Source organism: Seriola dumerili, unplaced genomic scaffold (genome assembly GCF_002260705.1).
Source record: "Seriola dumerili isolate Sdu_G_001 unplaced genomic scaffold, Sdu_1.0 BDQW01000449.1, whole genome shotgun sequence".
NCBI classification, from domain to species: Eukaryota; Metazoa; Chordata; class Actinopteri; order Carangiformes; family Carangidae; genus Seriola; species Seriola dumerili.
Window position 1 is genome coordinate 7,474,818 of NW_019174704.1, and position 71,565 is coordinate 7,546,382.

Sequence of the window (71,565 nt, forward strand, 5' to 3'; positions counted from 1 at the left end):
GTCTATAATCTGCACCCACGCCCCTGGAGTTTCTCATTTGGTGAAATAAATTTGCGCATATTAATATGATTCCGCAGAAGCCAGAGAGGCTCAGAAATCACATTTTGAATTATTGCTATAAATCAACAGCAGCAGAAAACATTGGATACAGTGAATTTAAGAGAGTTGACTAAAACACAACATGGACAACAAACAGGGGCAGCACACATGTAGCTGTTTGCTAGTTGATGTTTAAAAAAAAAAAAATGCTAATCTAATGTTGGAAAATGCCTTAACTTAAAATGGCAAATGGACCGAGGTTAATGGCCTATTTTACTTCGTTTGCATTGGGAACAGCCACATTCCTCCTTCAAACCAATTCACCACATCCCAGACTTTTTGAGAGCCTAAATAAATTTACACCTTCTCAGGGCCCGTGCTAATAAGGACAAAAACAATATGTAAACATGGCTTCAAAGAGAAAGGCTACACAAAGGCCTGGAAAATGCTCTTATGTGGAGATGGTGTTGACTTTCTGTTATTTTCCGACGCAGATTTGTTCAGGATTATTATAATGCACTGTAATAGCAGAAGATCAACTTTGCAATAGGGTCAGGGATTTACTGCATATACTGAACAAGAGGGAAAGAATGAATCCATTTAACCGCCTTTTTACATTTATAGCCTAAACAAAATTGACTAAATGAATTAAATAAGGAGGAGAAATCTGAATTCATTAATTATGGCCTTTATATGGGTGTAGACCTATTAAACTAATAAGGCCGTTGTGGGGAAAAAGTGCCTTTTATTTTTCATCTAATTTAAAATGGCAATAATTAGTCATTACGCAGAAGAAGAATTTAAAGCCCTTAAAATCTCATCCTAAAAAATAAGAGTAGGCTATCTTTGTGGAATGGAGCGCTTGTTCTAAATACAGTCCACGAAAACAGCTGCAATTAGCAAAGGCTACACAATGAGAGCATCAAGATATCAAAAATCACAGGCATCCTCCTCAAAACTTTGGCGTGCAACATTTTTGAGCGAATTTGTTCTCAAATTGGTAATCAATTGATATAATTGAAGGCCGATACATGTTTTCATTTGTCTCACCCTCCCTCTGTATTTGCACCTCATTCTCCCTATTCAGCCATTTTACATATTCATAACTGGAGTTGGTAATGCGAAAACAATCCGTGCTATCAGCACCATCTGAGGCATCAAGGGCCGCTGCATAAAATCACAAAAAACTGAGTTACAAAAAAAGCACTTTACATTTTTTACTTTCACAATATCCCTGTTCATGTACCTGTTCAGCCGCAGCAGGTTTATACATTTTTATTTAAAGATTAAATTTCAGCCAATTCCTCATCACAAGGCAGCCAATGATACATCAAAGCACAAGCCACATATATCATTCAAGGCTATAAATGAATAATAATTTCGATTATCACTTTTCATTCAACTTAAAAGCACTCAGTGTACAGGGTGTGCATATATTGCCAGCATTTCCTTTTCTCTTACCTTCTTGGAGAGAGTACAGCAGGAGTAAAGTTACAAGCCACATGCCATAAATAGCAGGTATATTTTTCAGGAATATTTGGCAATCCTGGCAAGTGTGAGGCGCGGTTTTTTGGCCAGGCGGGTCTCCGTGCTGGACTGGCGACTGTGCTCCCCGGAGGTCTCTCCAGCCCTGCTGCCCCGCTACGCATGGAGGGGAAATGAGAGGCGCCTCAGCCCCGCCCATGTCCCCTCCTCTCTTCTCAAGACTACCGTGCATACAAATCCATCCTCCCATACATTAATCAAAAACACCGCGGAACGATGGGTCACAGCAAAGTCGAGGGTTGCTTTGAGTTGAACTGTGGATTTTTGGTCCAGTTGTATCCAAAACTGGCGGGTTGTGTGAGCACTAGAGCTGCGCAGCGGATCTCTTGGCACCTTGGAGAGCGCACCCACCTGTGCGCCCCTGATGACCGCGTTTCTTTGCGCAATATGGATCTACAAAAACCGCTCAGATTGTAAAGATTTGTTAATATCTTTCCTTCTGAGTTTGGGCTTTAATCACAGGGACGTGGAGCTAAACACCAGACTAGTAACTGCTTTTCTTTGTCTTTCCGAGCCATGAAACGTGCGTAGACATTTGCGCACAGATATGCACTGCAGAGAGAGAGAGGAGGAGGAGGAAAAGGAGGAGAGAGACAGAGAGAGAGAGAGAGAGAGAGAGAGAGAGAGAGAGAGAGAGAGTAGTGGGGTGTGGGGGCATGACACTTCCACACAGCAGGTAAAACACACGTCAGCTCAATCAAACCAATTATAAAAGATATTAGTGAATTCTTGAAGGACTGAACAACTTTCCACGCGGCTAGTTTCCCCCATTGAGTGGCGCTCTCTGTTGCGCCTGATGTGAAAAGCTCCTCTGGATAAGCATAAATTAGGGGAGGACGGGAAGTTGCAGGGCACTCCCAGTTCATGGAATATTTAAAGTCACTGTGGATGCCAGTGGTGGACCTGAAAAGTGATCCTCTTCTGCAACAGCCGCTTCACATTCAACTGCCCTGAACAAACCCAAGACCAGTAAAACAAAACCACTAATTGTGGTGGCACTATTTGTGATAAAATGATTTAATTGTGAAAAGGTATTTAAGTTCATTTAGTGACATTTAAGTTGACTTATTGAGAAATTCACTTTACAGAGAAGTTAGAGAATGCTTTGGAATGTCTCTGCCACTGCTGTCTTGTCATCATTGTCAAACATTATTATTATTATTATTATTATTATTATTAATAACATTTTATAACACAGTTATTATTATGTATTTCATTCATATTCATAGTCAGATTTTCCTTTTAGACCACTAACAGAAATGATAAAATTAACACCTGAGTGTTATGTGTTTTGTTGGTATATATATAATTCAATCATTAACTAAACATGAAACTGTGAAGCTTTTATATTTATATATAACAGTATGGGAATAAAAGTTTCTCACCCTGCCCACATTTAACAACATTAGTCTATAGTCTCCGCATTAATCATAAGGGGAAAGAGGTCAAATGTAAATATGTGTGCGTTATGCTCAGAGGTCAGAGGTCACTCACTGAAACTTCGTCTGTCTTTCAATTTTACCGACTTGAAGGAGAGCTCAGCAGCACCTCACCCCCTCCTCTCACTGAGCTGTCTGCTGCCATCTGATCTGCTGTTCAGCCCGACTGCATGTGCAGGTCACTGCTGACCTCTGCTGGTTGAACTTGCAACATGAAGTGGACCGAATTTTGCACATTACTGCATAATGATTCATTGTTATATCACCTTGTAGATCTGGGTATGATTATGTTTGTCATGTTGCACTTTGTAGTTGGGATGTTGTGATGATATAAGAAGACTTCCCTGAGGATAGTTTTTCCTTAGAACAATGTCTTATGTGAAGTACCTGCATTAATATTAAAAAGAATGAAATAATGCTCAAAATCAAATCTGAAAATTTCCTCATTACGCAATTTAAAAAGTTGTACATAGTTAATTGATGCAACATCTATAATTAAACAATCTAAGCCCCTTCAGATATTAGAGAGGTGAAGAGTGATGCTGGTCATGAGGAGAAAATGAAACTAAGTTAACTTATAATAGTTTGGATTGTTTAAAGGCAGAGCATGAATGAATGTTATGACTGTTCATTTACTAATAAGCCGATGATGGGATAATCTCCCTTTATAAATGCTGTTATTGGGATAAAAATTGTAGGGTGGTAGATTTGGCGACACCTGTGGTTAATGTAGTGACAGGAAGCGAGACTTCATACTTCAGCCAAGGAATGGCAGACAAACAACTGAAACTACAATATAGAAAAATAATTATAGAATGCCAATACATTGAATGGCTATTGGACAAAAAATGTCAACCACAAAAAAGGATATAACTTTAAGTGGACACAGTAGACTTTAGTTTTATATTTCCACAAAGCTGGGGACCTGCTAGAGACAGGCTTATAAAAGAATGGCGAGGGTTGACAAATCAGTGGCTTACATATCCCCACTTATAGTCCCTGGCATTGGCCAGGCTCTAGAAAATACCATAGTTCCCATTATGCAACTTGCCATCTTATTTCATTAGACCGTCCCTGCCTGCAAATACCTACATCTTTCAAACTCCATGTGGTTTAGTGGAGGCCTTTTCCAGTCAGGCCATGACTATAAAACAAAACTGATCTTTTTGTGTAAAATTTAAAGTGGACATTTTTCATCTCCATTTTTAACTGCACAAGTTGGTAATGATCTGCCCAGCAGGGGGCAGTGCTGTCACAGATACAGTGTTGTGCAGATACAAACAGCAAGACAGGACAGATTTTATTCAAAACTTTATTAGATTTAATGTTTCTATAATAAAGAGATCAAGAGCTGATATGAGCGGATGAGAGGCTGAAAATGGGGACATCATTTGAGGGCGAGCCAGAGCGTTATAACTGTATATTTGTGTGCAGAGAGCAGCAGTGGAGTATGACTTTGTGAGTCTATGTGCTCTGCAGGGTCTGACTGAGTACAGGGGCTCCAGTCCACCCAATGCTTCCCTCTGGATGATCCCCATTCACCCTGCGTCTCATCACCACACCCCCCTGATCCAGGGCTTCCCCTACAGTTGTATTGCTTACAGAACTGTCACAGTAACTCAAAGGTGCAGTGTGACAAACTGTCACTTCTGTTGTGGTTTGCATAGAGTTGCTTGTCATCATGAGGCCCTCGCTGACACAATCTCAACATTAACCTAAAGTAAACCTGAAGAGATTAGTCAGAGAAAACCCACTCAGTTAAATTAAATTATTTGATTTTATGATCCTGTGAAAATTTGTCCTTGTGGTTCCAAAGTCACAACAACAGCTTGAAAATTTAGATCCAGTCCTGCTCGAGGGTGGATTTTCTCTTAAAAGCCAGACAACACACATGTGATGTATATTATGTAAATACTGTTTACTATGTATCTGCAACATCTTTCTAAAAGATCCCATGAAATGGGATGATGAAGTCATTAAAAAAAACTATCAAATCAGGCCTTCTTTCTATAACTGACAGCCCACTGGTTTTATACGCAAGGGATTCATTTTGGGAAATAAATTTTTTCACTGTGTTGCCAAGAGTTAGATGAGAGGATTGATACCACTCTCGAGTCTGGAAACCTTTAGCTTAGTTTAGCATAAAGACTGGAAATTGACTGTTCCTTCGCTATCTAATGCTGAAGCAACAAGAACTACATCACACTGAGTAACTGATGCCAATTCATGGGACCCTCAAGAATCTAAGCTCCTGACTGTTTCCTCATGTGTGCTGTTTGGTTTCTTCTCGTCTCATTTGGATGAACAATGAGACGAGAACCAGCTCTGATTTGGATTACACACACTCACACACACATACACGCACACACACACACACACACAAATAAAGTGCCCTTTTTAAAGTGCCCAACACACCCCCTTTATAATATATTGCTTCACACCACCAATTAAAGACTGGAGGCACATTATTATCATGTTAATACATGACACACCACACTGTACAGTACACTCATGTAACACCTGTCGTCACTGGGGAGGTACATTTATATTCGTCCTGACCCAGTGTTTACCTACAAATTGCCCCACTCTCCGGAGGTATTTCTTTTTAAAGCCAGACATTCAGTGTCTTGAATGTACAATAGATGTATATTTTAAATGCAGCTTAAAAGTATACTTCACCGTTTGAGTTTGATGCAGATACATTCATCTCCTGATGAAGGACTCATCCCTGTTTGGTACAGTCAGTGGCTACACGAGCATTTACACTTGAACTACAGCCCCCCTACTCATCCTGCTTTCTGAGACCTGAGCCCATGATCATTTAAACATTGATGAGAAAATTTATCAGTTACTGTATGCATGGGCAGGACAACCAGGTATATTGTTTTCACTGCAGTGCAGCAGGTGAAAATAATTTATTGCAAAGTGTAAAACACTGACCAAATGAGTGTTTGTCAATGTTTAGGAGAAACAAGCCATTTCCATGAAGAGGCACATACTAAGCAAAGGGAATATGTAGAGCCTGATCCAGGCATACAGAATCCAGGTCCACATCACTAAATAGTGCTTAGCCTCAGCCAGGGTAAGCACAATGGAAGTAGCATGGCATAAAATGGGATTTACAGTTAACCTCAGCGCTGACGCTACGAGTGTTAGTATATTAGAACATTTTTTATTCCAAAATGTATGCACGTCTGTTTTCAAGCACTGTGTCTAAAATCTGCCCCGTGTTGCACATGCTTAAAATGCATTGGTTAATTGTCTTCAAAGCAGCATCACCAGAGGGTCATTCACTTTTCTAGAGGTTGGGGTGGGTGGGGGAGAGATTGTTTCAAGGGATTGTCTATCATTTCAGTTGAGAAGCTAGTTGTATTATTACTGTCTTCTGAGTTTTATAAACTGTGTTGCAATATGTCGTTGTCCTCGCTGACAGAGGAGCAGAGAAGCACTAACAGGCACCTGTGTTTAGATCAAGCAAAGAGAAGGTAAAGGATGAAGAACTGGGCTGAATCCTACAATATTCAGTGAAGAGAAGTGAAGCCTTTGGGCTACTACTTCTTTCTAAATTGCCCTTTGTTTTACCACAGTTGTTTGAATAAGTCAGAATATACTGGGTAGAAAGTAGCTACAAATGGATCAGTAGATCTGTCCGATAGAACCGCTTAAAGTTATAGGACATCACTGTAATTTCAAAATCAAATGTTGATCTTGACTAAGCACACCATGTTATTGAAGGGCTACTGTGAATTTGTTGTTAGTTAAGAAGGATTCAGCCCACTGCATTATTCCCTATTTCAAGCAGTTAAACAAAGAAGTGTCATTGTGTTTTGATTTCAGATGAAAAACAGTCAGAGATTATTTATTCAGTCTACTCTGGCTGTGGCAATAGACATTTGATATATCATGGCAACAATGTACTATAAACAGTACACAACTGTGCAGTGACATACAACTGTGTTATCCACACAATATTGTGCACATAACATTCATGTCAAGGTGCACAAAACATCCCCATAATTTAATAAAATGTGCACATGATTTGCTTTTAATCTAATGAGTTCAAAAGGAACACATCTACTACAGACATATAGCTCACTGATTATAAACAAGCATGCCTTCACTCAGATAAAACTCACTGCATAACCACTGTAAACGCATAAAACCATTGTCAGTATTAAGGGCCTCCATGTGTCTACACTGTATTTTAAATCAGATATCCATGATGTGCTTGAAGTGATATCTAATGGTCAAAGTACAAACACAAAACCAAAGACAATGATGTTGGAGGACAAGTTAACAATCATGTTTCACTCCTTGGAAAGGATGTATCGGATGATGGATGATTAGAACGGCCAAATATTCATTAGTAAATTCACAAATCTGCTTGTGTATATAAGAGCCTGCAGAAACAGTGGGAATAAAAGTTCAATTAAACCTGATGGGTTCTAATGATAAGTGGACTGTTGCTAGCTGTACATAGTTAAATAGCTGTTATCTTCCAGAGCAGTGAGTTTTCCCACAGTCCCTCAGTCGAGACAGAGATAACTTGGGAACATAGGTTTCCATTGAGACCAATGTATAGATTTATACTTATATTCCTGCTCTTTGTGCCAGCAGGACATGTTTGATTAAAGAAAAATAGTAAAAGTGCATGCTATCTTTACTTGTCTAAAAACTGTCATCAGGCCTTCCTCTTTAAAAACACGCACAAGTTTTTCTGGTAATGTGTTGACCAACACATAAAAAAGAGGTAGATATATGGGAGGTGATGTGGGTTGTAAATAATATATAAGATTGGACATTAATCCTTACCAAGTCAAGCTGCAGTGTCTCTGGTAGGTGCAATTATCCTCCAATGTAAATGATTAAATGATGTGCACATTTCAAATAATTATGTGCGCCCTCATAATTTGCACATTCTTTAGTTGTATATCATCTGCACCTGTACTGTTACGTGCACATGGATGTATTCCCACAGCCAGGCAGAGTTTTTTAACATTCCAACTTCAACAAAAATGAACTGGCATGTGTCCAAACACATGTGCACATACAAATATATGCAAAGAAGGTATATAAATATGAGCACTCCTGTGGTTTTATATACAGTACATGCACCTTCTCATTTCTTTTTTGGTGTTGGTTTGGAGTCAGCTTTGGATCCTGAGAGGCCATTTTCTGTGTTGTCGATCCCTGATGAAGTAACAAGGCACTCCTTACTGCAGAGGGGTTGGAGGAGAAGAGAGGAAGACAAAGTTCACAGCAGCTCAAAGACATATTTCAAGCTTGCATTATTAAGAAAACGCCCCCCCAAAAAAAACAAACTACTTGATGTACAGTATGTGAGCTATCCAAACATGCAGTTGAGCACCGACAATGTGATCTGATGAAACAGTGTGAAATGGTTGCATTGCTGATAAACACCCAAGTGGATGTGACAACTCACTTTTTCTCCTCAAGCTTGGAAATAACAAAGAGAGTGAAGTTCTTGAGCAACATGAAGCCCATCAGCAACGCAATGGCTCCACCTACAGCCGAAGCTATCATGATGGTCAGTGTGTTGTCCACCACCCTCACTGCAGACATTAGCAAAAAGGAAAAAAAAACAAAAAAAATCTACATAAATCTACATTATTTCAAAATGAACATCACAATGCCATGCAGTGAGGAAGCCCCGGCTGTCTGCTGTGCTGTTACAAAACCTTCTAACTCCAGACAAACTGGTGCCTCCACATGAGATTAGAGCTGCAGCTTTCTCCTGATGCTTCACACACACAAAATACACACGGAAATATTAGGAACTCATCTCCCATGACCTTTGGTTCTCTCAGACTTTTATAGCTACTGTCGGCACTTTCCCAGAAGCATTTTAATGATATTTGGAGAATTTGTTTTAAATCCTGTCAGCTGTCAGTAAATCAAATGAATGGGTGGTGGATTATTATTGCTCATTTTTCAGAGGTTTCCACCAGTAGATTTAAAAAAAAAAAAAAAGTGATGCTGTGCCAATTTTGAGGGGAGACTAATTTAGGATCAGTCAGTCAGTTTAAAGTGATGAGCATTGCAAAATTGCATGATTAGAACTACCTTTTGCTTAAAAGCTACAAAATGCTTGGTTTAATAGGAAAGAAGGATTAGCAACTGTCCTGGACTGATCCTCCAGCAGAATTTGTGTGTGTGTGTGTGTGTGTGTGTGTGTGTGTGTGTGTGTGTGTGTGTGTGTGTGTGTGTGAGACTAATTAGAACATAACAAACTGAATCAAGGAATAAAATGCACAAAGAAATTTAACACGAAAACTGTCCCAGATTAATTGCACATGATTTATTTCATCTTTTCAGGATTTATGTTTTTGGGTCTATCTATCTATCTATCTATCTATCTATCTATCTATCTATCTATCTATCTATCTATCTATCTATCATAGATAGATAACTGTGGCTTGATTTATTTTATCCTCATCAAATACATTTTTGCATTCCAGTTTATTTTGAATTCAGTTTGCACTTTATGGCGATATTAAGCAAACACCAAAGAGTTGTGTTAAATTTGTGGTTTAACAATATACGGTATATCAGGGCATATAGTTTAAATATCATCAGGGATGTGTTGTCAGATTGGGCAGATTTCAATATAATTGGTCTCATTGTAGTTGCTGAAAAGGGTGGAAGGTGGAGAGGTGGGTAAATAATCCCAATTATCCCAATTAGTATGCATAATGAGAGGAAAATAAACTACTGTGCACCCTCACATATATCAGCACACATTATCAGAATAGACTATGACTCACACTCGTCCACCACAATGAGGGTGAAGATGGCACTGTGGTTCTTGTCCTTCTCTTTTGGGTTGCGTCCAAAACAAGTGTATTGGCCTCCGTCCTCGAAGGTGATGTTCCACAGCAAGATGGAGATGTTGTTGTGATGGTTCTTCCCCACAAACTCCACCCGCTCTCGTAATACATTCACATTTGGCTCCACCTCCTCTGATGCTATCGTTGACTCGCACACCTGATAGGACCAGCAAGCTGTCAATCATCCACCACTTAGAAGTTACCAAAACCTGAACATAAACTTTTCTCTCAGACAAAAGGGTCTTACCTTCTGCATGGTGCCGTTGTCATTGAACTGCCAGTTGAAGTAGAGGTTCTTGATGCCGATGCAGCTCGAGTATGTGCAAGGCAGCATGACTGTGCTGCCGTTCACTGCCTCGAGGAAGGGAATCTTCCCCACAGACATCTCAAGGGCTTGAGCAGACCACACACCTGAGGATGAGGGGGAGTAGAAAACACAGCAAGATAAGACTCCACAGGGGAGGAATCATCTTACAGCTACGTCAACCAGCTGCCGGCTGAGGCCGTATTTTTTCAAGTCTGTATCAGTCTTCTATAATTTTCTGCAAGAAAGCACTCATTCTCAAATGAACAATGAGAATGAGTGAAGTGACAGTAAATCTACCTCATACAGACCAAAATACTGGAATACAAGATTTATCATTTCTCTGCAATGTAGCACACAACCAAATGCTGTTCGGCTCTGTATACTGTATGTGACAAGAAGATTTGTGTGTGTGTTTATCACATTGACTATTTAAGTTTCATTTATTAACACATTATAACATATGTCTATTATTGGCATTTGATGAGTCAAACCCTGAGTAACATGACACCACAAAGTCCTTGTCGTGACATTAGTATTAAGAGAAGACGAAATCTGCTGCTCCTGGTGAAAACTATAACTGTACACCAGGGAGCACAGCGTCAGGAAGTCACAGTGATCGAATCTTAATTCCACCAATCAAGATGGATCAGGGAAACAATCATGCCTTTGTTTATTATTTGTCTTTTTCTTTTTTGCTCAATAACTCTAGACTTTGTGCCTGTGATCAGACACGTGCCAAGGTCGCAGGTAAGAAATAGCTGCAGTAAATAATTTCAGCAGGTCAAGGACACACTGTGCTACAGCACTTTTTTTACGCCATTAAAACACCTTGTGCTTAATGGCTCCATCTAGTGTGCAAGGTGTAAACTACATGCTCACAAGGTGCTGTGCAGGACTACAATGCTAAACATGCAGACGTTTATACCCGGACAATGTAACACTTTTAACACATGATTCATGGTTGCAGGGGCAGCTGTAACATTTTCTGCCTACTCTTTCTAACATTCCCACGATCCTGCCCTCTGTTTTCTGCACGCTGTGTTACACTTTCTTCTTAACATGCTCAAGGTCAGCATCTGACAAGACAAGCACCATTGCAGCAAATAGCAAAAAGCAAATAGCAAATAGCAAATAGCAAATAGCATTGCTCAGAATAACAGACATGACCAAACACAGTGAAGAAGGACACACTGTATGTGGGAATGTTATTGACTCATTCTCGTCTCACTCTTGCTTTCTGGCAAACTCACTGGCTCCAATCTTTTCCTCAGCTGGTCCAATGCAGCACAGTGAGCTTGCAAAAAAACAGTAACAGAAACAGTGAGGAGAGAGCAACAGCATCACCCCTCCTCTCTCTTTCCTCATGCACATTTCCCAGTGTCACTCACTTTTTTTTTTGGCAATATTCCATTTTCATTGTTTATCACATTTGCTCCATGTCCCTCTGTGTCCTTAAAATATTTCTTTTCTATGAGAGTTCCCTGTTTCTGTCACTGTCATTACTGAAGCTGCTGACAAGAATCCAAGAACAAAACAAGTAGACGTGCAATAACACAGTATCAATTCTTCCCTCAGGAACCTTGATCTTCTTTGTGTTTTGTCTCCAACAACTTTTAGTCTCCCTTAAATCACTAACCTCGCTGTACATTGAGTCTTTTTTACAATTTCTTATCTAGGTTTTCAATAAAAGTTTGTTTTGTGAGTTTTGGTGCTTCAGATAAAAGTGGAACAGTGGTGCTCCAGTTTCTAGCCCATATATGTCAACTTTAGAACCACATTTCCTTATGAATACACAAAGATATCTCAAAGTTAAAGAAAAAACCCAGGTGATATGAAATGCAGAGGTCGACCCCACACTGATACTGAAGTATAGGATTTCTTTGTGATTGTAAGATTGGGATTTGAGGTTAACAGGGGCCAAGAATGGATCTAATTCAGTAGAGATCAAAGGTGTGAGAGAAGTTACTGAACTTTGCTTTTCCACGACTGTCCAGTCATGAAAAACTTATGTTGGAAACCAAACTACAGAGACATTTGGTCACAACAGCATTGTCTCTTCTGAGTCAGAATGCCTTGTTCACAGATAAAAACCTCCTAGTGTTCCCATAGTCACTATCTCACACTATTCCATGTCTAGCTTTTATTTATATCTGATTTAACAAGTATAACATTCAATGAGGTGCCTTTCTAACCACCTCATAGTGCACTACACAAAATCAAATATGATGATTTCTCCAGAATCTAATGTGTTTAGGTATCTGATTAACTTTATAATGTAAGATACTGTATCTTTCTCTCTGATACTTGGGCGCCTGCATCTGCTGTTTAAGTCTAGCATGCAGTTTTTGTTAGGTGGCCAAAATGCCTTATCGTTCATTCTAAATAAACAACTTTGGGCAGCTTGTGATAAAACATCTGTGAACAAAAAAAAGCTTCTGAAAAATACGATAGAAACTTTACCTGGCAACACAATAACACTGGTAAGTCAGCAAGTGTTTTGATGCATTACAGTTTTATTGTATCAGGAAGGGCTGAGAAATATTTTTGATTAAGAATAATACATTTTATTGACTTAACTAAACCAGGAATGTTTGAATGGAGCTTTCAGTTCCTGCACATGATGTCACAGATCAGGTTTAACTTTCTAATCTGTGTTTGCTGCACTATTGCTGCACTGATGCTCCACACCCATAAGCAGGTTTAGAAAATTCCAGTAAGTATAAAATTGATTAATGAAGGAACAATGTGGGAAAAATCTATTAGACACATTTATACTGACAGTATGGGAAGCTTTTCTTTTGCTAATGTAATCTGTACTCACCCCTTTTAATGTGTATCCACCACACCTTTACCCATATGGTAACATGCATGTGAATTTACCTGCAACAACAACATCACCTCCAGATTCCTGCTGTGCTGTTGTGCTATTGTACAGGCTCTGCCAAAATACTCTTTAACCTCTCTCTCTCTCTGTACACGAAGTTTATGACTCCAATAAAAACAAAAAAAAAGATGGTTTACTGGACACTGCTCCAAGTGGCCCTGCTGCTCTGTTACTGCAGATACACATGCAGTCCAGCACAATTTGTTTTGAATGGCAGGGCCTGGAGTGCCTGACACAGCTATTCCATCACAGGGTCACTTTATTCTGCTGACATTTTCTCTTGTGGGCTCACAATCCCAGTTCAAACCAATATGGATCACAGATAACAACAAACTGTTTGATTCCTAACTTTATTGACCACAGACTTGATTCCAAACTGCCTAATCTTTAATGAAACCTTCTTAGTCTTGTCCTCTCTGGGTTTCCAAGCAGAACCACAAGCACACTTTGCTTGTGAGATGAAACGCAACATCATGGAAGAAAAGTGCTAATCATAGTATTCTCTCCCAGCCAGCAAACCAGTCCTGCCACCAACCAAAAACCTACTGTTGCCGCACACACACAATGAACACTTGCATCTCAAAATCTACTCTGCGTAGGTCAGAAGCAGATGAAGGTCAACACCAGAAAAGCTACAGAATCATTGCTGTGCCAAACAAAAACAAATGCACACTGATATCGGGCACAAGCTTAAGGGACAACAACAAATATGAAGTTTTCGAAAAAGAGAGATGAAGCACTGTTGTGTCAGCTGTGGCATAATGAGCACAGAGCAAACAAAAGGAGGTGCTGTACAGTATAGAGATAGACCTTACCAAGCAGCATGGAGAAGATCAGGCCGACGGCTCTGTGTGGAGGGCCCAGCCCTGGGGGTTCAACCCCAAAACACAGGACCTCCATGGCAGCCAGATCTGCTCCAAAACAAACAGTGCTGCAGGATCCAGCCCCGGCTCTGGGTGGCTAGTAGAATATCCCTTAGCACAATGTGGCCTCTCTGGTACACTGGATTAAATCTGGATGCTGCTGTCTAGGTGTCTGGACCCCAAGTGAGGCACGTCCCAATGTGTTGCACCAACAGTGGTCCTAGTGAGACTAGTTGCCAGCCCCAGCAGCACTCCAGTGGAAGAGACTGTAGGTTAGACAGAGGGCAAAGGGGGAGGAGGGGGAGAAAGAGAAACAGAGAGAGAAGGGAAGAAGGAAAAAGTGAAATCTTAAAACAGTACATTGAGTCACTATAAAATCACAGGCAGTACAGTAAAAAGTGTGTGTTTACATGTTTCCTGCAAGCATGCACATCTGCACATGTAATTTTGCCGGAATGTAAACAGGGTAAGACTGACAGAAGGAACACGATTTGATGGTAAGTACAGTTCAAGTTTGTCATGCCTACCTGCTCGTGCAGCCGGTGCTCACTCAGAGGCTGGCAGGCTGCTTGCACAGCTGAGTCAGTGTGGACAGGACAACGGCGGAGCTCACTGCGCACAGTCAGGGTTCACTCAAGGAGAATCTGCCAGCCAGCACTTTCACTGCAGAGACAGCCACATTGCAGCGCCAGCCGGGATGAGAGACAATTAGAGAAGAGAGGTGGTGGTGGTGTTGGGGGAGGAGAGACATACAGAAAGACAGACAGTTATGTGGAGACAGATGGACAGGAGGAAAAGCTGCTGCTCTCGTTCCTCCTCAACTGAGCCCCAGTGAAGCTGACTCCTCTCCCTGCCCGTCCCTCTGGCTATTTCACAACTTTTTCCTGTCCTCTCCATTGGCTGCATGCCCCCTCTCTCTTTCTCTTTCTCTCTCTCCCTCATCCCTCTATCCCCCCCCCCTCCCCTGCCTCCATATACCTCTTACCCCCCCCATCCCCATTACTCTGCTACTCCCACCTCTCCTCTCCCTCACCCTCCCCCTCATCTCCTGACTCGGGGCGTGTATGCAGACTCAGGCACTTTTGTCAGAGTGTTTGTAAAGATCAGAGAAAAGTTCTGCAGTGCAGGTTGAGGAGGAGGTTGTGTAATGCAGCCTCAGGGCTGGGCCAGACGCTCAGTCCGATATCAATATGCTCCATTCATAAATGGACAGGCTCTCTGATAACGTCACCTTTAAGGTACCAAAACTCAGCCTCACAGGATTACAGTGGGAGGGGAAAACAGTTTATATTCCCTTCCCCTTCCTTAGATTGAAAGAGTTAAGTTTTTCTATGACTCTCCTCTCCTCTCCTCTCCTCTCCTCTCCTCTCATATTCCCCTGGCTCAGGATAATCACCATACATAGCCACCGGTGATATGTGTATGTGTGTGTGTGTGTGTGTGTGTGTGTGACATGGGTCCCATTCGAAGCCTGGAAGGTCAAACTATCATGTATATCATGAGACATTCATTACTCCGTAGTGATCAGGGCGATGCAGCTGCAAGTGCATTATGGTATGAGATGCAGTCATTTTTCACAACAGGACAGCTCCTTTCTCATAAACACACTAACACATCAGTCAACAACAGCTCACCAATGCCTTGTGTCTACACTATTTACTGCAGGACATGACGGAGAAAGTGCTTAGCTCAGAGTTTCCAGATTTGATTAGTCTGTTTTAGACCTGACTAACGTTAAGACCATATGCCTTTCAAACTCCATCCATTACTGTGAATAGAAAGCGACTGTATGGTAACAATGGCTTTTTGGTATCAGCTTATTAGAAAAAAAAGTGGTTGGTAAGAGGTTAAATAGCCTGGAGTTTCATACTGGAGCAAAGGAGAATAGTGAGAGCTAACAGGGATGCAACTGAGACCATGTGACAGAGCGTGCCATCTGAGCCAGGGAACGGTTACACGGGCAGAGGACACAGGGACAGCTGCACATCCATTTTGGACCTCCTGGCTCTTTTTTTCGCTGCTTACGAACTGGCATTTCTTTTACAGGAAAATAAAAGGTAAAGTTTGCAACCCTGAAGGGCTGATGACTCAAATTTACATCAGCAGATTAAATGTGTGTGTATTTTACTTTACTACTTTACTTCTACTTTGCAAGTGCTGTACTTAACACAGTTATCTATTATTCATCGAGCAGGTTATTACAGAGAGTATATGGGGCTTTTTTTTCTTTACAAGCTCATGCATAGTTTGCAGTACATGTGTGTGTCTTGTGTTATTCACATGAAATCTGTGTTGCTAGGGTTTAATTAAATTTAGTTTTTGCTAATTTTTTGTTGTATAGCTTATTATATAGTAGATTCAGTAGAACTTGCATCCAATTCTGCATCAATACCTAAGTGTTAAGTGAACAAAGTTACTGTGTTTGATTAAACACTATCTAGAGACTGATTTCATTTATCACCTGCAGGATGTGAGAAAAAGAAGCCAGAGGATTACAAACATTCGCCTACAATGACCACTGATACGGACAACTAATCTGGTTCAGGGCTCCACAATGAGCATACATAGGTAGGTGAAGTGTGGTGTTAGGTGACAGCAGGGAGAGTGAAGGGTTGTTTCATGGGTGTGGAGCTCTAAATGAGAGATACTATGGACAGGCTGCGGGCTCACTGCTCTCCTCTCTAGGCCCCTCCACTGGAGTATCAATGCAGCAGCTGTGGGAACTCTTCCAGAACTGCAATAAGAAAAAAAAAAAAAAAAAATTGCTGCAGAAAGACAGGGTGTTGCTGCAGACCTGTGCAGGACGTCTGTAACTACACAGACAGCAGCATGTTCGCAGACAATCATACTCACACAATCATAATCCCACCACACATGTACTGTGCAGATATTCATTAGTATGTGTCTTGTATTTGTGTTCATAGTTGCCATGTAGGTGCACACGTAACTTAAAGCACATAGGTGTCCTCTGCTCACACTGCAGCAAAATGACTGCTGCTCCAGAGAGACAAGGACACACATCTCAGCTCTTAAACTGTGCATTAGTGAGTTAGAGCGATATGAGTGTGTTCATTAGCAAAATGTTAAGTATAAAAAGCACGAGTACTGTTCCACAGAAAAAATGCTCTGTGACTTACCTTTACATACTGATGCATTAATTCACATGAGGCATTTTAAAGTAACTACTGTACTTTACATACAGTTTAGTCTTAGTTCAGTGGTTTGCACTGTTTCCTCTCATGGGAGCGTGTCTATGTTCCCACAGCCCTATATTCCCCTTTTATACCCTTTCAGAACGCTTTGCATCCACGTTCCACGGCGTCTTCACATTTATCCACCTCAGCATCGTTTTCAGTTACGGAATTCACCATTCTAATGTGGACAGAAGGGCTAACCGGATAAATATTACCCGGGTTAGTGTGGACATGGGCTTATGGGAATATATAAGACTGTGGAAAAATGGGGCCTAATTTTCAAAACATTCTTAGAAATGTGGGAACATAGGGCTGTGGGAACATAGGGCTGACCCCCCTCTCATAACCTTGTTTTCGGCCACAGCAGGCAGCTATTTCCAGTGAAATAGCTGCCCAGCAGGGTTTGAATTATGGTATTGGGGGAGTCTGACCCCCTGATTAAGACTTGGACTCCCCTCAAAAGAGGTAAAAACAACAGTTCAGCAGTGTTGAAACATTTATATGTCCTTCTTACCTGTAATTGTAAATATTACAACGTATTTCCCATACTCATGCCTGGAGGAAACATGTACTATGATTTCAGACAGTGGACCATACTATTTCTTTACCTTTATGTTAGCTGAAGGTCTGCCAGTCACACTCCCATCAGTGGCTAGCGCCTCTGCTCCCCTGCGTTACACAAGCAATTGGAGACACTGTAGGTAGGCAGTGAGATAATGGAGGATACATTGTTGTAGAAATATATTTTGACAAAAATTTTGAGTTTATTATTTCATTTTAATAGTCTTTTACATTGCAGTAGTGGTTTAGTTAGTCTTTTACCTTTTAAGAGGCACCCCCTTTGTTTTCCCTCAAGAATTCAGGAGTTTTACCTTGTTGGGTAATTGAACAATATTAAAATACATGTGCACTGAAGACTAAGTAATTGTATTAGCAGTGGTGGAAAATAATTATTAATAATAATAATAATAATAATAATAATAATAATAATAATAATAATAATAATAATAATAACAAATTTATTTATAGAGCACCTTTCAAGCAAAAGCACAAAGTGCTTTCCAAAGGTGAAGAAAATTCAAAAAACATAATCAACATAAAAAACTATTTCACAATGAATTTCATAATGAAAAACAAGTGCATATAAACATACATGTACACGTACACGTAAACATTTCCTGTCACACTCACACTCAATGAAAGAAATTAAAAGATAAAAACTCTCAAAGAAAGAAAATGGTAAGTGTATCAGTTGTTTTTAAAAGCCATTCTATAAAAATAAGTTTTAAGACAGGATTTAAAGGCAGCAACAGAGTCCGCTGACTTGATGCTCAGTGGAAGGCTGTTCCACAACTGAGAAGCCAAGACTTCAAAGGCTCCATCACCCTTTGTTTTTAATCAAGCACATTCACTCAAAGTGCTGTAAGTACAATTTTGAGGTTCTTTTATTTTACTTGAGTATTTCCCTTTTATGCTAATTTAGACTCCTACTCAACTACATTTCAGAGGGAAATATTGTACTTTCTACTCTGCTACATTTATTTGCTTTAGTTAAACAAGCAAGATACTGTAATTCCCGTAACACTTCAGTTCACTGAAGCGTGCCCCTACACTGTACTGGGCTCCCTTTTGCCCTGGAGAAAAAGTTGACCTCCTGATTGCCATTTTATAATTTGCTCTCTGCGACCCAGCACACAATAGCAGTCAGCTACAGACTTGTGGAGCATTTAGCGGCTAAAGAGCCAGATGTTTCCCTCAGAAGGTTGTAGAGACCAAAAAGAGAGTGAACATTGGACTTGCGTTCATCAGGTGGACACAAACATATAATGTTGCTTCATAACTGCATGTAAAAAGGTAACTGTTGTGTGCAGTGCAAATAAAATCTTCCAAGTTTTTCAAAGGAAACAACTCACTGACATCTGAAACATTTCAAGTGGCTGAGCAAGAAAATGGTAATAACTGCTGCGAGATAAATGTAGAGCAGCAGTATAAAATGGCATAAAACGCTCAAGTAAACTGCAAGTAGCTTTTGACCAATGTAGAAATGCAGAAATTACAAAATAAGAGACTGACAGGTCAATAATAGTGTAGGTTCACACTATTGCCTTTCACAGGGTGCACACACACATATGGGTAAACCCAGGCCCATGTTTGTGGTTCAGTAGTTGTTACATACAGTATGCTAACGAATGAAGTGGGGATCATCTCTGGACAAGTTTTTTGACTGTGACCCATAAAGTTCTTTGCTGGCCCTTTCTTTAATAACCATAAGAGGTCATAAAATGATCTCGTCATGTTCCTTTAAAATGTACAGTATCTGTTAATGGCACTTAACTCTTTCATACAAAGAAAGAACCTGTTCAGTAGTTCAAAGAAAGAGTAATGCACAATGTAGACTGGGAGAGACAGTCAGTGTGGTTTATGTGTTGTTTCAGACAGGTTCCCACATGTTGCAGGTTACAGTCCCTCTCCACCCTGACTCATTCACCATCAACGTCACACTTGAGTATTGTTTTTCTTATCTTAAGAGGATGGATATGAAAGTAAACAATGTGTTTAAAGTCAACAGAAAAAAATGTTTTCACTTAAGGATCATGAAAAAGGAAGTTTGTGATACCACGGGGCAATGTGTCTTTTGTGCCTTTTTTGTAGTTTTTATGGGTTTATGCTCTACTCACAGCACTGGAAAGACACTTAGCAGTTATTGAGTGATTTAACAGCAATACTTTTGGTATTCTCAGGATCCTTCAGTGGGTGTTAACTGACCCTTAAAGATTTCAAAAAATGCCCCAGTGAGAGTATTTGAACCTGTTTTTAATACAAATCAACTCATTTCAAGACACAAACAACCATAAGAGAAGTTTGGAAACAAGCTGATTGGACAAACTGACAGTTAGTGCAGTTAGATTTAAACACTGAATAAAGTGTGTGAGCTTTACTGTTTTTAGGGCCAGGAAGTGTGACTGTACAATAACTCATTGTCACGTGTGTGAGTGGTGATGGTTTCACACACAATGTGTTCTCCTTAAGGGCTGATCTGTTCCCACACACTGAACATTTTTTATCAAAAATACACTTCATGCTACTTAATAATTTCATAAACAGTCCTTTTATTTTAAACCAAGATACATGTGACAACATTTCAGGACTTGATTAAAGTGTAAATCTCTGCTTATTTTACACTATGTACATTATCAAAATAAAAAAATCACTTGTAAACACCTTACTTTGTTTATCGCTCATATATCTCAACAACCAGTCTCTCATTTTTTCCTCGACAACATTCAAAACCCTCTGTAAAGACACATTATAATACAGTTAAAGAGAAACAGCTGAGTAGACAAAAGTTTGGTTTTGTTTACTCAGCTGGTGCTTTTAGGAAGTGGGTGTTGATGTGGCAGTGGAGCAGACATGAAACACTATCTATATGTTAGCAAAGATAAATTAAAAATCTATAGTCCATTTAGACATGAAAATTCCTGAATTTTCACACTGATCTGAGGCAATACATTTCCTGCACTGATTTTGCATATTAAAGTCTGTTTACAGGGCTTCAGGAATACTGCTACAGCTACAGAAAAATGTCCACATGTGATATCACATGAGTCAGCACTGGTTGGGTGGAGTTAGAAAGAAGTGAGCCTACCAGACTGCTGTAGCCTGCTCCTCATCTCTGCCTGAGGTTAGTGGCTCGAAGCTTCGTTAGCGCTGCTACTAGCATTACACAACTGCATCTCCAACTGAACTGTGAGTGTTTGAATTGTATGTGGGAAATGTGGGCTGCGGGTTATTACAAGGAAGAAGAAAGAAAGAAAAAAAAAAAGATGATGATAGTTCTGCTGCATTGAATTTGGTCCTTTTAAAAAAAAACAAAACAAACAAAAAAAACTGTCTGTAAACTGGTGGGGTAGTTCTTTAACATTAAATGTTAGTGACGCCCTGAACTCTGAAAAAATATAATAAATTACATCTGAACATTTAAACCATGTTAATACCAAAAAGGCTGGTGTTTTAACAGCAAAGATGATTCTAATCAATAGAGTGCCAATTTAATCGTCATCACCACCATCATCTTCATCATCGCCGTCATCATCATCATCATCATCATCATCATCATCAAGGCCATCTTCCTCCTCTTCATCATCTCCACTGCTGGGCTCGGACTCTTCATCATCTGAACTCTCAGCTTCTTTCTTCTTCTCCACAACTTTCAGATGAACTGCCTCTTCATGTGTACTGACCCAACCCCAATGAAACAAATTCAATCGCACACACACAGACAAGCACACACACACACACACATATTAACAGTGAGATTGGCCATTGGTGGATAACTGGGTGTATGGAAAGTGCAGCAAATAAACAAATGGCCCACACTGGTTTACATCAGCAAACATCCATTGCCAAATAGAACAGAGGAAGAGACTTTAAAGATACAATACCCCGAATCCTCAGCTTGAAACACACCCAGCCAGAGTACCACAGAGAATTGATATATTGCTTCTTTCAGTGGACAAAGACATCAGTTCATGAACATTTCTCCACCAAAACCACTGTAGTTCTCTGGATTAGTAAAATTCTTCACCTGTACTCACAAATCAAAGTGACAAAACAGCAGTGAAGCAGCAGTTCTCATAGAGTAAAGGGAAGATTTTGCCCATAAAAAGTTTATCTGCTCATACCAGCCATATCTTGAAAACTTAACCCAACAGTAACAGGCAATAGAGAGGATATATGACTCAATTCACCATAGCAGTGTCATGTCTGAAGCACTATTGTGCTCTTTAGGGGTAAAATGAATTATATACAAGACTCACTTTCAATTGATGATTCAGTTAAAGCATAGTTCTATAAAGCACACACACGCATTTAACTGGAGATTCCATTGCTATATGATAAAAGAGCAAAACAATTTTTAAAAAAAGCCTAATTGGTGCAGCCAACACTGCTGCTGTGAATTGAAGTTAATGAACAAGTTTAAAGAACTGCACTTGGAAAAATCCATCCATATTTACATCCCCTAGTCTACAGTTTAAAAACTGATGAAATTAAGTTAGTAGTTACAATCACTGGCAACATTTGATAAAAACGTGTATGTGTACATAAAGATTTGGCTTTACAACAAATTGCATGGGTGGTACATTATATCGCTAATACTGAAGTAAATAAACTGTAATAATATATGAGAGGTTCACATTGGAGCAGCAAACATGGAAGACAAAGACGCCTCCCCACCCTCAGCTTTCATTTTCTCTTCCAGAAGAGTGGAACCAAACAGCCAATCAGACTCAACATCAGTCCAAAAAGAAGAGAAGCAGAGGCTCCGGCTCTCTGGCCCTCACCACACAGTCGGGTCCTTCCACTCACGCTCCTGTGGGTGCAGCTCAATGTCGTTTTCTATGTGCCTTCTCCTGTAGTACCTCACTGCCACAAAGATACCAAGGAGGATCAGGATTACACCGCAGGCCCCTCCAACTGCGAGCGCCAGGACCCCGATCTCAGAGAGGGAAACTAGAAGCAAACATCAGTGATAAAAGTGGGTGAAAGCAGCAGCAGAGAAAACAATAGCGACAAAACAGACATAGCCATACATAGACGGAGCATCCTAGTGGTTAAACATATCGTCCTTCTTCTTCATACCTCAAACACTCCACTTGCTTAAGTGCTGCTGAGCAAGACACTGAACTCCATCCTGCTCCAGGGATGACCTCTGACCTACCTGTAGAGAAGCCTGAGTAATACTACTACCAGAATTCTTCTACCAGAACCAGTACTACCTCATAAATACATACCTAACATACTGAGGTCATGACTGAAAAGCAAAAATAAAAGCTTCTTTGACAATTTTAAATTTCCTTTTGCTATAGTACATGTGATGCAGATGAAAACTTTTCATCTTCCCAGAAAATACTGAGTCTTACAGATATACAGTGCTGCCAGTCTTACCTTTGTTGACGACTTTGAGGACAATCTCTCCATTACTGCCGTGCACATCTGGGCGGTTACGCACCTGGCAGATGAAGGTACCATTAAAGGTCGGAGGCACCTCATGCAGGGTGATGGAGGCGTCCCGTCTCATAATATCTCCCGACCACACTGCATGGTCTTTAAAACGCCCGTCCACGGGAGGATATGCTACCTCATGGTAGTAAAATACCTGACACACACACACAAAAAAAAAAAAACACACACATCCATAAACACTGCAAACACTGTAAGAATCCAAATAAATTAGCAAGCATCAAAGAGATCTCCTTATCTACCACAGCTCAGCTTGACGAGGACTTCTGGATTTCATTAATGATGACATTATAACACAATAAAAACACATACAAAGTATTCTTATAGAAAACCACAGTTACTACATACCGACTCATCTGATGCTGAATTAATGGGGCGGAAGTTCCAGGACACTGTGACTGACTGGGGCGTCACTGGGTGGTTGGAGGTGAAGGTACACTTCAGTTTCACATTTGTCCCGTTGACCACTTTCACCTCTCCTGGAGTGTAAATATCTATTCCACTGACATGTCGCATTCCTGTGATAAAGAAAACCAAGTGAGAAAGAATACTCATTTATATATGCATTTCTGTTTCTTATTTCAATCCTCAGATTCAGAGGAATTCATTAAAAAAAATCCAAACAATAGAGTTTTTCACATCAAATGTAGCCTAGTTATCACCACTTAACTAAACAGAAACATCCTTGACAGTTGAGAGCAAAGTGACACGGAGATATCTGGTGTTTATTGTTTGTAGCTATAAACATTTTTTTGTGCTGACTTACTGCCCACAATGTCCTCTACAGCCACTGCCCCGAGGTTGTACGACCTGATTCTCCACTTATCTAAATGAATTCACTTGAGTGCTTCAGTAGAGCAAACAAGAGAGTAAATAATCGCTGCTACACCTACCACAGGTTAAATAATTAAAACAGTTTGACAGACACCAGCTTTACAGATGCCTTAAACACATGGCATATTAAATAAATCACCTGACAAAAAGCATGTTTGGATATTTGTGATTACACGTCTTAGCATTGGCCCAAATTTTGTTTTGTTTTTTTTTGTTTTTTTAAGTTGAAACCATGTTTAAGTATCCTATTACAGTAAGTGCAATTTGGCAACTGTTCATCTCCATCAAAGCGGTTTGGTGTAAATTTTAGCTAAATCTGTATCACACTGTCAGCCGCAGTGATGAGCACACTTGCAGACTGCAGATTAAAACATTCCTTCTAATAAACCACAGAGAAGAGGAAGCCAAGAATGTTCTGTAATCCTGCACCGAGAGGCATGACATGAAATGTATGCCTCTAGATGAAAATTAAACTGAAGAGGATAACAGAATTGAAGAGGATGTGGTTAGTGTCTCTCTGTGAAGAACCTCAAGGGATTTGCACATTACCATATAGCAGCTCTGTAAATGATATCCAGTTGAATTATAAAAAGAGGGATACATAAAACTTGAATCTAAAAACTGGAGATCTAGTAGAGACTAGTAGGCCACTAAGATCTACTACTTACTTTTGACAGTAAACAGAGGATAGAAAACATCTTATAAATAAAAGAAATTTCAATATTTCACACGAGAGGTATGAAAAGTCCACACATGGATTGGCTTTTTCTCTTTTCTTTGTCACTATCTATTTATTAAATTATTGATTTATTCATATGTACATTTGTTTAGTGGTCTGGAAATCTGTTTCTATTTAGGATAGGTTTCTTTGTCTTATTCCTGAAACCTTGTTTAACTCCGACATTATCACTTCCTCTTATAATTGTGTGGGTGTTTTTTTTTTTCTTTCAACAAACTGGGCAACAAAGAAAAATTTCTACATGTGCATGGCACTCACCTAAACTAAGACTGGCAGAACCAGAAACGTGACAAATTTGAACCACACAGTTACATTACAGTGCTATTTTAGGGGAGAGTGTTTGTTTCCCCCCACCTTTAGCAAGTAGCTACACCCAATGCTTCTGGTAAAATCAATAAAGGAGCCAAGCAGGAAGTCTTGGCACATGATATTTTATCTTGAATACAACAACCTAAATGATAAATAGAGGTTCTTAAAACAGCATTTAGATATTCTCCTATGTCATCTATTTGAGATGATATTTAGAAGATTTAAGCAGAATTAGAAGAGAACATTTTTCTTACATTGTCACATTAACATGTTCAATAGACACTTATGAGTGTTTCTCTCAGTAAGACAAATTCAGTATTTGTCTACCACACGTATAGTCATAAAAGTGCATTAACCACATTGAAACTTGCATGTACCTGTTTAACAGCAGATGATGAGAATTAAAAGTGGAATTTATAAAATTCATTGCCCACTGTCCATTTTTGCGATGACTCCCCTCTCCAACCTTTCACTCTCTTATTAAAACTTCATTAATGAAAAGCTTTCCAACCCTGCAGGTGAATACTGTTGATACACTGCAAATTAAACAGGTCTGTTCTACCTGCAAGACAAGTAACAGTTTGGTTTCAGTGCTTCCATAATACATCACTCACTGGAAAAAGCCTGGGAAACTTAGGAATGATTATTTTTGGTACAAAGCCTGCTCCATGTTCTCTCTCTATTGTGACATCATACATTCAGACATCTCCTCTACAACTCACTGGCTTCAACTTGAAGTTTTAAAGTCTCTAATATCTCTTATGGATTCACCTGTAGCCTACTAGTTGTTTTCCACGATTCAACAATAAAATCAGGCCTCTCCCCAGGCCAGGTGTTTCAAAGCTTGCCTGTCCGAACAGCTCCTGCATCCTCAACATTTGCAGAATATTTGAGCAAAACAAAATCTGGTGTCAGCATAACAGAGATGGTATCATGTGTCCTTCAAAGCCAATATGTTGCATGTTATTGCGTTATTGAGTTTCAACCCTTGTTACAGCATCTCCAGCAATGGAATCAATGGAAACTGCAGGAGCATCTTGATTGCAGGAACTGTGAGGAATGTGTTGTGATGAATTTTTCCTTCAGAGTAGTAATTCATGCCCTCAAGTTACAAAACATTTCCTGAACCTACCAATAAGTTTGCTCTGTATACAGTACAAACTTAATGTCCTACATTTAGTAATTTAATTTGAATTTTTACTTCAGTAACCCCATCACGTCAATCAGTGTAGATTTACCAAAGTTAGACAAATGGCGTCTGAAACAGCAGCCTACATTGCTGTGCACTGCTGTTTGTTTCTACCACTTGTCGCCATAGTCAGGAATTACACATAGGACCATTGTGCTAACATGTTTTTTGACTTGTTGAAACCCAAGAAATTGACACATTTAGTTTCTAGTGTTGAGTCAACTCCATGGCACTGTGTGTAGAACATAGCACTGAAGTGTTTTAAGCAAGTGTCTATTTAAGCCAGTGCTACAGGATTTTGCCAAAAATGTATGCCCTCAGGATTTTGAGATTCTTGACTTGTAGTCAAGCTGATGCATGTTGCTAATTAACATTCAATCTGCAGGTCCTTGCCAAAATGCATCCCTGATCCAGACATTTCATTAAACTGAGACAATACATTTAAGTACAGTAAATAGCCTATTAAGTTATGAATCAAATAAAGTAGCTGCAATTAACAGCCCCCTTTCAAAAATGTATAACACTTCTAATGTTCTTACAGAGAAATAGTAACAATGATAATAAAAAAAAAAACTTTAATAATCACATTGTGGTTCACAAAATTACCTTTTCAGAAACATACTGAAAATGTGATTAGTGGCAGTGACCAGTTGTGACCTCGGTTATTGGGCGGGGGGGAGGGGTAGTAATTCCCATGTCTTCTTTGCTTAATGAAAAAGTGTTAATCGTGCATATTTTTGTGTTCCTCTACCTTAACTGTCACAGTCAAATTTTGGACAATATATTCCAAGTTGTATAGATGTGTATAACAATCCAGTGACTGTCGTTTCATTATATATAAGCAATAATCCATGGCCTCAGAAGCTACCGTGTATGTTTAAATTCTGTAGTCTATGTGTACAAGTGACTGACTGTAGAATACATTATATGTCAGCATAATACTCTTTCACCCGTAGGTTAGGTTATACTATTCACCAGCAAGAGCAGCCTTCATATGAAGGTCGATCTCGCCCATTGCAAGTAAACAAACTCCAGACATTCAGATTCTTGCTGTTCTGCAAGTGAATGTGACTCATAATCCACCTGTCATTATTTAACAGTATTAAACGTACTGTTTCATTGTTTTAGGTTAGAGATTACATACATAATTACGTTACATACTAATGAATCATTCTAACTCCAGGAAGTTGGTCGAACTCACCTGGCAGCACGAATCCTCCCAGGAGAAGTAGAGGCCCTATCCGACACATTAGATCAAACATTTGTACTGCCTCAACTCCGGTGGTTTAGTTCCTCTGTAAAAGTCCCCTCATCCAAGTTTAAAGATGGGAATCATGAACTTGAACGTCCCGCAGACAATCAGAGAAAAACGTCTTTTTGTTCAATCCACACTTCAATCGGGGAAGTGTGAGTCACTGCCCCTACACACTTGATGGGCGGTGTTTAGTCTATTCAACTACCTTCTTGCATAACCTGAATGCCGACCTACCCAACCCCACACAGCCTGCCACCCAACACCTGACCTGTGTTGGTGTGATTGTCATCCCAGGAACCCAAAATGTTTGGATCTACAGTCACAGTCAGACTGGTTGTAGTTGATAACTCAGAGTAATGACTGAGAGTCAAATTAAGTTTTGAATTACAAAGCCAATTCTCTACTGACTGGTACCACCTTGTGGCCATGGTGAAAAACCAGTCACTCTTCACTCAGAAGTCAACAGACATTCATGTGCTGTATTCTGATGCTATGGGCACTTTTGTAATGAGGTTTTGTGTGATGGCAAGAGTGGAGGTAGCTTACAGCAATTAAGATCACTATGTAAAAGAGGCGTATATGCTTGTTTATTTCTGAAATAAAAAAAAAATACACTTTTGTCATAATATTATGACATAAAAGTACCATCACTGTTATTTTAATAATAATGTTCAGACTGGTTTTTTGAGGTCATAGTTATAGATTCTGAGTTATTGCTAAAACCCTCTTCTCTAAACCACCCCCAATGTTTATGATTTTCCACTTCATGCCCGTGAAGAAACATTATACTCTGAATTACTTAAATCTTATATTCATCATCTGCTTCTGCAGGAAACAAATATCATTACGGCAAGATTTTAAAAGAAACATTGTGAGTCACTGACATCTGTTTGACCAGTACAGTTATGCTTGAACAAGGCATTGCTCACAAAACGGCGCAAAACTGCAGGATAAAACTCTGCCAAAGAACATCAAAAGAAGATGATGAATGTTGGCAGCACATTCGTTAGTCAGATGAAACCATTCATCATCAGCAGACCCTTCCCACTCACCGACACACCTGGTCTCATTTATTATGCCCCGTCAGCCTTAGTTCCAGTCTGTTCACATGCCTGTTTCTTGGACTTTGACTTTTGCCCACTGCTTTTTCTTTGAGCTGCCTGCCTGCTTGTAGGCCTCTGATGTCATCACTATTTCATGATTAAAGCTCCTTTACTGCACCTGCCTGTCTGCTTATATCTGCTTTCTGCTCACCTATCCTACATCATTTGTGACACAATCATTTGTGACGAATGGAAAAAACATCTGTCCACAGATTCATGCAGCAGAATTGAGTTTGTCATCAAAAATAAAGTTGGACATATGAAATAATTTAAAAATAAAAGAATTCAACCACGCTAATGAGGGGTGTTCTGATTCTTGTCGCACTTGGTCTTTTAATATGAAGCTTTCATTATAGTTTAATTCATCACACATTTAGGATTTTTCATTTTTTCAAACCAAATGGCAAATAAAATTGTATTAAATGGGCAGAATTTGTAAGTACAGTTCAGTAATATACTGTTTTGTTGTGTACTATATGGGTGGTAGAGATTGCATGTTTCCATATCACATTTGTTTCCACAAGTTGCATATTGCATAGTTGCATCCAGTCTAGTTGTTATCATGCATAATTATCTTGTATGAACACATCCTAAACTCAAATTTAAGGTGAGCACAGAGAGGCTTTCCCCTAGACTAGACCCCCTACAGTTCCCCGACAAGGAACATATTGGAGTGGATGATGCCGTCCTTTACATGCTCCACTGGGCCCATTCTTACTTGGATGAGCCAGGTAGTTACATGAGGATTATGTTCTTTCATTTCTCAAGTGCATTTAACACCATCCAACCCCCCATTCTTAAAGACAAGCTGGAGGGGATGGGGGTGGATCCCTGCTTCACGTCCTGGATTGTGGCTTACCTGACAAGACGACTACAGTACGTCAGGCTGGGTAACTGTGTCTCAGGTACAGTGATGAGCAGCTCTGTGGCTCCACAAGGTACTGTTCTGGCTCCGTTTTTCACCCCGTATACGATGGACTTTAAATACAACTCTGAGTCCTGCCACATCCAGAAATACTCAGATGACACAGCTATTGTGGCGTGTATCAGGAACAGGCAGGAAAAAGAGTACACGGATCTGATGATGGTCTTCAGTGAATGGAGCAACAAGAACTGCCTCCTTCTGAGCACCTCCAAGATGGTCATGGACTTTCAGAGGTCTAGGCCCACCCTTCAGCCAGTCAACATTCGAGGGAAGGACATTGAGGTGGTCAGTAAACTGGATTGGTCCCTGAATTAGGATGTCATCTACCAGAAGGGGCAGAGCCAGCTCTTTTTCCTCAGGAGGCTCAGGTCCTTTGATGTCTGCAGTGAAATGTTGCACATGTTTTATCAGTCATTGGTGGCCAGTGTACTTTTTTATGTTGCAGTCTGCTGGGGCAGCAGCATGTCCGACATGAACACAAGGAGACTGGAAAAGCTGGTAAAAAAAGGCTGGGTCTGTGCTTGGCAGGAGTCTGGACTCACGCAGGACTGTTGTGGAGAGACGCATGCAATGTAAGATGGAGGCCATTTTGGACAATACCAACCATCCTCTCCACAAAATTCTGGCAGGACAGAGAAGCAACTACAGCTGCAGCAAACGTCTCATCTCACTGCGCTGCAGAACAGAGAGGTTCAGGAGATCCTTTGTTCCCACTGCCATCAGGCTGTATAACACCTCAGCCAATATTTATTATCAACTGTTATCAGTTATTATTATTATTATTATTATTATTATCAACAATTAGCTAATGGACACATGAATTTCTCCAAGGGGATAAATAAAGGATCTATCTATCTATCATTTTTCATAACATCCCCTTACCACACCACTCAGTGTCTAAAACGCCCATCAGGGGGAGGATATGGCCTCTTAGAGGAAAAGAGCATCTGAAACACACACACAAGACATGCACTCTAGTTTGCAGACAAGAAGCCTTATAAAATAAGAGCTGGATAAAAAACTGAAACACAATGAAAACCTCTTTACAACACCATCCTTAAACATCCTGTGCCACACACCATCTCCTCGGGTTCTGGATGCGGGGGATGAAAGTACCAGGTCACTGTTACAGACTCAAGTGACACAGGGTGACATGATAGGAAGATTCACTTAAGTTTCACATCTGTCCCGTTGATTTAGGAAAGATTCAGGTAATTCAAACTCACCAGGCACCAAGAATAGTTCCAGAGGAACAAAAAGCAGATTCAACTGATACATGGTACTGAAAATGCTGAGTAAAAGTCAATTAATTGGAAATAAATGAATTGGAAGATTCATAAAAGTGTTTCAGCACGGACTGGGACCACTAAATGCTAAATGTTGGTGGTGAGAACATGTTTTGCAGTTCCTGATGGGCGGAGCAGCAATAAGCCTATGAGAGTATTTCTTCATAACCTCTTAATGTACAATACTTTCTGTACCTGTCTGCACATGTAAAATATAGGAAAACAACTGAGACTGTTTTGGCAGATTAACAAATATGCACTTGCACAAGTCTCACTGATATAATAAGCAAAATGCAATATTGCTGAATTAAAAATTATAAAACAGCTTATTCCACCTTATCTGTATAATTTAAAAAGGGCTACTTTACCAGCCACAAAAATGATCATACCATAATATCATTAAGAAAGAATATATTTATCTTTACAAAGAAAACAAATACATTGAGTGGTTATAGTAGTTAAATGTAGTGTGCCAGATTGGCTGATCCACTCTAGAAGTCAGTATAGGTGTAGTAACATGCTGATGTGGTTGATCCTGCTCAGACTTTAATTCAGATCTTAACGCATATGAAAGAAATTTACATTGTTTAGCATTGCGATAATGTTGCAGCTTCAACCATAAAAATATGTTAATGTGACTTGTAATTTAGGGTGCTGACATTGAAAATCTGTGACTTCCACTGGTGATATGTTCAAGCATACATTACTGTATTTACTCTAACAGCCAAAATAGGAAGCTGATATTTCCTGTAATTCCTGAAGTGCTGGAAGGCAGCAATTGGGCTAACGTGACCATGATGCATTGCGATCAGCTGACACAGAGAGCTGAGATCAAGATTGGCCACGAGTGGAGGTGACAGATCATTTTACAGTATGTCACAGCAAAGATGTCAGCAATGCTTCACGTTGTCTCAACTAAAGTGTATCTTCCCACTTTAAGGTATTTTGCGCCACAGCTGCTGTCTGACATCCACCAAATTGTCTCACACAACGGAGAAGAATTTCGTTGTTTGGGAATCCGATGGGAAACGTGTTAGGCTGTATTCAATAGCATATTCAAACCAACAAACCACCCATGATTCATTGCGGGACCAGTTTAGTTGGAGTGTTTTTGCCCTGCGTTTGACCTTTCAGGAAAGCACACCTAGATGCTATGCAACCTCCATAAATTACACAAGGTATCCGTGTTTAGGTTTATGTCACAGGCGGTTAGCTAAGGCTAGTTATGGCCATGATAAGAGCTTGAGTCTGATCCTGTAAGGAATAGCTGCCTGAGAGTCACTCCTCAGGGTAAATGATACCAGAGGTGCTGTACTTCGCCGCAGTGCCCTCCATTGGTGTTACAACTAGTAGTGGCAGGTCGATGCTCTCCTCGTTAGAGAGTCTCGGTAGTTCCCCTTCTTGACACACCTTTTGTTGTCTCGTCGAGCTGGAGTCAGCTAACGGTTGCTACCGAGCATCACCCGCGTCGACTACCCGACACCGGTAAAGTGAAGCCGGGGTTAAAGAGTTACTCTGAAGCCAGGAGCTGAGAAGTGACAACCAACACCCTGCAAGGTAGCTCGTCTTGTGCGTAAAGAACAAAGTAATTTCTAGAAATTTCCGCATTAACGACAGGCGTGTCAAACGTTAAGTATCAGGGATGCAGCTATAACTGTCTCCAGTCATTAGCTGGCTAGCTAGGTGGCTAACAAGCTAACGGCAGATAAACAGTATCCTAGCGGAGTTAATGCGATCTGCTTTGTGATCTGTAAGCACCCGCCTTGAAAGCGAAAGTAGCCTACATCCGTATTAGGACAGTCTGTCTGCTCCCGTAACGTTAAGCTGCTGCATAACAGCAGTGGTTTCTGCTAGCTGCTGCTGCTGCTGGTGCTGGTGCTGGTGCTGGTGGTGGTTGCTGCTGCTGCTGCTGCTTTCCTCCTCATTCTGTAGCACCAAACCTAAAACAACATGAACCCCAACTCCTCTGATAACTGTAATGTGTGCATATAGTTATGTAATGTTTGTTGTATCCCTGAGTGAGTAATAAACGGTGGTGTGTCCTTTAGGATGAGTGGTGATGAACTGAACCCAGCTGCAGTGGCTCAGCCAGTAGAGGATGTACAAGGAGATGGACGGTGGATGTCACAGGTTGGTTGTATTTATTATTGCTGGAGAAAACATCCACTCTTTGCCCCCATATATCATAAAATAAATACTAGATTTGTTCCATGTATGCAGACAAATGCTGCATTATTTCTTAGAGGACTGTCTTATTCCAGGGCTTATCCGTGCTTCTCTATGCCATCAATACATAGTTAAAAGTAAATGTAAACAGACACTTGTTTGGAGTTTTATCCAGGTCGGTTTTGGTTGCAATGTTGTTTATTGTGAATTTTGCATGTTCTAAAATCACAAAATGAACAGAGGATAACATCCCACTGTGATGTCTGGCTCTGTTTCCATGTGTGACATAAATCACCCCACTCTTCAATTTATGACTTTTCTTATCACCTTATTTGCTAATTTGCCCCTATTTACTACACATTTTATTAGGTAGTAATTTAATCTTACCACTGATGTTCATGATTGTGCTGTGATCCCGTGGAAGTGATTGTTTTCAAATAAAGAGATGCAAGCTAGATCTGCACCAATGATGAGACGATGTTTGGGTGATATTCTCAATAATATTAGTGACGAATGTGAGAGGTGAGGTTGATATGGGTGGTCATCATTATATTAGTCGATTCCCAAGACTTGTATTTCTTTCAGACCCTCACTTTTTCTAGCTTGTTTAGTCGCTCCTCCTAGCAGGTCTATGCAAGGTTAATCCTCCAAAACTAATAGGACTGAGGCAGTCTGCTTGCTCCAAGCTGTAATGAACTTGCAGGATTTTTTTCTGACTTGGAAGCCTAATGAGTATTATCCTCCTGCTAAGAAAACTTGTAACACAAAGGTTTTAATTCAGACTGAAAGGCCTAATGTGGGACTGATTAGATCGTACTGTTTTCTGTAAATCTCTCACAATTGTGGACTACATCATGAGCTCTGTTGTGATGAGTCTGTTTTTTTACAGCACACAAGATTTGTGCAGGAGTGTAAGGATGGTGAACCAGATGTGCTTTTTGTGGGGGATTCTATGGTACAACTAATGCAGCAGTATGAGGTGAGATAAGACATCAACTCTACTCCCATGGCAGTAGCATCTTCATTTTTTTTTTTAAGTCTCAATATTTTCACACACTACTCTAGATACTCAACTTAATGTACTGTGCTGTACATATGCTTATGTTGCCTCACTACTAGTCTTATATTGATACATATGTATATTGTTGTAATGCATTTTGTTCCTGATTGGCATGCTCTGCTGTCAGAATCTGAGTAATTGATATTAGTCACCAAAATATGAGATTCTTGTATGAAATGCAGATTTCTGGTGTCCTGTCCACAGGTCTGGAGGGAGTTGTTCTCTCCTCTTCACGCACTCAACTTTGGCATTGGAGGGGACACCACCTGTAATGTGCTGTGGAGGCTGGAGAATGGAGAGCTGGAGAACATCCGTCCCAAGGTAAGACAAGCCTGCTAAGATCTTCAGAGGAAAACAGTTTTGCGTAAAATAATTTTATTTACCTTTCATATATACACTGTAACATCTCAGGTGCAAAACAAACTCTTGCACAATATGCACTGTATTTTTGTAATCAACAAAAATGTGCATACACTGCTTATAGCTCTCTGACACACACATTCAGAAATGTGCATGTAGCTGTCCCAGACCTCCTCATCTTGTTAAATGTAGCTGGAGCAGGTGGCCTGATTGTCCGTGGTTGTGAGAGGAGAGTTTATCCAGAACAGTGTTTGTGGCCACAGCAGCCATGTCATTTAGCTGCAGTGTGCATTTGTAAAAACACTGTAGCAGCAACAGTCTGCTTTATCACCCTAGCTGTGGTTACTGGCTGATGATGTAGACATTCAAGCCATGAGAACTAATTCTCTCAAAACAACTTAAAGGAGGTTACTTAGATTTTTACACTACATCAGGCTTTGATAACAGTTCCTGAGATTTGTTTGTTCACTGAAAGTGAACAACACATCTGTCTGTGGTCTTGTCCAGGTGGTGGTGTTGTGGGTAGGAACCAACAATTACGAACACACAGCCGAGCAAGTTGCAGGAGGAATTCTTGCTATTGCACAGCTACTCACGTCCCGCCTCCCAAAGGCAAAGATAGTTGTACTGGTAAGTTCAGTTGTATGTCTTGTCTTTTGTTCCACTTAGTTTGATTTAAACAGGTATGTCTTCATTTTCTCTCTGCAGTTGTTACATTGAGACAAAGTAACTTTACTATTGTTTAATTAAGTCCCCTTTAATGTGATGAACATTGCATGATATAAAGTATCCATACTTGATGTGCAACACAGTTACTGTTGAAAAGTCACCAGATGTCAAATGTGGGCATGCTGTTTATTGACAATATGTGGTAAAAGATGGGGTCAGAAAAAATCACTGAAATGAAAACAGGTCTATTAAAATGTTTAATTTTTGTTTTTCAAAGACATGGCAGAACAAAATGCTGTGAAGTTCTATTATTTCTTCTTTCCAATTAAGGCAAATGCAGGTACAGTCCAAAGAACAAGCAGCTAGATTGTGTTCCATAAATAAGAAATTTAGAATATGAAGTGAAACAAATTGTCTCTCTATCCATATGGATACTTTAAGATTCAAAGCTGTTACAGTATATTTTTGATTCTAGGTGGCATACTGTTGAGGCTCTGCCAAAAGGCTAGTGTACTATAAAAAATGATAACTAGAATAAGAGTACAAATAAAAATTAGTCAATGAAACATACAATAAGGGGTAAAATTTTAAAGAAAAAAAAATGCTTTGTAATTATTGAAATACTAAAATGTATGTTGATCATCAAGAATTAAGAGTCCGTTTACCTATAGATGATCCATGCCCCTGAGTTTCAGTGGGAAATGCTAGTAATAAGCCTGTAAAAGGTGATAGGCCAGTTTTAGAGTTAATTTTAGGCTCTTTTACCCTTAAGGATGTTTTTAAAAAAAAACAACCAACAAAAATATATTTTTGTTGTCCTCAGGGTCTGTTGCCTCGAGGGGAGCGGCCCAACCCGCTAAGGGAGAAGAACGCTGCCATTAACGCGTTCCTGCGCTCCTGGCTGCCGCGTCTGGGCCAGGCTCAGTTACTGGATGTGAGCGGGGAGTTTGTCCACTCTGACGGAACCATCATCCCACAGGACATGTTTGACTTCCTTCACCTGACGTCAACAGGCTACCGCGCCGTGGCCAAGCCCCTCTGTGACCTGCTGCTTCAGATACTGGAGGAGACGCCAGAGGAGAGACGGGCGTCACTGGTTTGAGGGCCGTGGCTGAGCAATACATTTATCCAGAGGCATGTCTCACCCGCTGCTGTTGGAGATGGGGGAGACGTGCCCCTGGTGCCTGGAGGAGGAAGGGCTCACTCACAGAGGGGGGGGGGTACCCTGATGTGAGTGGGCCCACAAGGGGTGTGGGATGACATTCATGAGAGGAGGGTTGGGTGTGGAGAGGTGCTGAAGAGGGGGAGAGACCTCACTACAGACGTAGACACTGTGATTGCAGTAGTAAGCTCTATTGCAAAAGGATTTACCAAGGTCAGACTACTCTGAATCATACACAGATATACTGAGATATGTGGGACTGCAGTGGCACACACACAGATTAATCTTGGCCTGTGGATAAAGAGAACGTTTCCCTCTGTCACCTTTGCCTCGGATACATGATACAAAACAAAAAATTTCTTCCCTCATGTTTTGTTTGATGTCCGCAAATGTGTTAAATGCGCGGCCTTACTATTAACACATTAGAAGTCCAGCTCAAAGCACACAGTAGGGAGAACATTATCCAGCATTGTACAATGTTATGAGTCTTACCAGTATACTACAGAGCAGTGGTTCCCAACCTGGTGGTCAGCCCCCCCCCCTCCCACCAGGGGAGGCCAAGAAAAATCTGAGGGGTCACAAGATGGAAAAAGGAAAAATGTTTCTGTGACTTAAAACAATGTTTATATTTTCTCTATTTCTTGCTTTTTTTTAAATTATGAAATTATTAGTTTATTAGTGTTAATTATTATGAAACACTGGATACTTCCACCTTTTCAGGCTTCCAAATAAAAATCCAAAAAACAATTGGAGAAGTAAAAATCATTCCTTGGTGTTACATTAAGTAAAAAAGGTTGGGAACCACTGCTACAGAGGGACTACTGCTGTGATGCACACTATATGATGTGAGTGGTATTTAAAAATAACTCTCACAATTAGATGATTTTGCTTACAGTGTAATCCTGCAACACATACAACAACATATAAAATAATTTATATAAATTTACTCTGTTAGTTTTGTCAGTCCAGTTCTTTATGTGTACTATTTCATATACTCAGCCAGACAGGGAGCACTTAGTCTACTAAATGTTCACTTTTGAACTCGGTGTGTAACTAGATGTCTCTACAAATTGATAATCAATATAAAATAGATCGGTGGATATCTGGAGAGACCACACATACAGTAGATTATTACTTCATTTCGTGTCACCTAAACTCATCACTGAACTAAATGTTCAACTCAAACCTGATGTTGGTGTTCGCTGCATGCATGTTTTAAGGTGAGCCTCAGCTTTGGTGTAGAAAGTCAGCCAATGCTTCTGTATTACATTAAGTATGCATTAATTGTTTATGTACATTAAATGAATGAATGTCAGCCAAAATCATGTATTCATATATCCATAAGTGATGTTGCGCTGTTGAATCTACTTGTCCGATAATCTACATGGGTCTTCCAAACACCCCCAACCCTGCTGCTTACGTGCAAAGCTTCTTTCACACATTTTATTTGTAGAATGACAAATTCCTAAAATTCTATTTTAGGAGGAAAAAAAAAATCTTCATTTCAGACATTTTATTTTAAATGTCTAAAAAAAGAAGTAGTTTAATAATTTCAAGTTTTTTTTATTGCTTAACTACATACTCCCAGCTTTTTAAACTGAGCTCCCAACCACTTCTGGAATGTGTCCTGTGTTTTAGGGACATTTTTGTGAAGAATAATAGAATTTCAGGGCCATGATATTCTCGTGCTCCAGTGCAGCACTGCACTTCATTTTATTTTTCACAACCAAGTAAAAAAATTTGAGACAAGCAGGTGGTTGTTACATTAGCTCCTGTCCTGCCTTCATCTTACATTGCCTATCATGAGTTATTCCTTATGAATACAGACTGTTGTGGGACGTGGACAGTTTCTTCCAGCATCTGTATCTCATACTTGTATGTCCAAATATTCATAGTCAGACCCTCAGACTTTGAAGAGCGCAGGCTCTCTCTCCCTCGCCCCCCTTTAATACATGAATATACAGTATTTTCTCTTCATTCTGTTTCTCACCACCTCTTTATTTCTGTCCCTGTCGTATTTGTAGTTGACTCCAGCCCTGCCACCCTGGGACATGACATCTCTACATGGTATAGTTATTGATCTTCTTTTTTCTTTTTTTTCAAGGAATATAAAGTTGCCACATGGTTAAGCTACTGAACACAGCTATACTAAATATTGTCATGCTAAATGCTAAAAAGCAATCACAGGTCATGTACATAGAAGCATTCGTCTGTGAGCTTATACTGTAGCTGTTTCTCCGTGGCTTTGGTTTGTGGCTGAGAGTCTCTTGTCGAGCATCAAATTATACTGCTGTCTTAAGCTCTGCACATTTGCGTGCTGTGTTAAAATATGAATAGTGTATGTGTGTGCCTTAAGTGTTCATGGGGATGGTTGTGTACAGTATGTCTGGTACTGAATTGTGTAAGTTGGATGTATGCGTGTTTAGAAGTGACCCCAGTTGTATATAAGACAAGTGAAGCTTGAGAAAATGGTGCTTGAAGAGGGTTCAGATTGTGGGAATTTGTGTTTGGTGCAATACAGTATTTGCACTGTTTTGACTCACTGTCACGTTATTGCGTTAAAGCATTCCAATAAAAAAAACAAAAACAAGGATCTGATCATGTGTTAGAGTGGTCTTTTCTATTTTTGGTCATTATTAAATCATATTTGAAGTTGAAAGAAAAGATTATTTGGTTGTGGTTGTGAAATGAACACTTTGCAGCACTATGTGTTAGTGTTACACACTGACTCACCAACAGAGGGAACCATTTCATCAGAGAACTAAATTTAGGAAGACACTAACAAGACTCAGTGCTTGTTCCACACCTCTTCTCTTCCAGCTAGAGAGTGTGTTATTGCCTAATTAATTTGCTTTCACCAAGTTTATCTCTCTAATGTTGTAATAATTCACCAACAGCACCCAGAGGTAATGCAGGAGAGGCAATCTCCTGTTAAAAATGTCCTCATTAAACATTTAGTTAAGCGTGCTGGAGTGTATGTGATTGCTGGCAAGTTGTAAAATACCTATTTAATAAACCATTTGCTCACTTTTGATGTTGCTCTCATTCATTTTAACTGTGACCCAAAACTGTCCCAGTGTAGCAAAAATAGTGCTTCCATTTGGAGGCCCACACTGCAGAACGAGTGTGAAGTCTGAAGCTCTATCAACACATTAAACTCAGCCCAAAACTAAACACTGTAAAATAATTTTCCTTGAATTTACATTATGAGTTCATGTTTCTGACACAGAAATAATCGAAGGATTAAAGCACAAGTTTTTTCCATTTTTGTCAGGCTTTCAAAGTAAAAGCAAAGAACTAATCTGTCACATAAATCAGTATTACCTGAAATGGTAAAACGTTTCCTACATTAAACATATAGGGAAATGAAAATAAACACATGGACACATATCTAAATACCCACATAATGTTTTTATAAGTCTTAAAACTTGCCAGGCAGACTGTAGATAAATATTTGACTGCTCCTTCTATCAACATGTGTGAAATGAGAAATGATAACTTTCTACTCCCAACAGCCATCAACAGAGGTGGAGGCGTCATAGGCAATTTAGCTACACCCTGATAAAATCTTTGGCCTTGCATGTTGTTCCTGCTCCGTTGACCCTGTTCAGCATCTGAATGGCCTGATTGAAATGGGAGGGCAAGGAGAAAACATTAGACATACATTCTCACTTATTATTTTATGTATGAACCTGTTGGGTCAGAGTTATACCATCCTGCCAAGTGTGAGAAATGCAGTAGTTACAACATGCATCTGGGTTTTAGACCCATGTGTCATCTGCTGCAGGCTATAGCTTTAATACTGTATCTAATAACACAGCATGGGGACTCACCAGGGACACTGATCGTCTACTATTAAACATTTGGCCCAGAGTGGAAATAAACAGAAGTACACATACTCTGAATAGTTGTACACACCAGCTATATACTGATTTGACAAACTGTCCTTTCACTGTTTTTGGCACGCTTATGAATGAAATGTGAGTGTGCTCTAAAAATAATTCCGAAGATTAAATTTACTGCCTTGAAAATAAGTGACTTTGTGCTTTGTTTTGTCTAAATTAGTCAAATTCCCCTCGTGCGGTTCAGGTTCTTTGATCACCATGTGATGCGACTCATGTTTTAGGATGATGCCTCTCAGATGTCATTGTTTTCATGTGTGTATTTGTGCCAGCGCCATGTGCTGTGACCCTTGTGATGTTGTACATCTTGGTCAAAAATGAAAATGAATCTGTCACATGTTTTAACTTCACAATCAGATTATATTCCACAGGAAATGAAATGCAGAAGTTGTTGTCATGATAAAAGAAGAAGCTTAGAAAACACAGAAAGCTCTTGAGAAAGTTCTTAGTAACTGGGTTATTTTCATGCTTTTCATGCTTAGCAGCAGAGCAAGTGTTTACAAGAGGGATATGTCTCTGCTGTCACCAAGATACTGTGGGGTTTTTATAGCGTGTTGGAGCTGTGCTTTCTGCCTGTGGTAGTAACTAGCATCAGCCAGGTGAAGGCCCTCATGAGCCCTGTCAAATGCAGTAAGAAGCAATTTGTGACATGATAAAGTGCAAGAATGTCCAGGCTGGTTATTTAGGTGATAAATTGCAGATCTTAAGCTGTTTGCGGGTTACAAAACAATTGGAGAGATGGTTTAACCTAGGCAGCATTTTCTCAAAGTGAACTTTGAGGATTTGTGAATATTTAAGCACGAGCTTTGAGCTTTTCAGTTCTCGGTCTCTGTTATTTAACACCTTTGTCTTCCTCTCTCTCTTTGAATTGAAGGGTCATCTTTCAATATTTGGCTTCAAACCAACAGTTTCAAGGGGAAACACCTGCTTCTCACATTACCCACCATTTACACCTGATAGTCCTGTGACCTACATTTCTCCCCCTCTTGTCATTCATTGCCGCCACGTACAGAGCTTTTGACACAACACATGCCACAGTCATACCACAGCACCTTCCTCTGTGGTTCTCGACCAACCTTATTTATACCCATGAGTCCTTAACACACACATACAGTATTCAGTCTTCATGTTACCCTCAGCCTGGAAGCTATGTTTATCCCATCTGATGTGACATCCATACTGAACCATTCACAGTCTCCAAAACCTGCTGCCTCCGCGTGCCTCTCTGTTCATTAACAAGTTGCCTGTCAGTATTTGGAAAACCACACTCATGCATAGATCTACACGTCAAATGACACCTCCATGGAACCACTTTGGTAGGGTATCCAGGAGGGCTTACCATGCAAAAACTCTTTTACCTCTTTTACGGCTTGTGTAACACCATCTCTGCATCACTCAAACAGTGCAGACGAATTCCAAAGGGTCTTTCTACTCCACGACCAGGTCATCGAAATTCATTTATACCCATTGATTTCTGCCCTGCACCTCTCGATAATTGTCTTGGTTCTAAAGCTAATTCAGCAGGTCTCAGGTCAGGGTCATCCTGTCCTATTTACTTCTCTTTCACCCAGGGCAATCATTCCTTGACTGCAGCCTTTTGTGGCATCACTTAAACACGTTGGACTGACATCACCCTGCTGCATACAAACCTAAGCAGCCTAACAATGCTCCTGCTGTCAACTAATGCCTGCACATGTTTGTCATAGAATAAGAAATAGATTTTTTTTTGGTGCTTAAATGCAGTTTGGGGCCAAATAATCAGCAGGATAAGATGTCCTTTGGCCTGCTTTAGCCAAACAACCAATCAGTGTAGAATTTGAATAGCTACAAGCCTATTATCTGTTTTTCTTCAGTCCCTTTTGTTGTGTGATTTATTGACGAGTATTGTGACTTTCAAAAAGAGGGTGTCACTCCTAACCTCAAGCTTCCGGACATTGTGTACTAACCCAAACACGCCTAAGAACCAAATTAAAATTTCATTTCATTCTCATCTATGGTAGGACATCTGTTACAAGACTAGATTACTATTGTGAAAATATATGTGATATGAATTCAGGGTTTCCTCCAAAATACAGATTTATCTTGACAAATGTGACATTCAAACCTACAAACAATGCATGTGATGGTGTAATTGATCTGCTTTTGGGATAAAGCATTGAAATTCTGGACTCCTGTTTGGATCATTTCAGTAATCTGTTTTATTTCTGAGGAAAAGTGAAGCAGTATTTTAGCTCTTGGAGTCCTTCATTACAAAGGCAATAAAGCACCCTTTATTTAAACTTCATTTTGTGCCCATACCATGTGTATGACTGAGACTGCATGAGACAGTACAGACAAACCAGCCAGCAGGAGGCACTAGTGCTGCTACAATAAAATAATCCCAAACTGGTTTCCCACCCATTGACACTTCCAGTTACATTCATCATGGCCAAACCAAAAGCTCCAGCACTGTGGGTTGAAGCCATGTCTCTGCAGCGGTGAGTGACAGGTTTTTCCACTGGATCGCTCAGTGTCCTTACACCACCTTACTGACTTTACTAACCGTAGAATTAGTTCCAGCCTGATAATCAGACTGAATGGCCATTTCATTTGCTTGAGGCTTGAGGTCTGGAGCAGGCTACAGCTTTGCAGCCTTGTATCCCTACTGAAAACTAAGTTTGATAACTTAAAGAGGTACAGTATATGGTTTCCGATTTTTGAAATGGTAAATGGACTGCATTTATATAGCACTTTTTTAGTCTATGGACCACTCAAAGTGCTGTATAATGTACGTCTCATTCACCCATTTTCATACACATTCACACGCTGATGACGCAGCATCAGGAGCAGTTAGAGGTTCAGTGTCTTGCTCAAGGACACACAAGGTCTCTGGAGGAGCAAGGGATTGGACCACGTTCAGGAAATGAACCTCAAGTGGCCTTTGGACGTTATTGGAGTCAGCCCTCTACTGAAGCCACCAGACCAGTGAGGGCTCCACCTCTTGTCTTGCTAAACAGTACAGCGGCAGCTGTTAAAAGAGGAAAAGGTGTTACATCAGTTTCCCCATTCACATTTTCCCAGACAGCCTAAGGGTTCAAACTGGCTTGTCTCCAGTCAAAATGCCACCTCTCTAACCTCAATGCTATCATCACCCCTGTTATGCCCCTGTATGGCAGCAGAGTACATTCCACTGCATGAAGCCAGTGACATGTTGGTGTTTCCACACTTTCATTTAAACCCTGATGGAATGAAGAAAATGGCTCCTGTGTCAAAAAGTCCAGACACCGCTGCTCTGCTCCAATCTCACTGCAGAAACGTTAAAAAGATTGTGACTACAAGATAAGGATCAAAAGTACATTTGTTTTAGCTTGCTTTGGGAATATTCCAAATGTGACAAGTGGGTTTTTCAATCTTATTAAGTAAGTTGCCTTCCACAGTGGTGTGGCTAGCCAGAAGTGAAATGAATTTATGAGTAATGAAAACTCAACCTCAAAGTCATTGTGTCATATTTTTCCTCACAGTTACATAGTTTCTTCACTCCCCAGAGTAAAAAGAATACAACCACAGCCTTGCTTAAGAATAACAGAATATAAAATGAGGGGGATTCTAGTTTTCCTCTCATGGGTTTGTCCACACAGATTCAGGAACCTTCTTGTTTCAGCTTCTGTAAAAGCTGCCACAATCAGTGTGTATACACGTGCCTGTGTCTCAGGAAGTTGAGTGAGTTGTCCACCAAACGGAAGGTCAGTGGTTCAGTTCCCGGCTCCTCAAGCATGTTGATGATACTGAACTTCAAATTACCCCCAAATGTAACATTGGTGTGCGAGGGCGTGTGTCAGAAAAAAGAAGTATGCATAGAAAATGAGTGAATGGGGGAATGTGGCTTGTAGTGTGAAGTGCTTTAGGTGGTCAACTTAATTGAAAAGCACAATATGAGTGCAGTCCATATCTGTTGACATCATGCACAGCTTTCAAACTCAATCAATCTTACGAAGCACCATTTTCACTCAGATTTACTACAATGACCTATTACTGATAAATCAATCATGAACTTATCATGAGTCACTTAACTGATTCATGAAATAATGATGAAAGTTACACTTCACTACAAACAATACCTGATAAGATTGCAAAGTCAGGGAGTAAATTATATGTGATAATGTTTGTTAGTTCAGTTTGTCTACATATGATGAATTAAAAGTCAGTGGTAGCTAGTTGCAAACTCTAATTTGTCTAACTGAACATTTTAAAGACCCTAAACTGCCACAATGTATAGCCTTCAGTTAGTGCCCCATTAATTTTGTGAAAATAAAGACACCTAAAATGATCAAATTAGAGCTACCGGAGTAAAGATATAAATGAGGAACATACTGTATTATGAGTTGAATGGTAAAATCTTCAGTAATCCTACTGATTGCCTCCATATGATCCTCCTATGGTAACAAAGTGGATGATGATAGTCACGTACTCTGAATAAAAAACATTAGAATAGACAATTTAAAGGTCAGATAGTAATTCAGACAGCTGAATCTATTTTAATCTGTGCTACTTTACTGAAGTAGTCAGACCTGCCTTGAACATTTCATGTAATATGTTTGTTTCTTGTCCGAACGGTTGACAGTGTGGCAGTGATGCGTGACGAACAGCAAGAAGGAATCAGAGTCCTCGTCTAAAAGACTAGCGATGGACCCCTGAGATAAACTAGAGTGTAGTGTGAGACTCAAAGAGTTCACTTATACCAAGGCAAACCAGTCTGCTGGAGCTGAAATAAATATTGGTGTTGAAATAATAAATGCTTTCTGGCAATTATGATTATCTAAATGACAGCTGAGATGACAGCTGCTGCCCCTTAGAGACTAATGTGCTGCAGCCCCATCAATACTACCGTTTTAATATTGAAGACATTATACAAAGCTTTATAATGATATTACTACATCAGAGGCAAGTGTAAAAAGTCTTTATTAACTATTTAATATGTGTGACAGCACAGTGATGAAACACGTAAGAGAAGCAGTTTTCTAATGCTTTTATTGTGAAAATAATACATGAGAAAACCAAAAATGAAAGAATAAAACATAAATATATGCCACCCCACTGACAAACTGCATATTTATTGTATTGTTTTCACTTGCTTTAAATCAGTACTGGTTTCTCATGAATATACAATAAACCATTGTAGTCCTCTGTGTCACACAGTTTCCTGTTAACAGACAAAGAATGAGAAGGAAGAGGAAAAGGAAGTCTTTTTGTTTGTCCTCCCTCTGCAATGATCAGTCCTTTTTTGGAAATGCTCTCTGATTTCATAAATCCTGTTCTGTCTTGACCTGTGCTCCTTCAGACCCCAGCCACCTTAATCTTCTGTGCCTCACTTCCTCAAGACTTTTTTTTTAAGCGCCTCTCCTTCCTGTTGTCTCTGTATAATCTCTTTCTCTCATCAAACTTTACTTTCTTCTTTTACTATCTTCTCCTTCCTGCTTTTCTTCTCCACCTCTGGCCTGAGTCAGTTCATGCTGAATAGCTTAGTCTGCACCCCAAAAAAAAAAAAACGAAGAAAAAACACAGCATAAACAAAACCTTGGCAGGGGATAGTGATTGTCCTCCTCTGAATCCCCCCCTTGTTTCTATCATTCCATCCAACCAGAGGAAGACGCTCGGCCAGAAAAATCCAGGCTTTATCCCCACCCATCATCACTCCCTCCCATCATTTTTTCTCCTCCCACCTTTGAGCAGGTTGCCTTTTTTTATTTGCAGACTTTATCATATCTTCTTATCTCTGTGTGGAGCACAGCCCAGGTTTAAAGCAAACAAAGCTAGGTGTTAGGCTACAGTTACCTGAAGAAACATTAACCATGTTTATTATGGGTTGCCATGTACAAAATCCATTTCTGTTTACCTGGTGCCACACAACACAATGTGTGATCAATAGCATTATCACTAGATGTCAACAGAGCTTAAACTATTCTCTTAGTTCATCTATTCATCACACAGGAGGCTTCTTTACAGTTAAATCAAACTTTATTTCAATATCGTCCATTAAACTCTAAAAAGAAGGTCCAACATCGATTAGAAATTAGTTAACAGACTGTGTTATGAAGCAGGTAAAACACGCACAACTGTATTTTATGTTTTTCATGAAACTATTTAGGCAATTCACTTTCTAAATTATACAGGTGGATCTATGTATACTTCAAATTTTGTATTTAACATTATTGTAAACCACAGCACTCCAGACACTTCTTACCTTCCAGGCTGCCACTTGTTTCAGTTCATTCCAGTAATCAGTGAATCAGCAGAGACTTGAAACTTGCTTGAGACAGGTAATCTATCACACTGAACACTCTGCTCAGTTTACTCTTAATCATTCATGTTTGTTAACGCAGCATTACAGTTATGATATGCTGTTGTACTGCAGATATGGGCAGGGAACTTTTTCAAAACTGTCCTCCGTGGTGCATTCAAGGACATCCTGACGTTCAAGAATTGACAGCTACTCTGTCAGAAGAGCAAAACTGGGAGATTGACGAAACACAAACAGGGGCACCATGAAAAATAAATATGGATTTGGTTGTTTCATCCATTAAAAAGTCTAAAATCTCAGATGTCAGAGTGCCCTTGAATGCAGGAAGAGTTATGAAGAGAGTTCCTGAAGGCATTACCATGTTGCATTAATGTCGGAAACTTAATGTTGAATGTGATGGATTACTTCTCTCAAGCGAGTAACAAGTCACTACCTGTTGATTTTTATAGTGTACTGAAATGAACTGGAACCAGTGGATGTCTGGAAGGTAAGAAATCTAAACTCTTATGGTTGAAATAAAAAGCACATTTGATTTTAAGGTAGTGAGTTAAGACATGCAAAACAACTGGAATGATTCTTTATGAAAAAAATATTATTTACAAGGTGGCCTAGCAGTGTGTTGCTGTAAAAATACTGTGAAAAATTCTCTGTCTAATTGTGTAATCACTTAAAAGTCTTTATCTCTGTGTGTTTCCTCAACATGGAGTGTGTGTTGTGTATGTGCACATGTTCTTGTTGGTCCCTGTTTTGGTCCAGTTTTGTCTTGAGAGCAGTCAGGTCACATTCCACCTAATGGCCAAGGTAAGAGCAAGAGTTTCTCCTTCCTCGCTGACTGGCCTTTCAGAGGACAGAGGGAGGAGGGTATTGGAGGAGCGTTTAAGCACTGCTTGGCTTCAGGGGTTGTTGATAATCTGCCTGGGTCTTCCATAACCTGTCATGCCGGCTTGAGATGCTCCTTTATTTGTGCCCATTTGCAGGCCGATGACATTTCTGCCTTCGCTCAGCTGTTCCTCTGAGAAGTCTCTCCTGTTCTCTTGGGCTTTCCTGCACACATACACACAACTCTCAGTCCACAATGTCATTCTTCAGCACTGAAATGAAACCTCCTTTGTTTTACCAGACGAGGTCGTTCATGGGGTGAGGGTGGGGGGGGGTGGGGGGGTTCTCATACTCACTTATGGAACCAGTTGGGGTCTCCTTTGTAATTCCCATCATCCTTTGTGACTGCCAAACTACCCAGAGCCATCAGGGTCCTCTGGACGGCAGCCAGGTCTTTGCCTGAGGACACGCAAAAAATTCAAATGAATAGAGCCCACACTAATCCAGGGATGAGACAGGGACTCTCCACCACTGCAGTGCAGCTTAATTTCCTCATTTATACCATAATAACAAGACTCTGTTTTAACAATACAGATGAGTTCTGCTGGTTGTCTCACCTTCAAAGAGATCTACAGTCTGGAACATGTCAGTTTTGGTGACTCCATAGCTTTCTGCAGCTTTGAGGAACAGGGAGATTTGCTCCATCTGCTTAAATGCCATGCCGGAGGTCTTGATGGTCTTGACCAGCTTGTTGGCTCCGCACAGGCTGTTGATGAGTTCACACAGCACCTACAGGCACACGGCAGTAGCAGATTCCTCTAAATATACTGTACACAATGTAAATTACACCGCTATAAAGAGACATTTGTGTTCAGGGAAACCCAACACTCACACATCCATCCTTGAGCCAGTTTTGGAAGCCAGTCTTGCCTGGCTCAGGTCGGCCCACACCAGGACCACACTGGGCCATGATCCACTCCACCAGCCTTTCCTCCAGTTCCGGGTCGTATTTCTTATCAATCTTGCTCTGAACCTCACGGCTCAGACCATAGGCAGGACCTTTGTTTGCCATGCTGATCCTGTTGGGAGGGAAAGTTGGTGTTAGATAGGCGAGTAGCTCAGCAAACTTTACTCCCTGGCAGCCTATTGTGTCCTTTTCATTATGGATATTTAATAGATGCAACAACATTCACATTCAAATCCCTACGCTGCTCACACCCACTGTCCTGGCCCACATTCAGAGCAAATAAGATTTTAGTCACACTCTTCCTGTGCATGTGAGTGTGAATGTGTTTCGGTTGTGTGTTCTGTTTTTAGTGAGCTCCTATTAGTTTCAAACTTTCGGACTGAGTAAGCAAATTTTGGCTGGTCCTCACTTCTTCAAGGGGACATTTTACTGTTGCTATTTGAACTCTTTTTAGCTAAGGCTAAAAATAGGTTTAAGTCATGGTTGGGGTAAGTGTTAGAATTATGCATCTAGTGTTGCTGGTTAAAGGAATACTTTGACATTTTGGGAAATATGATTATTCGGATTCTGGCAGAGAGTCAGATGAGAATATGTGAGAAGTTGATACCTCTGTAATGTCTGTGTGTAAAATATGAAGCTACAGCCAGTTAGCGCAGCTTAGCACAAAGAGTGGAAATAGGGGGAAACAGCTAGCCTGACTCCATCCAACAGCAACAAAGTTAGCTAACTCTAAAGTTCACAAATTAGCATGTTATATCTCATTATTTTTGTCCATGCAAAAGCCAAAGTGTAGAAACTGTTGTTTTACAGTAAGGATTTTGTAGGGATTTAATAAATGAACTTTAATATATTAATTAGTGAGCTTTACAAATGTTTTCAGGATTTTTTTTAACTTTCATATTCAACAGACAGATGTGAGAGTGGTATCAATCTTCTCATCCAGCTCTCCACCAGAAAACAAATTTCCCAAAATGTCACACAGTTAATTTAAAGCTAGAACTAGGGGACAAAGACGGCAGTCAATGAAGAATTGAGGACAGAGGTACAAAAGTGCATGTGTGTTTCTGCTTCTCTATAATACAACAGAGTACACTGAAGCATCTTCTTCGTTTATCGTAATGATATAATGTGCACATTTCCTCACACTATTTAATATTTTGTATATGGAAACTGGAAATACCAAATGTCTTGAGGAATTTTGATCCTGCAGTTGACTGTAAGTAATTGTCTCACTTATTAATGCAGTATGAGTTTCCTTTTAGCTTCAGCAGAACTGCCCCACTCCCTGCATCCTGTTTGCTCATTCAGCTGTCACTTCCTTCCTCTCTCCCTGACAAAGGTAGCTATGTGTATACAGGACTCTAAACAAAACAACACACTGCTGCTCACTATGGAAACGACCTTTAAGCAAACAATTCCATCAAGCCTGTTAAACAGTGAAAGCATGAGAGGGGCGCCTTAATAACCACCATGATGCACGTATTGCTTTTATTGATCAGAATCACTTAGTTACACATTCCTGTGACATTTGCGAATGTCTAGAAAAGCAAATAAAATATGAAGATGTTTATAGCTGATAGGACTAGCTGATGAGTCCTGCTGCTCTTACTTTTATTTGCTTCCTGCCCAAGTATGATACATACAGAATATAGTGTGTAATTATAGTGAAAATGCATATTTTTTCATTGTAAAAGGTTGGAAATACCATGTAGGATTGCGTGCATCTGTGCAAATCACATTTAATATGCACCATAAAGTACATTTGTCCCTCCAGGCCAGAATGGCACACCTATTACATCCCTTGCAAAACAGGGGCTTGTTAGTCTTACACAATATGTGTTGATAGTTTGAAAAATCATCAGTGACTAACAGCTCCACACTGGAGCCCTAGTGCATAGATCACACTTGCGTCTCTGTTTATTGTCTGAGGTTGCATTGGTTATGTAGGCATGTGGATAAGAAGCCTCTTCCTGTCCATTAAGTCATTCCAAATCCAGTTTGTTACAGCAACAGGGGTGAAGTAAATATCCAAACATCTGAACTCTTGAACAGTCTCTTTCTCAATCAGAGGAGTTCTGTTTGTGGTGTCGGGGCACAGCCACAGAACATCCAGCAGCTGCAAACATCAGGACTTATCTCAGCATGCAGTGAACAGTGAAGAATGATGAAGTCAAGCGTGTACTCCTTCAGATTAACCCTGAGTCTGACCTGCACTTTGAGCTCTGAACTACACATGTAAACCACTGGTTGCATGTCACAAGATTAAGTCATGCCTCTGTCTCTCTGTCAGTTCCAGGAGTGATTTTTTCTGAGAACTTGATTGTAAAACAGAGTCCAGAAAGATATAGCAGGGCAGGGACGGAGTGGGACTGGCCCATCAATGCGCTTTAGAAATGAACTGGGAGCGGCCCGGTAGCTTCTGGGAACATCTTGTAATCATAGAGTCACAGCTACAACCCCCCACAAAAAGCAGGATGTCGATAACGGATGTGTGCTGCTGAGGTTACTGAGGTGATTTCAAAGTGTTGAAAATAAGTATAATAAATTGATCATTCTTTGATCAATCATTCTGTAGACTTCAGTGTTCAATATGTAACTTCACACCAAATTAGCTTTCTGACTTCTGTAATGACTATATAAACATTCTTACCTACTTATTACTATATATAACTTACACTAACATTTACACTGACATGTCTGATAAATGATATCACTGTTCAGCTACCTTTCCCTCCATTTTCGCCCATGTGCAGTTTGAGTGTTAAGTGTCTTACTCAGATGCAACTCCAGTTGTTACTGTTATAATAATCATTCTCATCCCCCGCCCAGATTCTTCTGCTTTTGTATCATAGCAATTTGGAGTCATCCGTTACAAGATGTTTCACAACTTTCATGCAATTGCAGCAAGGCTGCATAAAACTACGTCATTGATGGTTACTATTTTAACACCATTTGAGCTAAGTGAAATCTGATTGGTGACTCATTTAGTTCAAGAAAAGACTAAAAGGTTGCTCTGAAACCGTTATGAACATAATGGCTCTAAAAGGATAAAGTAGTCAATATGATTATATCTGACACATCTGAGTACATGAGTGTGTTCCCTTTTGGTCTGCATAGTCCTAGCTGCTGCTGAGCCACACTGTTATTTCAATGCTCTTTAGTTTACCTTGTCACTCAAGATAGCAAGAGCAGCCCAAACACTTAAAATCGCAGTTTTAAAGTTGTCTCACGCTCAAAAGCACATGCTTGCACATAAAACTTAACATTGGTACATAAATGTCACATCACGTGTAACAGTCACATGCAGAGTTTTACTGCCATATCCTGAACGAGAGCAGTCTGGTGTTCAGAACATATATTGAAGTGAAAATGACATGTTATTAGACAGCACTGGCTACATGTTGAAGAGTCTCTGATGTGAGATTTGTCAGAGGCTGAACCTGTTAACGCTCTCTGAAACTGTGAGGCCTCACATTTTGCCGCAGGCACTTGTGAAGAGAGCTGAGAGCTGAGATGTAGAAAGAAAGAGGATTTCATAACACAAGAATTTTCAGACTCGTGGGTCATTTAGAGGCTATCTGCTGCATACACAAAGAGATAAACTTTAACTGGGCGTTTAGCCTGCTTAGTCTGCATGATCAAACATGAGCAAGACAGAAGGAGACAGAGAGCGAGGGTGGGGTGTGTGATACGTTATACTTCATTTTTTTCTCATGTTTCCTGCACAAAGGTAGCCACAAGCTCCTCAAAGCAGCAAAGAAATCTTTTGACTGCCAGTGTAGAAACTAGAACAACTGGAGGTTACTGAGTGAGGCCAAGAGAGAAGAGTTTACTTACTTTGTGTAGTAGCTTTCAGGTAAGTACAGGTGGGTTTGAGCTCGTGTTGCTGTGTTCCCGCTCTTCTTCTTCTTCTTCTTTACAACTCAGCGTGGAGTGCACTGTACAGGAGTGCCAGTATAAATACAGCAAAGACTCTTGTCTGAAATATATGACTTCACCACATTCAACAGAAAGAGAGAGCATGAGAGAGATACGCCTTCAGGTCCTCTTATTTCACTCTATGACCCGCCCCCTTTGCTTTTTCTCCTTTTCCTCACTCAAATTGTAATTCCTTATTTAGGAGAAGGACGGGAAGGAAAAAGAGGCCATGTGACTGGAGAGTTTGGTGTGGTCACTGAAAAGAATTCTCCAAATTTCTCCCTCTACCGCTAAAGAACAAGACAGGATTAGGAGGAAAGGAGGGAGGGATGATAAAATCCTTGAGAACAGTGAAGTTTGCGGAGCACAGGAAGGGAGTTACAGTAATTAGAGAGCAGTGAAGCACATGTAGATCATTTATTGCCTTTATTCAAACGTGTGATGTTTGCGGCCTCTCAAATCTGTCTGAAACTGAAACAGGCAGCAGGCAGCTGTGGAATGTAAATCCCTGCACTGTGTTGAGTTTCATGTCAAAGCACAATGAAGAGGAAGGAAAAGAACAGGTCATGACACACCACAACAATTTTTCCTAATAGCTGAAAATGTAAATCCATGACGAACGGAAGCGACTCTTGTCCTTGTGCACAGTTTCAGTACATCCAGACGGTTTCTATGACAACAAGCCGAGACACTCCCTCCCAGGCATTCCAGTCATGCCAGCCCCGTGGACAGGAACAAGTCAGGACCTGGCAGAGCACTGAGGTGAAACCGTGACATCAGACACAACACTGTGGGGAGTTGGCAATGTATGAAGTCATCGACTGGGCCCATCATGAAAATGTATGTGTAAAGAGCTGCTGGGAATGTTTATGTCATCCATTTTTTGTGTCACATCAACAACAGAACACCTAGCTACAATATTCAACCACCAGCATGTCCACAGGATTAATGATCACAACCTGAAAGTGGTTTCGTTGCAGTAGAATATTTCCTCTTTCCAGCACATGCTGTATCTGCATTCAAGTTCAGGTCAGCTGCCGACGTTACTTCCACTGTCACCACTTTTTTTTTAAATACATTGTTTGCTTGATTTAATTTTTATTATAGGTAGATAATACATGTTGTAATCAAATGAAATCAACTTAAAAATAACACAAAAAGAAGAAGAACAGGGACATGTAATAATGTCTGTATCTACTTCTGTCGGTCTACACAGTAAATCTAAAGTGCCCTGTTTGTGTGTGTAGCAGGCAGTGGGGGATCCCTTCAAGGTCACCATGAGGTTACGCCTGCTTCCTGGTTGTAATTGTTTGGGGAGGGCTATATATCCATCCTGATGCTGCTGCTCTCTCTCTCTCTCTCTCTCTCTGCTGCCTGGTGAGCCTGTGGAGTGCTGTCTCTGCTCTGTTTCTTCTGTTTGGTAATTGTGTTAGTTTAGTTATTGTGTTTTAACTGTTTATTTAACAGTTTTGCTCAGTTTTGTTGTTTAATATAGCACTTAGCCTCGAGTTAATTTGGTGTTTTCTGTTAGTTGTTTCTTTTGTTTGTACGCTGTTGGCCCTTCTGGCATTAATTTGGTTATTTCCCCCAAGAAGGTATATCCTTGCTGTGATCTAATACGTGTTTTTCTGTCCCTGTACGAGTGCTGTAGGTGCGACAGCGAGTGTGGCCGGCCCGACAGTGGAGGGTTTGGTGGTAGAGTTCATCACCTGTGCTTCACCACCCCCCATAATAGTGTGTTTGGTAAATTTTGCACTTCCTTCACTTATTTATTTGCATCCCTTTTGTTGATTTGCTGTGTGAGTGTGTAGGGCACCAGAGTGTGGTGAGGTGCTCTATCCCAGTGTGAATTTTCTCCCTTCCCTGTCGGCCGCCACAGCTGCTAATCCTACAGCTCTCCCTCTCCTTTTATTCATTTAAACATTGGACAGATTAGATCTTGAAGAACCTCTTTTTATATTTTCTATAGTTTTTTAAATTACAAACTTTAATAAATTGTTGTTTTTATATATTGACTTTTTAACCCTTTTTGTTGAATAAATTTGTAATCTTGGGGGAAATCTTTGTCTCGGTCCATTTTCTTTTCGTCATCTGTATTGTTAAGGGATCTGTGGACTAACTGGTTTTAGGTTTAGGTTTTTAGGTCAGTCGCACCTAAATTTTCAGTTAGATCCAGGTCTAACTGCGTCCCAGCCACATTCGGAAGATTTAAAATACCTCTTGTGCATGCGAGAAGTGCGCCATCAAGACTTTCTGGATGAAAGGCTTGAAATAAAAATTAAGAACGGAAAACAATAAGTTAACTAAATCAATAAATATAACAGGATTCATACCCAAGCCTTTGCGAATGTCCTATTTGTGATTCATTCTTCCATCACACTTTGTTCTCTCTCGCTCGTACTATCTCACCTGACTTCCCAAAGCTTTTCTGGCAGAAAGCCTTCAGCAATTAAAATACATTTCTAGCCAAAAGAAGGAACAGAACAGTAATGTTTTCAGATGAAAAAAAATGATCCTGGAAAAAAAAGCCTTTCAGAGCTTCTGTAATATTTTTTTGAATCAGCTGTTTTAATTTATCTATTTTAAATCTTCCACATTTTACACTTCTGCCTTTTTTTTTTAAAATCAAACCCAGCTTTTGTCTGTTTTTTTTACTTGAGAGTCAGTTTTAAGTACTTTTAAGTACTAGTCAGTACTTAAATGTTAGAAATCATTTAAAAATGTTATTATAATATTGAAATGGACAGCCCAAGAACACAAAGAAAAAGACAAACATTCAAAAATGAGAAGCTGGAACCAGAGAATTTTTGGCATTTCCTCTTTAAGAGATATAAACAATTAATGGATTATCAAGGTTGTTAGATTAATTTTCTTTCAATTGACAAATTGATTAACCAACAAATGTCCCAGTTTGATATTTAAGTATCCATGAACATTTATGTATGGATGTATATATGTATTTTTATAGCAATACTTCATTTTTGTTGCAACCTCATTTGGTATTGAGATTCATCCTTGACCCTATACTGATATTATATTTATGTCCATTACATTCTCACACAAAATATGGCTTTATCTGAGCCTCAAATGAAGTTGAAGATGAAGTTGTGATGCAGTCTGCAATGACCAATGGAAGAAAAATACTTATACTAAAGTATCCTTCCAGTTTAAGGTATTTCTATATATGTGTACACTTCTTCTCCACTACATCTCAGAGGCACATTCAGCTGACAGCCATAGTTACTAGTTACTTTGTAGATTAAGAGACATATATAGCATGCTTATAATATATGATACTTTTGTATAATTTAAGCTACAGTATATATATAAAATAATAACTTTAATTTGACCAGCTACAACATTAAATTGCTGCTTACATATAAATATCTAAACTCAGAAATGGGCCATTTTGCATAATGAATGCTTCTACTTTTGATACTTAATTAAAAATGTTTAGTTTTAGTTGTAATGGAGTGTTTTTGGACTCTGGTATTACTATCAAAGTAAAGGCTTTCCATTGGCAACAACCCCTATCTTGTGAATATACCGTGAACTGGTTGACATGGTGGGTGGGGAGCCAGAGGGGTGTGACTTGGAGGAAAGTTCATGTTCAACCAGATGATAGATAGCTGTGTGTGTGCGTGGGAATATGGGAACCATTATCCAGCAAACCTGTAAACAGTGAAGATACACACAGATGAAAAATTCCACATGTGAGTGAGCTCTGAATGAGGGGAAAACACAGTCAGCATTTCTTTGTTTTTCACCCTGAGAACTTTCTTATGTCAAAGTGGGAAGATGTAATCTTTTTTGCTTTGCCTTATAACCTGGCCTGAACTTGATGGTTTTATACCATAACTAACATTACTCACTCTTTTTTGTGTTTGCTCATTGTGCTTTGCGTCTCCAAAATGCTATGTTTGCAGGAAGGTAGAAATCCAGCAATTATTTATTTATTTATTTATTTTTTGGCTATTTCATGCCAGCTACTGATCAGCCCCCCTATGAGCCTCTACCAGCTGTTGCTGCACCACAGCAACATCTGGTGGCTCAGCTAGCAGGTGACATCCTCTCATTGCTTCTTCCTCTGTGGTGTAGTTTTAACTCCACTCCAGTACAAACAGATAAAAGCACGAGTACATTCTACTTTAAGCAAGCAATATGATTTTGTTCCATGGGAGGATAATTTGATGTATTATAGTCACTCACCTCTAGAGTCAACCTCGTCCTGAGGACACATTTAACAGATTTCATTTTATTTTCATCGAGCTGGACACACCGCTGGGTGTTGATGGCCCCGCTGAGAGCTGCTAATTGAAAAAGAGCTGCCTGGTGGACACAAAACTGTGATGTCATCAGGGTGTAAAACCTGAAGCTGTTACGCAGAAAAAGAAACTTAACAGATGGAGAAGAATAAGTGAGCACCAAGGGAGATCATCAAAGAAAAGTGGAGGGGATTTTTGTTGTTGTCTGCCTCAGGATGAATAATTCAACTACAAACCTATTTTAGGTCCAAAAACCAAAACAATATGTGATGTTCCATAAAATCTGTCTACGTGCTTTATGACTTTTTCAGAGTTATAAATACTAAATAATAAATAGTAGAGTGGGCTGTCTTTGGTCAAAAAATAAATAGATTTTAGCCATGCTAACGGTACAGCTCTGGGGATGGTCTGTTGGTCCACCACTTTGTTCCAGACTGAAATATCTCAACAACTGTTGCCATGAAATTCGGTACACACATTCACGTTCCCTCAGGATGAACTGTACAAGCTTTGGTGAGCTTTAATGTTTCATGTAGCACCATCATCAGGTCAAATTTTTAACTTGTCTAATACTTTGATTTGTGACCAAATACCTTCAATACCATCAATCTCAGCAGTGCTTTCTTTTTCGTGCTAATCAGCAAATGCTATCATGCTAACATGCCAAGCCAAGATGATGAACATGATTAACATTCAACAATTCTATCAGTTATTTCATTTTTTTAAAATTTATTTAGACTTAGCCATAGTCCTTGGATCATTTTATTTTCACTCAACAGACAGGGTTCAAGACTGCTTTGACTGGGCATTCTTTAAGACTTTAAGCTATAACTTGCATTGTTTTATGTTATCTAAAACTCAAGCCATAGAATCTAATAATACACAACTCCACAATATATTTGATTTTAAATCACTACATCTAGAAGGTGATTGTAAATGATTGATAATAAATAATCAAAAAAAAACACAATTTCCAAATAGCCAAATAAATTTGTCAGATCTAGAGATCAAATTTCATGGATTAACTAGAACTACAACCAAGCTGTTCTCATCAGAGTTATTTTTTTATTATTATCTATTCGGTGTGGCCTGTTTCGACAGTTTCAAATTATGCTGTCATGAAACTTCCTGATTTCCAAATTTCCATTTGTCCAATGCTTTGATCTATGTCTAAATACCTACAAATAATATATTTTCTCTGTAGTTCATTGTTAACATCGGAGGACACGGTAAACAGTATACCTTTATACATTGTCATAGTGAGGCCACTGAAATTAAAAAACCTCATAGTCCATTCAGGGCATGGATTTTTTTTTTAGGATGTGGTTCCTGGACATGCGGTAACCACCAAAATGCTCAGACAAAAGGCTGCAGCATTTCCTCTGTCCATAGAGCTCTCTGAGTCTGCGAGCCTCCTTCTTCCTCTCCAGCTCATCCTCATCCTGCTTCTCTCTGAGACTGAGTCCAGACTTCAGTCTCTTCTGCAGCCAGTGCAGGGCCTTGGTGGATTTTGGAGTAGCTGGAGACTTGAGGCTCTTTTCTTCAGCACTGGAGCTGAGGGCGGAGTCATTTGGGTGGAGCTCTTCCTCTGCTCTCCAACCCAGTTTTTAGTAAGAGCTTTTCTTTTAGCCTGCTCCTGGTTCTTCACCGCAGAGGTCAGGTACTTCAAGCCGGTGTTGTCTTGCACATGGCAAAGCTCAGCCTCCTCGCGCCTCCTCAGCTGTGCCTTCTTCAGATCACTTATGGTGTATATAGGTCTCATTATGGGCTGCTCCTTCACCATCATGACCTTTTTCCACTGAAGCCTCTCTGTCTTCAGTTACTCCTGCTTTCCTTTCTCCACGGCCTTTTGATTATCTTCCCTCCTCTTCTCCTCCTCTCTTTGTTTGGCCTCCTGCCTCCTCCTCTCCTCTTCAACTCTTTCCTTCTGCCTTCTCAGTCTTTCAGCTTCTTTATCTCTTTCCTCCTTTTCTCTCCTGCTGTTCTGAAACTCCTCTAGAGCAACACTCCTTCTTCTCTCCATCTCCATTTCTCTCTTTAAATGTCTCTTTTCTGATATATGTCCTTCTCTCTTCAGGGGTCATTTCAGCGTGGAGTTCATGTAGTGGTCTTGCCATCTTGTTCTAGTTCACTTGTGCAGCTCGATCTGTGTGTGTGTCTCTTGTAGAGGTGTTTGGCAAAGTGATGCCAGTAAGAAGAGTGGTGGAGACATGGAACAGTTCCATCAGTTAATACATAGATTACTTGATTCCCTCACAGTTCTGCTTGTAGAATGATCAGATGATCAGTGTGTCTGTATTGATTTTCAATAAGGAAATGTGTAACATGCTTCAGCCACTGTAAAAACACTTTTTTTAAGTCCTGCCATGATTTAGTATCAGTTCAATGAAGCTGAGGGATGTGTGAGAGAAAAATCAAAGCAGCAGAGGTTGAGATAGCTGTCACTGTTCTCAGACCAGTCAAAGCTCTTCCAGAGCCACAGAAACATTATACAACTTCCCACAGGCTTAGTTGTACTCATCACTAGAGTAACTTGACTTTGACATGTAAAATTGGTGGAATACACCTTTACAGATTCTTGCTCGTGACTTCATTTTCAATTTCAAATTTTTTAGTTTATGACTTGCAATTGCAACTTTTTAAATCTTGCTTGCACCATGGCCCTATAAGCAATGTCACCAACAGCCTCACATTGTTGATTTATATTCAAATGTCTGGACACAGGCCTGAAAAATTGGGGGAGCAAGAGAAGTTGACTGGTCACTAACTGTCAGACTTCAGACTCATTACCGGGGTCCTCGATGAGTGTCCTTTAAGACTGTAACATGAACTGTTTTATGTTATCTAACATTAAAGCCATAGAATGTAATAATAATGTATTTATTCTAAACCACCACATCTAGAAGGTGATTGCAAATGATTGACAATAAATAATAAAAGCAAACGCAAGTAGCCAAATAAATACATAAACAGTGAAGTGTGAGTGAAGTGGGCTAGTAAACAGAGCGTAATGTAATATAATGATGAAGTGAAGTGATAGAGAAGCAACTGCTCTGCTTGCTGTATTCAGTTTTTATACGACCAGACCAACCAATCAGATATGAATAAACTTTGCTTATTTGAATGTGGTATGTTTATGATTGGTCAAATGGATTTTTTTTATTTTTAGTCAGTTTTACTCGACATAAAGCACTTGAAACTTCAGTCTTTTTTATCATCAGAAGATTAGTTGACAAAAAATGTTTTGAACATTTTACTCTCGTTTTAGTCAAAAACCAAGAATGAGCTTTTCAGTTGTGTGAAACAAGATTTCATTGAATTGATTTTAGGTTAAAAGAAAATAAAAATGAAGATTAACCACAAAACAACAGGTTATCTAGCTTTGTAGAGACAGTGTCTGGGCTGATGTTATTAGCAATACATCCAGACATGACAGAGAAACAATGTAGTCTGGAACATCAGAAACTCCAATTGGATCTAAAATATGAGTTGTTGACATAAACTCTGAGAATCCAGAAAAGAGGAAACATAACACAACTTTGTAATTTCATCTCCTCTTTTTTGTGAGCTGAAATATAGAGAGTGTAGCGTTACGCCATAATTTAGAATTTGGACAGGACAACAGCTGGGTGTAAATAAAGGAGTTTATTAACTAAACTACTATCTACAGAGTAAATGCAAGGTGTAATAATCATAAAGACGAAAATAATAATGAAATGAGCAGTGTGATGAGTTGGCAATGGTGGGAGAGAATATGCACTATGGCTATACAGCTAACGATACTACGTCTTCGAATAAGATATGATTATTAAATATTACTATATTTCGACATCAACATCATGAGCAGAGTCTATTACATAGAAACATCTCATGAATTACAGAACAGATATTTAATTATATATTCGTCCTCAGATCTGTGTCTGTGAAGAGTGTTCTGCTGGTCACTTCTCAGGATTGGAATGTGGGTTGTTGTTTATGACTCTTATCTAGAGAGGGACAGAGGAAGGGAGGTCGGTGTGTGTGTGTGTGCGTGTGTGTGTGTGTGTTCATGCATGGCACAGACAGGCCAAGATTCGTATTCTATGTATGTATGTATTCTACAAGAGATTTTGTTATATTTTTATTTTTAAACTCCACGTTTGTCACATCTTTTCAATGACATCAATGATATTGTATGGAGATTTACACAGTTTTGTTTTATGACTCTTATGACTTGTCAACATCTTGTCTTTGCCATGGGAAAAAATAAAATGATATAACATATATTATTATTATATATTATTATATATATATTGTAAAATAATATATTTTGTTACAGTTTTCAATAGCAAAATAACAGCCTTAAAAGACATGATGCTAATATATATTCTTTTGTTTAATGTGCACGATTTACTTTGTAGTTGAAGCTTCACATAAAATCATTAAATCTTAATTTTTTGAGGCAAGCTCAGGATGCTGCTCAACATTTTAATCTTTGATCATATATTGGCTTCATTCAATGTACTAGGCATGGGACTAATGTCATGATTATATTTTCATATTTCTGTAATGGCTCCTGTGTAAAACTAAAAGCTAATGCAAGTGTTCACTGTAGGTCCTCAAAACTGGGTCCCTGCATACTGAGTAGTTAGTTGACAGGGAATTATTATTATTTCAGTTTCCTTTCACTTTTTTTCAAAACATTTCATGCATACAAGGTGTCATTCTGCTCTCGTCTTAATGGAACAGGACGGGACAGAAAATGGAAAAACAACCATCAGTACAATTGCTAAAGAAAAGGCCTTGCATGCTCAAACTCGTGACTACATGTACAATGTTGTATTAATAAACGGACAACATTTGGAACCAGTGTGCCGGATCACCCCTTTATCTAGACATTTCATACACACAACCACAGATCAGCAGTAGTGAGCCGTGGGAGGTGTGATGATGAGATATGTGGATGAATAAAGAAGTCTAGATTAAGACGACGGGTGGTTCAACAGTGTCTGACCCTTTGGGACGAAATACCAGTGAGACATGGCAGGAAATATCTATTTAAAATTTTTCATTTATTCACAACCTTCTTCCCACTTTCACTCTGTGAATTAAATCTGTGCCAGGCGACCACTGTATAGAATTATTTACACTGTCTTTCTTCTCTTCTTATACAAGTTTATAATCCCAACATACATTATCCTACAGCATCAGTTTGAGCCCAGTGCCGTTTCTGTGGTGAGATGAAAACCCTAACCCATCTGTACAGTGTGAACATGGTACAGAGGAAACTTGATGCTTGATGACAACCTGATAATCACCATCATGCATGCATTCTTGCACATATGTGAACTGTAGTGTGTGGTTTAGTCCTCTTGGAGGTGCTGTGTTTCAGTGTGATATTGGCCACTAAACACTCCGTTCATTGTGCTGACACTCAGCCTCTACACTGTGACCCCTAAATGTCAATATAAATCTCCTGCTTTCCACCTTCCCCCCTCTAATAATGCTATGAGACAGCGGCCAGCTGTGCAGAAAAAAAAGGGCTGCCCTGCACTGGATGTGTTCATGGGGGAGACGTTGTGTGTTAGTCACTCATAACAGTAATTTGCCATAATGACATGGTTACGTTTATGCCCAAATCAGATAATTGTACCCTCTCTTCTTTAGAAACGTGACTGCATGCCTAGTTTTGTTTTTAAATGTCCCTGCAGTTGGGAAATCTGCATCCTCTGCTATTCTGCTGCTTGACTTCACTACACACAGCTGGATGCCAACTACATGCTATCTGGTGCAATTACAAAATAAAATTAGACTTCTCCTTAATTTATATGACCTCTGTTTATTGATCCAGGAGGCAGAGGTACATAGGTGGGGGATGGTTGTAGAAAGAGAAAAACTGTGAGCCAAGGGTGCATGGTGCAACCCTGTGTATACCAATGATCCTCAGTGTCTATGTGAGGTACAGTTAAATGTAGAGTATTCAGTGCGTTATGTGCATTGCTCCTGGTTGCATCCACCTCTCTGGTTTGCTCTATCCTTGTGTTTCTAATCCAGCTCAGAACAGATACATTCTGTAAAAAAAAAAACAGGAGCTTCTGAGAATTGTTCATCATTTTTATGTGGCAAAGTGATATTAAATGTCTTTGAGTTGTTGTGAGTAGAGGCCTAACTCTGTCTCAGAGAGTGGATGCAGGATGTTAATGCATGTTATATCTGGCCATATTGAAAACCTGGCCTATACAGAAGGTCTTAAATTTGTGAGTGGCCTTTTCCTCTGAATCACAACCTCAGGAGACGGGACATCTGAGATTGATGCAGACAACTCCTTTGTTCAGATAAAGGAGCCTGAATCTCTTGTACCATACTGATAAAATGAGACCAAGAGCTGTTAAACTGCCTGTATCAACTGAGCATAAGGATTTAGGCATTATAGTAAAATGATATTCACATTTGCTTTACAGTAGTTTAACAGCAGAAGTCACAGCCAGGCAGGATTAGAAAAACAACATCTAATGACGTTGCAACTTCTCAAATCATGACTGAAGGATCGTTATGGATGCAGGATGTGTCCACGCTCATTGAATTTATTGTTACTGTTTATAATTTGGGCTCCAGGTGGAGGATTAAGTGTTTTTAAGCAGGATCTTTAATGATACATGGGTATTGGTTGTTCTATATGCGTGCATGTGCATGTATATGCGTGTTCACACATCATTCTTCAGTTGTGAAAAGATATTTTTAATTCGCATCTGTACGGGTTGGGTGGAGAAATTCCGGCTTACCACCTACATTACACTCCCTATTTGTTTTTATTTTGTATGTATCAGCATCTAAAAGATTTTTTCTCTAAAAAGAGTTTTATTTTCCTTTAACAGAATACAGTCCTCAGTTTGTCACTCATGCCATGAAAATCTCAGTATTATTTCCCACTTTACTAAACTACCAAAACAAGCCACCTTTGAGCTTAACATATCACAGAGTAGTTGAGGGTTTGAAGGTTTGTTTGACACTGACGAGTTCCAAAAGATGAATTAATACTGTGGCTTAGCAGTTTTAAATAATTTAATCAGACAATCTATAAATGTTGTGCGCTTCATATATATCATATTTCCAGGATTAAAAAGGTGCCAAGTCAGCATCAGCAGAGTTATAAAAGGAGGTAATGAAAGCTGGTGAGCTGTTGTGAGTCTCAGTTTTTGTCAGCGCTCTCTTTGGAAAAGCCGACAAAATTCCCTTTGAAGAAAAAAAAAGGGAGAAATCGAGGTCAAACACAGTTTAAGAGAGAGAAGAGGGTGGGAAAGGGTTTTCCTGCAGTGTAGCAGAGGACTGCATTTTAGTTTCAGCATCCTTGACAGAAGCAGGAACAGCGAACATTGAAAGAAAAGGGAATATTGGAGTCAGTGTTTAATGCAAGGGAGAGCCAGGTGGAAAAGCCCCAGAAGGTCATTTGAATTAGGACAGAGAAGGTCGGACGAAGGCAGGAGGGCAGAATAAAATATGGAGGTGGAGGAAGCAGTGGAAAGAGTGAGGAATGAGTCAGGTGGAGGAGAAGAGGACCAGATGGAGACAGAGAGAGAGGAAGGGTAGAGAGACTGTGCCAAGCAGGGATATCACGAAAGGAGACCAAGACACTTGCAGAGAGCAGAATGGAGACTGACACAAATTGATGGTCCAAAACATTAAGAGGCTGGAAGCGGAGCAGGCTCCAGAGAGGAATAAGCCAACTCCAATTTCATCTTTATGAATGAGCGAACAGGCAGAGAGGGAGCTATCCAAGGAACACAGGAGAGGAATAATGAAATGATTCCTCTGATTGTGCTGTCTTATCACAGGGATTATAATGAATCAGCTGGGGAGAGTAGGTCACACAGCAGATGAAAATTTGATGAGGATCCAAGATTGAGTGTCTGTGAATGATTAGTCAATGCAAATCAATCAACATTAATTACAGATACAATAGTCAAAAGTCAGACAAAGTGAGACCAAACATTGCTGCACCTGCACATGCACCTACTGAGCATATCAGTGAAAGACTGCACACAAATCTCAATGTAACAAAACAACACAAATATGATGCACAGGTTGAGAGTAAAATCTACACCGGAGACAGATTTGTAGGACTTGTGATCATGCTCATAGTTCTGAGATAAGATACCAAAACAAAAGTCACATCTGGTCGCTCAGAGTGATAAAACAATGCCTTAAAACAGACTAAGAGAAGTGACACTGATGATACAGATTGTGTGTCAGGACAGCGGGAAATCAAACCAATCAAGTAAAATCCACGTGTCAGGGGCTCCAATATCACCTTACTCCGCTGATAATGAGGAGCCTTTTTTTTCTTTTTTTCTTTCAAGCAAGTATCAGTAGATGACTCTGAATGATGCAGATGCTGATATAGTCTACAGAATACTAGGCTGCTGTGAAGTATAGTAAAAATACAAGGTTTTGAGCAGCTGATGTGCAGACTTGTTTTTCAGGGGTTCCTCAGTGCACCAAGAATAAATATAAGGATTTAATCAAAGTGTCACAGTTGAATTGAATAAATAAATAAATAAATAACTAAAGCTGTTTAATCTGATCAACATCCACAAACAACAGTGAGATTGGTAGCTAAAGGTGAAACTGTGTAGTCAGTTTTCTGCACATGGTGATGTTTTCTTGGTGGTGGAAAGCATGAGAAAGGAATCCCCTGATTCTGAATCATGATACTGCAGGCCAGCAGTTTGAATGATGAATGAGATCTGTCCTGTCAGATCTGAGCTTCTTAACTCCACTCATCCATCATCAGGGTGGACATGCTTTAATCAACTTGTGACATACATGCTATGATCACCACAGCAACAAGGTTTATATGAACCTATAGAAGTGAGTTTTTTGTGTTATTTTTGTTGATTATTTTATATGTTGTTGATATTTTAAAGTGAGTTTAGTCAGCATTACTGTCTAACATGACGCCAGATGGAATGTGTCACAGTATTATGTCGCATAAATCCACTGCATACACACACACACAAGCAGATTTAAAACGTTGCAGTTTTCGTTTCATCCACTTTAGTGAAGAGCAGAAAAGAACATCTAAAAAAAGAGTTAAATGTTAGGTAACATTGTGGCATTACAAGTTCTTATATTACAATGTAATAGGTACAGTGTTATAGTTTCTGCTGTTATCCATTTTTCTACACCAAATTATAGTGTGTCATCATTATATCATTATAACTGAAGATATCCTCAGCAGGCAAAAAAGCCCAGCGCAGTATGTTTCCAATTCTCACCAGGAATGAGGCTAAACTTGAGCTCTGTGTTCTGTAGGTTGACGTGCTGCTGTGAAGTGACAGCAGGAGAGATGGTGCAGTGCTGTTTCTGCCCTTCACTACTGTAGTCTCTGTGGTGCTTAACATCATTACTGCCCTCCTGTCACCACAGCAACCGGCCTGGCTACATCCTCAGCAGTACTTTTGTTTAGGCATTTATTGACTCTGTGTGTGTGTGTGTGTGTGTGTGTGTGTGTGTGTGTGTGTGTGTGTGTGTGTTGTTGGGTGCTTGTTGATGTAAATGTATAGCACACACAGCAGAGAGTCAATCACAGCTATCCTCCTGTCAATAATAAAAAAAAAAATATATATATATATATCAGACAATCAACTTTATTAACACACCTCTCTATCACCTTTGTCTCTCTTCTTCTTCTAGTTCCACTATGCCTTCAGTGTTCCTCAGGACACGGCCACATGCCTGTACTGACTGAAGGTTTAATAACACTAAAAGGTTCACCACCCCCACACCTCTCTCTTCTCTCCCTCAGTAACCTCACTCATTACTGAAATGATCAAATCTTGAGCCTGAGAAACAACAGTGTGAGTGTCACAAACATCATTGTCCAAAAAATAAATTTTCTCCACACAAGTATTGAAGTTAACAGGGTAAATGAGCAAAACCACAATGAGAAGTTATTTCATGTAGTTTTATGGTAAATTTACTTTCCTCAGGAGTTTTATATCATGACAGTGAATCAGCAGAAACTCAGAGTGCTCTGATGTATCTCTCAGAGATGTATCATTTCACAGAGTTGAATAATAAATGTTAAAGCAGGTTTTGAATCTGTGCAGCTGAAAGCAGTGCACTGTGCTCTGCATTTAGTGTTGTATACACCTATGTATTCTATATTGTACATCATGAAAAGATAATGCATATATCATGTTACAGTAATAATGCACTGCCGTGTACAACACCAGTGGTGAAAAATAAAGAAACACATGTACTAAGTGTATTTACAAGTACTTCAGAGTATTTACATTTTCTCCTAATTTATATTTCTGTTCTACTACATTTTAACTAATTTTGATTTTAATTATAAATAATTATAATTAATATAAATATGAATAGTTATATTATAATGATAATGATAATAATTACATTTTGATTAATTGACTGTTATTATTATTATTACTAATTATCTATCTATCTATCTATCTATCTGTCTGTCTATTTTGTTATATTTCATACTTCATAGTCTCAACTTTATCCATTAGTTACTAGTAACTTTGCAGATAAAGATTTTATCTACCAAACATATGATGAACTTCTAAAATATATTCTAAAAACAGTTCAAGGCTACTTACGCATTAATTGGCTGAGCGTTAACAATCCAATAATATAATAAATCATAATTTAACACTCACAAGGGACATTTGTCTGCATAACAACCACTTTTACAGTACATTTAAGTTTGTGTTTTTATTTAAGTAGCTTTTTAGAGTATTGAGTATTGTCACAACATTGTACTGGTAGTGATATGATTTCTTCAGAATGTGTAACTGTTATTGTAACTGTAATCTAACACTTACCTTACATCACAACATCCTGGTAAAAGTCACGTGGCAGCAGTAATTATCATTTGTTTGTTAAACACACCACAACCAAAGTCATTGTTTGCATAATAATTTATTCACATATTATGTTTCTTCACATACTATATATTATTATTGCTGCAGCTCTGGAGCCTTTCAGTTATTCACTTTCAATATTCCCACAATGGGAATCTATGATATCTCTTTATATTTTTCATCTTCATGCATGCTGAGTATTACATTTCACAGGAGCAGGATGCAAATAAATAAAACAGTCTCTTTTTAAGTACATGTCATAATCTATCCATTCTATTAATGCTTCAGTAACATGCCTTTTTCAAAGTCCATAAGGGGAAAACACTTTTCGGAACATATACTCTCCATTAGAGGGTGAAGGCATAACAAAGAGCACATTAATTATACATATTGTTAAAGCTGGCAATCTATGATAAATCTTCATTACCACCCAAACCCCTGTTCCCCATCCACGTGAAGCCCATCTACACCGCACAGGGAAAAGGCTAAGTGTAAGTATTACATTTCATCTATGTACAGTAACTTTGAAATATGGCACCAAATCTGCTTGTGAAAAAAAGCTTGAGGTTACACGTTAAAATATTTGTGACTACAATACTTTTCCTGTTTAATTGAAAAAATCTTAATGTAACTCCATTCCTGCCCTAAGACAGTGGTCACACTTTACAAGCTAAAGTGGAAACCCTGGCACACATTTCAGTGGGTTCTGAGAGTAAACAGCATACCTCGCAGGCATTAGGAGCCCCGCAGTGCATAACACAGTGTTGAAAAGAAACTGTAACTCGTCTTTAATGCACCATTTCTCACTTTGGGCAAAGCTCCAGAGCGAGGTCAGTCTGTGGTCTGACTGGCACCTAATGCAACAAACAATATGAAGAATAGTGACATTTTTTAAGAAAAAGCCTGGTACACTGAAATACAAATACTGTGTTCCAGTTTATGCTCAGTGTTTCTTAGAACATGTTTAAAAAGGTGCTTGTTTGTCAGGCAAGTGGCTTCACTCAGACTATGGACAATGAGAAATAACACTATCTTTCTCTCAGTAGTTCAGATTAGTTTAGCATTCAATTTTCTGTCTCAAAGTCAGAGATTGGCTTTTTTTTCCCACACACACATGCGCATGCATGCACACGCTTAAGCTCTTGCATATGCGCACAGCTGGAAACCGAGGGGATTATTTCTGACCTACAGCAAAGGCAAATAATGAAAAAATTCCGATAATTCTATCTCAGACTATCTTTATAGTATTTTAATTTAATTATTAGTAATTGCTCAGTTTTATCTGTTGGGTTCGTTGAAGGCACCTAGTGTCACCTAGGCAGAGCACAACTGTCCAGTGTGTAAGCTTTAGGTGTAAGCTTTGTTACAGCAACACAGTTGCCTGTTCAGGAAGGTGATTCTTCTCTCTTTAAGTGTCAAAGTCTCTACTTTGTGAATTGATGCTTCACACACAGTCTGTCTATGCTCCTGAATAATAATGCAGTGGTGAGTCTTGTGCCCTAATGATCGGGGGTTCTGGGCCATGGAAAAGCTCTTCTCCAAAATTTGAGAGGTCCTTGAGCCCCCAGGCAGAGAAGCCTCTGTCAGACGTAGGCTGATTCACTAGACTGGGTCCTGCCCAGGTTGGGGGCCTGGGACAGGTGTGAAACATCCTTCTTGCGCACTTCACAGATGGACTTCCTTCGGGCCTGCACCCCTCGGATGGCGGTCTTTATCTTCCTCCATCCAAGGTGGTTGAGCTCAGCCAGGTTAAGCAGCACACAAATGCCGCTTACTGCAAACATAAAGACCAGAAACACGGTCTTTTCTGTGGGACGAGACACGTAACACTCCACCTCCTTCACACACGGGTAGCGATCACACTCAAACATCCCTGGTACATTGAAGCCATACAGGAAGTACTGGCCGGCCAAAAAGCCGATCTCCAGCGCATTGCGGAACACCACCTGGATGACGTAGAAACGTGAGATGCCTTCCTGCCGTCGCACTTTAGCACTCTTGTGTGTTTGAGGGAGTCCTCGGGGTCCATTAGGGATCTCCTTGACCTCCAGGCAGTCATGATCCTCCTTGCTGCTGTCAGGATGCACCAGGATGCCATTGATGTTGCGAGAATGGAGCTTGCGAGCATGGTGGTCATGATGGCGGCCATGGTGACCGTGACCGTGGTGATCCATGTAAGGATGCAGGAGAGAGTAGCTTCGGTCTCGTGCTTTAGCAGACTGGTGAACAGAATATGTGATGAAGCACAGGCTTGGCGTGCACACCAAGATGATCTGAAAGACCCAGTAGCGGATGTGTGAGATGGGGAAGGCCTTGTCGTAACAAGCCTGGTTGCAGCCGGGCTGCATGGTGTTACAGATGAACATGATTTGCTCATCCTCATACACCTTCTCCCCCACTATGCCTACTATCAGGATACGGAAAATCACCACCACAGTCAGCAGGATCCTGCAGAGAGACAGAGGGAGAAGGAAGGGCAGCGAGGGGAGGGGGCGAAAGGGAGAAAGACAGGGTCAGTTAATGAGTAGAAAATATACAGAGGTTCAGGAAATATCTGGGTATAATACTGACAATGTAATGATTGTCTTGGTTCAGTATAATCTAATTGGTGATTGTTGAGGATTGGCTTTTTCAACACTAAAGCAACAGAATAACATTACGTTCACCTTGTATTTGAAAAGCATTTCAGAGCAAAGGAAGGACCTTTGTCAGACCTAACTATGTCCATGTATATGTGTAAGTGTATGGGTATGTGCATGCATGAATGTGTTTGCTTGTGCTATCACTCCGCTGCCGTGACAAACAGTACCATTGGGTAGTGGAGTTGCGCTCCAGATAACATGCACACATGAGCTCACTAATCATAAAAGACTGTAACAGGAGGGGATGTCAGAGGAGGAAGGTGATGTCACACTCATCTTCACTGCTGGTCTTAAATGGAGCACCACATTCATTGGTATGAGTGTGTCACTGCACATACATGCTTGAACAGTGATTGCTATCCATTGATTTAGGGAACAGTTTTGTCAAATGCATTGGTAGTATTTTTCCGATAATATCAATTCCTGCCCTTCATCGTACTCTATCATATATCTCTTCGCTATTGCTAAGCTATTTAATAAATAGTAAACTGCTGTACAAATTACCTCTTTTCACTGTTTCTAACCCACTTGATGTCCAAGCGGGTTAGAAACAGTGGAGGATGGCACTCTGTTTAATGATGAGTGTCACAGCTGCAGAACTGTTAGGGGTGCATGTTTCTCAAGAGCTTAGATAGCAAGAAAGTCAGTCCAGCCAAATCTGCAAAGATGGAGGCCGCTCCTGCTTCAAGGGTCGTAATATGGATGTCAGTTATAATCAACTCAATGCCGAACCATACGGGTCGTGTCTTCTAAAAACCTTGGGGACTTCCCATTGAGAATCATTAGTGCATTGCTGCAGTAATAGAAAGCTGTGTCCACGGGCCAGTGGATGTAGAGAGCATTGCAGCTGCTTTTCACGGCCTCTGAGAGACTGGTGTGCTGTAGTGTTATCTTCTGGTGTCGATCCAGCATGGGCACTGCGGAGGAGGACAGAGGCTTTGGGGCTGCACTGTCAGCTCTTTATAATGAGCAAGGAAAGCCTGCATATCATGGGGCTCCCCGGTATTTATGCCACAATGCAGTGGATGTGCATGCTCCCTGCATGGGGGAGCCAATTACTTAGAACACACTTGTTTCCAAGCACAAGAGGGCCACCCAAGGCAAATAAAGGACACAGATAGATGGGAGCTGGCCCCAGGTGGATTAGAACAACTTTGTTAAATGACAGCTACGTATGGCAAAAGCCTTTAATAGAGGTGATGTTAGGTGATTCCTCTGCATTTTAAATATGTACATGAAAAATTGGTCTTTGTTCTGTTGTTTTTATCTTCATGTCAAATGAGACTCCATAGTGTATCTTTTAATGAGGACTCAAAAATGCCCACACCTGACTTCCATGGCCAGTTACCACAGCAACCAGCACATTAATGGAAGGTGAGGTTCTGCGAACGAGTGCAGGGAGAGAGGAGGGTTGGTAGACAGAAGAAATGTCTAAAAAGTTTTTTCATTCCTTGGGGAGTGAAAAAATAAATGTCTTTAAATGAGGCGATCAATGCGGAAGACAGGTCTGAGGTAAGAGGTAAAGCAGAGGAACATGTGTTAGTGCGAAACAGACTTAAAATAGAGCAGTGTGCCGCTGCAGGACTGTTCCTGCTCCACCTGCGAGTGCACACCCGTGTGTGTTTTTGTGTGAGACAGACAGACACGAGGACACAGAGACAAAGAGGGAGAGTCAGCCATGTGTATGACATGTGCAAAATGGCAAACGTGTCC

The 71,565-nt window shown here is 39.9% G+C and overlaps 6 protein-coding genes across 8 annotated transcripts in view; 1 reads left to right on the forward strand and 5 right to left on the reverse strand.

Moving 5' to 3' along the window:
* LOC111234557 (Down syndrome cell adhesion molecule-like protein 1 homolog) overlaps positions 1–1,688 on the reverse strand; it is a 71,679-nt gene extending 69,991 nt beyond the window's left edge. Inside the window, 2 exon segments of the mRNA XM_022762705.1 lie at positions 1,501–1,609; positions 1,611–1,688. Coding sequence (XP_022618426.1) covers positions 1,501–1,609; positions 1,611–1,688 — 187 coding nt within the window.
* A 6,379-nt stretch (positions 1,689–8,067) lies between these two features.
* Positions 8,068–13,962, reverse strand: LOC111234603 (sodium channel subunit beta-4-like). Its single transcript, XM_022762770.1, has 5 exons — positions 13,878–13,962; positions 10,119–10,282; positions 9,809–10,028; positions 8,467–8,596; positions 8,068–8,239 (listed from the first exon to the last, which is right to left on the reverse strand). Exons 1-5 carry the CDS (start codon positions 13,960–13,962, stop codon positions 8,143–8,145), a joined length of 696 nt encoding a protein of 231 aa, XP_022618491.1. The 3' UTR covers positions 8,068–8,142.
* A 6,247-nt stretch (positions 13,963–20,209) lies between these two features.
* Positions 20,210–27,644, reverse strand: LOC111234266 (myelin protein zero-like protein 2). The gene is made up of 5 exons (XM_022762243.1): positions 27,413–27,644; positions 23,489–23,658; positions 23,066–23,276; positions 22,462–22,630; positions 20,210–21,355 (listed from the first exon to the last, which is right to left on the reverse strand). Exons 1-5 carry the CDS (start codon positions 27,471–27,473, stop codon positions 21,169–21,171), a joined length of 798 nt encoding a protein of 265 aa, XP_022617964.1. The 5' UTR covers positions 27,474–27,644; the 3' UTR covers positions 20,210–21,168.
* Positions 27,645–31,982: 4,338 nt separating this feature from the next.
* Positions 31,983–36,764, forward strand: LOC111234611 (platelet-activating factor acetylhydrolase IB subunit beta-like). Of its 2 annotated transcripts, none has more exons than XM_022762778.1 (6): positions 31,983–32,349; positions 32,829–32,910; positions 33,836–33,925; positions 34,211–34,327; positions 34,874–34,996; positions 35,859–36,764. In XM_022762778.1, the coding sequence occupies exons 2-6, from the start codon at positions 32,830–32,832 to the stop codon at positions 36,135–36,137; spliced, it is 690 nt and encodes a 229-aa protein (XP_022618499.1). In that variant the 5' UTR covers positions 31,983–32,349; position 32,829; the 3' UTR covers positions 36,138–36,764. The 2 variants fall into 2 exon arrangements, with proteins under 2 accessions (XP_022618499.1, XP_022618498.1); XM_022762777.1 differs by having other exon boundaries at positions 31,985–32,337.
* Positions 36,765–45,061: 8,297 nt separating this feature from the next.
* On the reverse strand, positions 45,062–52,182 carry LOC111234435 (transgelin-like). The gene is made up of 5 exons (XM_022762525.1): positions 52,000–52,182; positions 48,088–48,274; positions 47,813–47,984; positions 47,552–47,654; positions 45,062–47,420 (listed from the first exon to the last, which is right to left on the reverse strand). The coding sequence occupies exons 2-5, from the start codon at positions 48,265–48,267 to the stop codon at positions 47,270–47,272; spliced, it is 606 nt and encodes a 201-aa protein (XP_022618246.1). The 5' UTR covers positions 48,268–48,274; positions 52,000–52,182; the 3' UTR covers positions 45,062–47,269.
* A 15,111-nt stretch (positions 52,183–67,293) lies between these two features.
* LOC111234395 (gap junction delta-2 protein-like) overlaps positions 67,294–71,565 on the reverse strand; it is an 18,985-nt gene continuing 14,713 nt past the window's right edge. For both annotated transcript variants that reach the window (XM_022762468.1, XM_022762466.1), the window contains one exon: positions 67,294–69,658. In XM_022762468.1, coding sequence (XP_022618189.1) covers positions 68,794–69,658 — 865 coding nt within the window. In that variant the 3' untranslated portion in view covers positions 67,294–68,793. The remainder of the gene's footprint in view (positions 69,659–71,565) is intronic.

Excerpts from the sequence above, each read along its gene's own strand:
- LOC111234266 (XM_022762243.1), bottom strand. The coding sequence starts at position 27,473 with ATGTTTGATCTAATGTGTCGGATAGGGCCTCTACTTCTCCTGGGAGGA. Across the intron at positions 23,659-27,412 it reads GGGAGGATTCGTGCTGCCAG|GAATGCGACATGTCAGTGGA; the intron begins GTGAGTTCGACC and ends TCTTTATCACAG. Across the intron at positions 21,356-22,461 it reads TGGAAGGACCCGACTGTGTG|TACACATGAAGAGGCAGTTC; the intron begins GTGAGGGCCAGA and ends GGGTTGGGTCAG.
- LOC111234611 (XM_022762778.1), top strand. The coding sequence starts at position 32,830 with ATGAGTGGTGATGAACTGAACCCAGCTGCAGTGGCTCAGCCAGTAGAG. Across the intron at positions 32,911-33,835 it reads ATGGACGGTGGATGTCACAG|CACACAAGATTTGTGCAGGA; the intron begins GTTGGTTGTATT and ends GTTTTTTTACAG. Across the intron at positions 34,997-35,858 it reads AGGCAAAGATAGTTGTACTG|GGTCTGTTGCCTCGAGGGGA; the intron begins GTAAGTTCAGTT and ends TGTTGTCCTCAG.
- LOC111234435 (XM_022762525.1), bottom strand. The coding sequence starts at position 48,267 with ATGGCAAACAAAGGTCCTGCCTATGGTCTGAGCCGTGAGGTTCAGAGC. Across the intron at positions 47,985-48,087 it reads ACTGGCTCAAGGATGGATGT|GTGCTGTGTGAACTCATCAA; the intron begins GTGAGTGTTGGG and ends GTGTGCCTGTAG. Across the intron at positions 47,655-47,812 it reads GACTGTAGATCTCTTTGAAG|GCAAAGACCTGGCTGCCGTC; the intron begins GTGAGACAACCA and ends GCGTGTCCTCAG.
- LOC111234603 (XM_022762770.1), bottom strand. The coding sequence starts at position 13,962 with ATGGAGGTCCTGTGTTTTGGGGTTGAACCCCCAGGGCTGGGCCCTCCA. Across the intron at positions 10,283-13,877 it reads GATCTTCTCCATGCTGCTTG|GTGTGTGGTCTGCTCAAGCC; the intron begins GTAAGGTCTATC and ends CCTCATCCTCAG. Across the intron at positions 8,240-8,466 it reads TCCAAGCTTGAGGAGAAAAA|TAAGGAGTGCCTTGTTACTT; the intron begins GTGAGTTGTCAC and ends ACCCCTCTGCAG.